The sequence below is a fragment of the Gymnoscopelus microlampas genome (assembly GCF_963454915.1).
Source record: "Gymnoscopelus microlampas genome assembly, chromosome: 6".
Lineage (NCBI taxonomy): Eukaryota > Metazoa > Chordata > Actinopteri > Myctophiformes > Myctophidae > Gymnoscopelus > Gymnoscopelus microlampas.
In genome coordinates, this window is record NC_139943.1 from 57,243,871 (window position 1) to 57,315,959 (window position 72,089).

Consider the following 72,089-nt stretch of genomic DNA (forward strand, 5'->3'; position numbering starts at 1 on the left):
GCAATATATCAGCTATCTACTTTCATAAACACATGAGATACAATAGCCAAATCAAATGAGCACGAGCTAATAGATCCAATACAACAATACAACAATATATATATTCAAAGATTTGCACACGTTTTCACGATTTAAAAAAACATGATTGCAGATATACAAGCTCATAGCGTGCTATGAGCTTGTATATCTGCAATTTTTGATTAGCCAAAGAGGATGTAGTCATCATTTAGTCACAAGCTCTTCTTAGTACTTCAATTTATCCCCTGAGCAAGCAGGCCAGCTCTACTAGCTCGATAGTAAACATTTCAGCACTTCGGAAGGGGGAAGTTACATACTGTAGTGCTTCAACCACTTTCACTTTGTTATGCTTTTTTTTCTTAAATAATTTTTATCCCACGATTTTGTAACCCATATTTTTTCACCCAGTGCCAATTGCCTATGTAATCCTGGGCGCTACTCTCCCTCTGCCAGCCTAGGAAGAGCCCAAGCTGAAGCTCATGCCTCCTTCAATGCATGAGGAGCAAGCAGGCCGCTTCTTATCACCCGACAGGGGGGAGGTTCCCTGGTTAGACGTATGCGCGTGGAAGGAACACGTTATTGCAACCAGTTCCTTTCCCCTCCACCTGTGTGTCATTTTAAGATTTCTTTGGCTATTCCAAAATAGTAGATCTACGAGCTTGTAGATCTGCTATTTTTTGAAAAATCATGAACATTTGTGCAAATCTTTGAATATATATATATTTTTAAAGCGAACATTTGTGACTCAAATCTTTGCTTCTGGGGGATTCTACAAATGTCTTCTAAATCTTAACAGTTTTTTTGGAAAAAAAATGCTATAATATCAGTGATTCTCAAACTTTTTAATGTCAAGGACCCCCAAAATAATATGTATTTAGCCGTGGACCCCCATCTCAAAATATGTTTTTCCAGGGACCCCCAGAAGCAAAGATTTGAGTTAAACATGTATATATATATGTATATATATATATATATATATATATATATATATATATATACGTATATATATATGTATATATATATATATATATATATATATATATATATATATATATATATATATATATATATATATACATATATATATACTAGAGTCTCGGGGGGCTACGCCCCCCGAGACCCCAGCCGCGCACGGGGCTCTAGGGCTGTGAGGGCGCGCTTATTTTGGGGTACCAAAATGGTGGGATAGAACTGTCCAAAAGTAAAAAAAAAACAAATTGTAAAAAAATGTTTATATTTATTTTTTACTTGGTGGTCCGCGGACCCCCTGTGAGTGTTGGGACCCCCGGGGACCCCCCTGGAACATGGCGGACCCCTTCGGCTATTTTTTTTTTTTTTCATGAACGTCCTTGCCTGTTTCTGTCGCTTGTTTTTGAAAACCTGGCATAAACCTGGCATCCCGACTGACATCACTGACGTATCCTTGGTATTTGTACTTCCGGGTTGCATAATGATGACATCACTGTCGAATCCTTTGGTGTGATGAACCTACGCTGGTTTGTTTACCAGATTTAGCAGGAGAACGTGCTGGCCGTCGCCGTTTCTTTGTGTGTTTGGGATGTACATGGCACGTGAAGGACGGACATATTGTGATCAAGACATGAGTGACGTGAAAGTAACGGCCTGGGTGGAACAAAAGAGGTACGTATGAAGGGGGGGTGGTTGAAGCGAAGGAGCTGCTTGTGTGTTGTTGTGGAGCTGCGCAGAGTTCAATGGCGGCCGCTCGTGTTGTTTCGGCTAAAGCCGTCGCCGTTCGGTGTCGGTGGTGCACACGGTAAACGGTACGAAACTGTATCACCTTCCGTTTTGTCCGTAATGTGGTGAGTGGAATAAATTATATTGCGACGTGGAAACTGTGAAGTCAGCAATAGGTGCCCTACGCCACCCGTAAATTCTGCGTGTGCGCCGTGGCTAGTGTGTTGGCGAGATGTGGTGTGTCGGTGTTGTGTTTACTCGATTACAGAGCTGTGGCTATGGCGTCAGCGGCGCGCGGAAGTGACTTGCCGATTATATAATTATATATATATATATATATATATATATATATATATATATATTCAAAGATTTGCACACGTTTTCACGATTTAAAAAAACATGATTGCAGATATACAAGCTCATAGCGTGCTATGAGCTTGTATATTTGCAATTTTTGATTAGCCAAAGAGGATGTAGTCATCATTTAGTCACAAGCTCTTCTTAGTACTTCAATTTATCCCCTGAGCAAGCAGGCCAGCTCTACTAGCTCGATAGTAAACATTTCAGCACTTCGGAAGGGGGAAGTTACATACTGTAGTGCTTCAACCACTTTCACTTTGTTAAGCTTTTTTTTCTTTTTTTTTTTAAATAATTTTTATCCCACGATTTTGTAACCCATATTTTTTCACCCAGTGCCAATTGCCTATGTAATCCTGGGCGCTACTCTCCCTCTGCCAGCCTAGGAAGAGCCCAAGCTGAAGCTCATGCCTCCTTCAATGCATGAGGAGCAAGCAGGCCGCTTCTTATCACCCGACAGGGGGGAGGTTCCCTGGTTAGACGTAGCGCGTGGAAGGAACGCGTTATTGCAACCAGTTCCTTTCCCCTCCATCAGGCGCCCTGGCTGACCAGAGGGAGGCAGTATAGTGACCAGGATTACTGCATGTTTTTGTGAGGGTATTAACTACCCTAGGAGACACGGGGAGAACATGCAAACTCCACACAGAAAGGCCCTTTCACCAACCCCACCTAGGGTATAGGCACTGATGACGCGGAGGAGAGAACACGCCCCCAGCGCCCACAGCGTCCTTGGCGGGAATTGAACCCAGGACCTTCTAGCTGTGAGGCGACAGCGCTACCGACTGCGCCACCGTGCCCCCGTTATGCTTTTTAGTAGCACATTTTTTGCTACCTTTGAGCGTCACTGTTGTGTGACAAAGTAGGACATTAATTCACGGGGGGGGGAAAGCATGGAGATAGGAGGTTTTTCCCTGACAGCAGCAAAGTGTTCCCTGTCTCTGTCTTGGCCTGGCCTGGCCTGAGAGAACATTACGTTTTATATCACCATACAAACGCACGCACGCAGATATTTGTATTACTATACTTCTGAGGACATAAACAGTGTCGGGCAGCACTGAAAAATACATTAAACATTCAAAACAGCAGACTTAAAGACGGGGTGCCATGATTTTCAGTGATCCCCCCCCCCCCCAAAAAAACAACAACATAATCATCAGGTATTATGGTTATAGGAAGATTTTTTTCAAAAAAGTGTACAGAAAGTGTTAAAATTATGTTTTTATGTGGACACGCCTCCAGTTCATTAAGTATACCTGGTTCTCACCTTAGCACCTCCTCCACCACCTTAGAACCACCCACCTGTCCTAGTCCCTCCTCCTCCTCATGCCCACATCTGTTGTGTTATGATAATGAGGGGGAGGGTATGTTTTTACTATGTCACTAAAGCGCTGTTTCTCTATTGGCACGTTTGACCCTCAAGGTTTCAGCCTCCAGGTAGAAACTCAAAACAGTCAAAGAAGACATAAAACACCATAAAAACACCATCAGGGGGCTTAATGAAGTTCTATCAACCTACATATATATATACTAGAGTCTCGGGGGGCTACGCCCCCCGAGACCCCAGCCGCGCACGGGGCTCTAGGGCTGTGAGGGCGCGCTTATTTTGGGGTACCAAAATGGTGGGATAGAACTGTCCAAAAGTTAAAAAAAAACAAATTGTAAAAAAATGTTTATATTTATTTTTTACTTGGTGGTCCGCGGACCCCCTGTGAGTGTTGGGACCCCCGGGGACCCCCCTGGAACATGGCGGACCCCTTCGGCTATTTTTTTTTTTTTTCATGAACGTCCTTGCCTGTTTCTGTCGCTTGTTTTTGAAAACCTGGCATAAACCTGGCATCCCGACTGACATCACTGACGTATCCTTGGTATTTGTACTTCCGGGTTGCATAATGATGACATCACTGTCGAATCCTTTGGTGTGATGAACCTACGCTGGTTTGTTTACCAGATTTAGCAGGAGAACGTGCTGGCCGTCGCCGTTTCTTTGTGTGTTTGGGATGTACATGGCACGTGAAGGACGGACATATTGTGATCAAGACATGAGTGACGTGAAAGTAACGGCCTGGGTGGAACAAAAGAGGTACGTATGAAGGGGGGGTGGTTGAAGCGAAGGAGCTGCTTGTGTGTTGTTGTGGAGCTGCGCAGAGTTCAATGGCGGCCGCTCGTGTTGTTTCGGCTAAAGCCGTCGCCGTTCGGTGTCGGTGGTGCACACGGTAAACGGTACGAAACTGTATCACCTTCCGTTTTGTCCGTAATGTGGTGAGTGGAATAAATTATATTGCGACGTGGAAACTGTGAAGTCAGCAATAGGTGCCCTACGCCACCCGTAAATTCTGCGTGTGCGCCGTGGCTAGTGTGTTGGCAAGATGTGGTGTGTCGGTGTTGTGTTTACTCGATTACAGAGCTGTGGCTATGGCGTCAGCGGCGCGCGGAAGTGACTTGCCGATTATATAATTATATATATATATATATATATATATATATATATTCAAAGATTTGCACACGTTTTCACGATTAAAAAAAACATGATTGCAGATATACAAGCTCATAGCGTGCTATGAGCTTGTATATTTGCAATTTTTGATTAGCCAAAGAGGATGTAGTCATCATTTAGTCACAAGCTCTTCTTAGTACTTCAATTTATCCCCTGAGCAAGCAGGCCAGCTCTACTAGCTCGATAGTAAACATTTCAGCACTTCGGAAGGGGGAAGTTACATACTGTAGTGCTTCAACCACTTTCACTTTGTTAAGCTTTTTTTTCTTTTTTTTTTAAAATAATTTTTATCCCACGATTTTGTAACCCATATTTTTTCACCCAGTGCCAATTGCCTATGTAATCCTGGGCGCTACTCTCCCTCTGCCAGCCTAGGAAGAGCCCAAGCTGAAGCTCATGCCTCCTTCAATGCATGAGGAGCAAGCAGGCCGCTTCTTATCACCCGACAGGGGGGAGGTTCCCTGGTTAGACGTAGCGCGTGGAAGGAACACGTTATTGCAACCAGTTCCTTTCCCCTCCATCAGGCGCCCTGGCTGACCAGAGGGAGGCAGTATAGTGACCAGGATTACTGCATGTTTTTGTGAGGGTATTAACTACCCTAGGAGACACGGGGAGAACATGCAAACTCCACACAGAAAGGCCCTTTCACCAACCCCACCTAGGGTATAGGCACTGATGACGCGGAGGAGAGAACACGCCCCCAGCGCCCACAGCGTCCTTGGCGGGAATTGAACCCAGGACCTTCTAGCTGTGAGGCGACAGCGCTACCGACTGCGCCACCGTGCCCCCGTTATGCTTTTTAGTAGCACATTTTTTGCTACCTTTGAGCGTCACTGTTGTGTGACAAAGTAGGACATTAATTCACGGGGGGGGGAAAGCATGGAGATAGGAGGTTTTTCCCTGACAGCAGCAAAGTGTTCCCTGTCTCTGTCTTGGCCTGGCCTGGCCTGAGAGAACATTACGTTTTATATCACCATACAAACGCACGCACGCAGATATTTGTATTACTATACTTCTGAGGACATAAACAGTGTCGGGCAGCACTGAAAAATACATTAAACATTCAAAACAGCAGACTTAAAGACGGGGTGCCATGATTTTCAGTGATCCCCCCCCCCCCCCAAAAAAACAACAACATAATCATCAGGTATTATGGTTATAGGAAGATTTTTTTCAAAAAAGTGTACAGAAAGTGTTAAAATTATGTTTTTATGTGGACACGCCTCCAGTTCATTAAGTATACCTGGTTCTCACCTTAGCACCTCCTCCACCACCTTAGAACCACCCACCTGTCCTAGTCCCTCCTCCTCCTCATGCCCACATCTGTTGTGTTATGATAATGAGGGGGAGGGTATGTTTTTACTATGTCACTAAAGCGCTGTTTCTCTATTGGCACGTTTGACCCTCAAGGTTTCAGCCTCCAGGTAGAAACTCAAAACAGTCAGAGAAGACATAAAACACCATAAAAACACCATCAGGGGGCTTAATGAAGTTCTATCAACCTCATAGACACATGCAAAACAGAAAAAGTGCAAAACTATGGCACCACCTCTTTAAAAGCTCACAACATCAGAAAAAGAATATATATATATATCCTGTCACACAAAGATTTGGCAGCCCCCCTGTGGTAACTCTGAGGACCCGCCTATAGGGGTCCTGGACCCCCTGTTGAAGACCTGGCATAAACTGTATACGTTTGATTTCTACGTTTGTTTTGGCAAAGACATTGGGTGCTGGGCGTGGTGGTACCCCATAAATACAGGTCAAATAAAGTGAATATCTTCTGTTTTAATTCGAAAGATTGACCCCCAAGAAACACCAAAATGTTACACCCTCCAAAATCTAACACCATTTTACCCATTTCCACCTAGACGGATGAAGTATACTTTTAATAAGATGCAGGAGTTTATTAGGACCAATACAAACAAACTATTAAACATGATTCTCCTGGGTTGGGGCTGTTTCTGTTTATAGATTGACGGACTATAAAAAAGAAATAACGTTATCAAACTGACATCAAAACAAACTAGAAAAAGTGCTCCTCGGAGCACAACTCTCCGCCAGAAGACTTGTGTTGGTTCGAAGGTCGCGAAGGTCGCTATCCCTCTTGTATATGTAAGTGTCCTATCCATCCTGTCTGGGTAAGTGTCCTCTTCCGTTCATTCTGTGTAAGTGTCCTATCCCTCCTGTCCTATCCGTCCTGTCTATGTAAGTGTCATATCCCTTCTGTCTATATAAGTGTCCTATCTGTCCTATCTGTCCAATAAGACAGATAGGAACAATTGGACCGCGACTACTTGACTACTTCCGGTTCGAAGGTCTGGGAGTGAGCTAGTGGCCGGATTTTCGGTATTGGAATCTGGCTTATCACAGTGACACATGTATTTATAGGTCGCTATCCCTCTTGTATATGTAAGTGTCCTATCCAACCTGTCTGGGTAAGTGTCCTCTTCCGTTCTGTCTGTGTGAGTGTCCTATCCCTCCTGTCTGTATAAGTGTCCTATGTCATATCCCTCCTGTCTATATAAATGTCCTATCTGTCCTATCTGCCAATTATGTATCAGCCATGCAGACATTTCATGGTTCCCGTCTTACCTCACTCTGACAGTGGCGGAGACACTGTCAGAGTGATGCCATGTATATATAGGCCCGGTGGCGTCACTAGCCAATCAGATCACAGTATTTCACGTGTCACGTGAGGCTTGACCAATCGGTGTGTCATGTTTAGAAAGTGAAAACGCAGTGATAACAATACTCTCCTGGCGGAGAGTAATTAGGAACACCAATTTGGTCCCCAATTTGACATGATGGCCCCAATCAAATAGCGCTATATATGACCACACACACACACACACACACACACACACACACACACACACACACACACACACACACACACACACACACACACACACACACACACACGCGCGCAGGCAAGCATGCACAGACGGACGCACTCAGTAGTCTGTCTGTCTGTCTGTCTCGCCCTCGTGTCTGTCGGTCTGTGTGTGTGTCTCATTATGTCTGTCTGTCTGTCTGTCTGTCTGTCTGTCTGTCTGTCTGTCTCTCTCTCTCTCTCTCTCTCTCTGTCTGTCTGTCTGTCTGTCTGTCTGTCTGTCTGTCTGTCTCTATCTCTCTATCTCTGTCTGTCTGTCATGTTATTAGGAAACATTAGTGGTGTTGTAGAATCTATACAGCAAACAGGAAATGTCCTCATGGTCATCATGTTCAGTAGACTACTGATCTCAGCCTCTCATCTGACCACAGGCTGTGATTACCAGGAAATCAGTCATTCATAATTACTAGGAAAACATTAATTCATAATTACTAGGAACACATTAATTGAATAATTTATTCTGGGTTCTGGGTTTAGAACTGTGGTTCTCAAACTCTGGGTTGGGCCCCGAATAATTGGCAAAACGCTAAGATTTTGATGATAACATTATAACATTATAATTAATATTAAAAGACTAATGTAAAAAATAAAGACATACATGTCACTGTATTTCTTTTTTCTTTAAAACCTTGAACGTTTTTGAAAAAAGCCCCCCTGTGGTAACTCTGAGGACCCCTATAGGGGTCCTGGACCCCCTGTTGAAGACCTGTCATGAACTGTATACTGTACGTTTGATTTCTACGTTTGTTTTGGCAAAGACATTGGGTGCTGGGCGTGGTGGTACCCCATAAATACAGGTCAAATAAAGTGAATATCTTCTGTTTTTAATTCGAAAGATTGACCTCCAAGAAACACCAAAATGTTACACCCTCCAAAATTGAACACCATTTTACCCATTTCCACCTAGACGGATAAAGTATACTTTTAATAAGATGCAGGAGTTTATTAGGACCAACACAAACAAACTATAAAACATGAATCTACTGGGTTGGGGCTAATCGATAGAAAACATTTCATTTGGGGGGTGAACTATTCCTTTAAGGTTCTAGAGCCCTCCATGGCCAGTCGTCTCCATATTTATGTGACCTGCTCCACCCATTTCAATCAGAAACACTCTCGTCTTAGTAGATAAAGAACCATTTATTGCCACAAATGGAATACAGTTAAGCTTGGCGTTAAAGCTCCACTCTTGGGAGAATATTCACTGAATTTTGTCGAAGCAGCCTGCTAAGCATATATTCAGAGAATGCTTTAGCAAATCCCCCATAGGGATACAATGACAACAATAAGCAATACATTAACATATTAGTTAGAATTAGCAGATATACATGATAAACACAAGTATTTGAGCCTAGCAAGATTTTAAACAGCAGATATACATGATAACCACAAGTATTTGAGCCTAAGCCAGACTCTAAACAAAGCAGATATACATGATAATTGTCACAGTTCGGCCTCCGGCCCCGCCCCCCTCTCTCCTCTAAGCTGACTTTTTCCCCTGTTTGTGAGCCTGTTTGCCGGCGGTTCGCCCGGCTGCGGCCTATTGTGCCTAATGACTGCGTTCCTTTATATTGCACCTCCCAGCCGGAGCTCTTGGTCCAGACATTGCCACTGTTAGCGTTGTGTGCCCGTGTCTTGTCTGTTGTATTTCCCTCTATGCCTGAGGGTTCTGTACCTGTATGATTTTGTGTTTATATTCAGTAAAGCCTTGTTTTTCCCAGTTACCACCTCTTGTGTCCTGCGTTTGGGTTCACCTTTGTCTCTCCGGTCCGCACCGTGACAGAATGTCTGGACCCAACCTGAACCCAGCGGGGCACTCCGTCGGGAGCCAAACCGACGAGTCAGCGCTCGATCCACTCGCCCTGGAGGGCGGATTGGGCATCATCATGGACGCTTTCATTCGCCTCGAGGCGCGTATGTTTAGCCTGGAATCTAGACTGGCGGCGGTGACGGGCGGCCAGCGGTCCCTGCTGGTTCGGACCCAGAATATCTGGGAACGGGTCGTTCAGGGGTCGGGTCCGCCTCAGCGTGCTCTAGCGGCGGATTCGGTCCGCTCGAGTACGTGCGCCTCGAGTGAATGTTCAGCCGGCGAGCCGAGTTCCAGCGAGCGGCCCGAGGCTCCCACTTCCTCGTCCTCGGCGCCACAGCAGTGTTCGCCTTCACGTTCCCGGCCCCGTGTGAGAACCAGTGGTCTACGAGCTCTCTCCTGCGAGCGGGCTGGGCTTCGTCTGCGGAGGTCGTCTTCTTCAGAGAGCTTCCATATTCCCCGTGAGCGGGTGAGAACTCCGCAGCGACGGGTCATCCCGGCGCGTCACCGTTCGTCTCCGCGCCTTGGTTCCGTTGGTTCTCCTCAGCCTGCCGTGTCACCTCTTCCTGCCGTGCCTTGTCGTCCTGCTGCGGGTCGGGCCGTGTCTTCGGTCCCGTCTCCCGAGAGGGAGGTCCCGCCGGAGCCGCTCGCCGCCGGGGCTTCTGGAGAGGAGTTCCCGAGCGAGCTGGAGACTGTGAAGCAACGGCGGCTCCGTTTGGGGCTGTGCTTCTATTGTGGCGAGAATGACCATCAGATCAACAACTGCCCTGTGAGGCCTCCTCGTCCCAAGCAGTGACTCTGACTAAGTTAAGTTCTTGTTTTTGTGTTGTTTTGGTCGCTCGTTTAGAGTAGTTTTGTGTTCTGTTTTGCGTTTTTGGCTCACCTCCGTTTTCCTGTTTTTCCTCCTGTCTCTCTTTCTAACTGTCCTATCTACAGCTCCTGTTTCGCCCCGGGCGGGCGGCGACGAACGACGGGCGCCGCCAGTATTCGGTGCGGCGTCCGGTCCTCCCGATTGGTCCGCGGTCCCGGCAGGGCCGCTCGAGTCTCGTTCACCGGTCGTCGCTGTCCGGGGCCTTTTGTCTTCTGCCTTGGCTTTCGACCCCCCCCCCCCCCCGCCTGTGGCCTCTGCGCTGATGTCCTCCGCGCAGAGCCCTGGCCCCCCCCCCCACCCACCTGGATCGTCGCCTGCCGCCCGGGCCTCCCCAGCCGTGTCCCGGCTGGTTCCCGGCGGCCCATCTGGCCTCGACCCCCCTGTCTCCGCCCCTGGACCTTCGCCCGCCGTCCGGGCCTCCCCAGCTGCGCTCCAGCTAGTGCCCGGCGGTCCCCTGGCCTCGATCCAGTTGTCTCGGCTCTGGTCCTCGCCTGCCTTTCCGGACTCTCCTGCCGCTGTCCGGCCGGACCCGGTTGGCCTTCCCGGCCTCGACCCACGCCTCGCCTTCCTGCCCTGCCTGTGCCCTCTGCACCGAAGCCCTCAGCGCAGAGCCCTGGCAGCGCCTCTCCCCCCCCCCCCCCCCCCCCTGCCTGCGCCCTCTGCACCGAAGCCCTCAGCGCAGAGCCCTGGCAGCGCTCCCCCCCCCCCCCCCCCCCTCCTCCTGTTCCTGTCTCTGCCCCTTCCCCCCCCGGAGGTTCTGGTCCGCTTCGCTGCCCCCCCCCCATTCTGGTTCTGGACGCCTGGAAGTCGTCCGTGGGAGGGAGGTACTGTCACAGTTCGGCCTCCGGCCCCGCCCCCCTCTCTCCTCTAAGCTGACTTTTTCCCCTGTTTGTGAGCCTGTTTGCCGGCGGTTCGCCCGGCTGCGGCCTATTGTGCCTAATGACTGCGTTCCTTTATATTGCACCTCCCAGCCGGAGCTCTTTGTCCAGACATTGCCACTGTTAGCGTTGTGTGCCCGTGTCTTGTCTGTTGTATTTCCCTCTATGCCTGAGGGTTCTGTACCTGTATGATTTTGTGTTTATATTCAGTAAAGCCTTGTTTTTCCCAGTTACCACCTCTTGTGTCCTGCGTTTGGGTTCACCTTTGTCTCTCCGGTCCGCACCGTGACAGATAATCACAAGTATTTGAGCCTATGGCAGACTCTAATCAAAAGGTGGAGGCTGGGGTGGAGGAGGAGCTAGCAAAATGCATTGGTTCAGCAACCAAGAAAGACCTAGAGAATATGAAGCCATATTTATAGGAACCTCTTTGCTCAAGCATGAGCTGTGATTGGATAATGAGTGTGTGATGTAATGACCAGCTGGGCTGTGAATGGGGAATAGAAAGCTGATGTTCACATCAGCTGACTGACTGCTGGTTACAGCTTTGGCGTGCACGACTTCCGTGTCCTGCATGAACTAACGCTATGCTTCATTTCAATCAGAAACACTCTCGTCTTAGTAGATAAAGAACCATTTATTGCCACAAATGGAATACAGTTAAGCTTGGCGTTAAAGCTCCACTCTTGGGAGAATATTCACTGAATTTTGTCGAAGCAGCCTGCTAAGCATATATTCAGAGAATGCTTTAGCAAATCCCCCAAAACCAATAAATGCATACTCTCTGGTTTCAGCCAAGCGGCAGCTAGGCTACTCAGAGAGTGCATAACAGAATTCCCCCCCAACACACGGAAGCCAACGCCAAGCCTAAAAAACGCCTTAATCAGTCATACTATATTATGTGAAGTAGCAAACCTGCTACTGACTTAAAATAGAATGCGCACGCATCCTGAAGTCATTCTACAAATTATGTGATAAGAGACTATGTGTCACAGCAAGCTTGCTGTGGACCTCAGCATTTAATTATTAAGCTATACTAAAAGAATGCAAGCATGCATCTTAAAACGAGGTCATCCTACAATTAATGAGATATATACTGTGTGTGTTCAACAGCCATGTTGATCCTGTACTTCAGGAGTGCTTTAAATGCAAGCATGCATTTGTGTGTTCAACAGCCCTGTTGATTCCTGAGCTTCAGGAGTTCCTCAGCATTTGATTGTTAAGCTAAACTAAACAAATGCAAGCATGCATCTTAAGACTATGTGTTCAACAGGCCTGATGAATGCAGAAACCTGTTGATTCCTGAACTCAGGAGTCCTAGACGGTATCGTAAAGCGATGCCCACTGCTATGTTGCACCGCGAATAGGATTCGAAAAGACATTCTATTTCTTTTTAAAGAAATCTGATATATATAAATATATATATGTATATGAGGTCATCCTATGATGAATGATAACTAATGTTTATCATTCATGATAAATAAAGTGTACTAACTATGTGTAACAGCAGCTTGCTGTGGACCTCAGCATTTGATTGTTAAGCTATACTAAAAGAATGCAAGCATGCATCTTAAAACGAGGTCATCCTACAATTAATGACGTATATATACACTATGTGTGTGTTCAACAGCCATGTTGATCCTGTACTTCAGGAGTGTAGCCTACTTAACCAGAAAGTGTACTATAGGGTTGAGATTCCTTGGTTGCCCCTAGCAACGGAACGCCCCTGTAATCACCACTGATTAATAACATATGTGTGTAACAGCAGCGTGCTGTAACTCCCTATCCGCTCAGATAAGAGGGATGCAAGCATGCATCCGTAAAAGTCAACTATCTTCATCAGAATGAACCCATGCCATTGCCAACCACTTTTGAATGCAGACTCTATTTAACCGTCTCCTCATACAGTACATGCCACTCATTGCTTTTTGAGCAACTTCAAGTTTAAGCCTAGACCAATGTAGCTGCACCAATGCAATGCGGAAATGAGTGAGAGGTATACAGCTGCGCAGCAGTCCACATCTTTTGTAGAGGAGACAGAGCCGGGCCGTGAACCATGACCCTGGCTTTCCCTTGTCGGTCAGGAAGAACATTAGTCTTGCCACGCCAGAGGACGTCTTTGCAGATACTGGATCATGGAGAACAGAGACAAAACATGGTTTTAGTTAGGGTTAGGGTTAGAAATTATGACGTTTGCACCTTCCCCCCCTGTCTGATTTACAGTGTTTAAGAGTTTAAGATGTTAAGTTCATCCTACAAAAGTGTGAAACTATGTGTAGCAGCAGCATGCTGCAGACCTCAGAAATGAATTCATCAAGCTAAACTAAATTAAAAGTGTAAAATGTAATAACTATATGCAGCAGTAAGCATACTGCGGACCTTACCCATCACGCACAGATAAAGAAATGCAATACAAAACAGAATCATACTACCCAAATCAGTGCAGTGGAACCCAGCCAACACTTTCAGCAGCATACTTATGCCTGATGTCAATCTCAGATACGTAGATAGCGATCCACAAAAGCTTCAAGTTCCACAAGCATGCAGAACACCACCTAGATGAACTTTTGGAAAGACACACACAAGAGCAAGCATGCAAGCCTTCTCGTCTGGACGCTGTGGAGATCTGTAAGCAAACAGCTGGATTATCTCATTCACTCATGGTGAACGTAGTAGCGTTCATGGCTGCAGACCGGCAACCTGCTGCTTCATTGTGAATGCTGGAATCAAGCAGCTGAAGAGTACTGTAGCTGTACCGTTTGCAATAAGCAGACCGCAATGCATCTTTAAGACTTTGTTTGCAATAAGCATTTATTTTAAATTGCAATTATCATCATAAGTTTTCTTCTTTCTGCAACCATCCAATGAAACTTAACCCAGCAGCACCTGTATGAGTCAGAGACAAGTAAACCCCCTTTATCCTTGCAATGAATAATGACTATTATATGATTTCCGCCTTTCACCTGCTGTGTTTTTTGTCCAACTCGAGATGTGGCCAGACGGTGCGCACTTCCTTTAGTACTTAAACAGACAAAGTATGCATCTGAAAATATTTTTGTGAGAAATAAGCAATGCACTAGATAACGTGCCTCAGTCAGCAGGACTCCCTCTGTCTGCCCACTGCTGACACTATGTTACTATGTAGCAGTAACCTTTTTCCTGTAGCATGATTAACATTAGTATCCTCATCATAGTAGTAGCAGCTCAACTGCAGTAGAATGAGTAGCACGATAAAATAGTAGCAGCATTTAGCCAAAACATGATTTATAGCTGTAATGTTAGCAGCAAGTATAAGTAGCTTTTTAGTAGTAGAATCAGTATCTCACACTTTTAGAACTAACAGCAACCCAACCTGAACCTTCCCGGCATCCGTGATGGAAAGAAGGTCATGCCATCAAAAGCCTTGGATCACCATAATAGCAGTCGCTCATAAACAAAACAGAAGCAGTGTGAATTCAAGCAATGAATATCCCTTTACAATGACATGGTTAGCTAAAAGTGAAGTAACATGCAATTAATTCAATGCACTATGAATCCGCTCCCTGCATCTAAGTCATAAGCTGATAGAATTGAAGCAGCAGAGAATCAGATTAACCTTTGCTTGCCCTCTAAATGGCACCCCCTGGAGGACAACCCACTACAATTGAAGCAATCGCCCCATTTCACAAGACTTTAAATCCACCATGAAGTAATTATCTATTTAAGCATCTGCAACTAATCCACCCACATAATAGTTACCTGAACTTGAGCGATAAATTAAGTGAATAGAACAGGAATGCAGAAATAACAGCTTCACTGAGTGGATTATATTAACTTGAATATCCCCTGATAGTTGTGTACCTTATTTAACATGACATGATAGTTGTGTACCTTATTTAACATGACATGATAGTTGTGTACCTTATTTAACATGACAGTTACACTGCCATAATGCCTGCACATGACCAGTTAAGAAAGAAAACACCCTTGCCTTCACCTTATTCTCACACGGTAGCATTGAACTGAATTGACCATGATATGACTGTGTCAGTTGCATAGACTACAATACCCAAGATGCATGCTGTATTGTATGAGACTTCCTGATTACTCCCAAGGAGTAGTCACGTGACACCACCACGGCGTGTTGCCAGATTGTAAGAAAAACAAGCGCCAAGTCTATAAAAACAAGTCGCAAAACAAGTGTTTAGAATATTAAACATTTTTTGTACCATGATTACATATGAATATGGGGTTCCTTCACATGAACCCTGTTTAGTAATCATATTTGCTAGTGACTTAACAGAACACAATCCCAAAGTCGCTTATAATAAGCAGACATGGCAACACTGATTTGATACACATGCTGTGATTTCCTTTCCTGGCTTGAATACATGTCTAAATTTTGACTTCTTGTCTTATATTATGCCCCGTTGCACACAGATTGTCTATGACAGCTTTGATAAGTATAAACATATTATAAAAGCATTTGTGCTAGCAGAGCACTACAACTGTTGGAAGCTCTGCTTGAAGCTTCAGCCAACTAGATGGTACTGCACCATGTATTGTGGGTATTCCCAGAGTCAAGAGTGCCTCAGCAGAACAGCATTAGAACTTAGAAGCAGTACTTATTTTGGAAAAATCAAACTTTCGGCCCAAAATGTAGCTCCATATATTCCTATACCTGAAGCCATAAAATGCTAAAATAGCCACGTTTCATTACCTGATGAAAGCTCTTTAAAACCACTGAAATGTCTTCTGCTGGGAATAAAAGGAAGTAGCCTACATGGGGAGCAAGCTGCTGTGTTAACTTTGCAGCGCTGTACAAACAAATCAAAGTTTTTACATGGCAGCAAGCATGCTGTTAGCTTTAAGCTACAAACAATTCGAGCTTTCCACATGCTATGTTACCTTTAAGCTATAAACAATTCAAGCTTTCCACATGTTATGTTAGCTTTAGCTACAAACAATTCAAGCTTCCACATGGGAAGGAAGCATGCCATGTTAACTGTGCAGTTCTGTATAACAACAAAGATTCTACATGCAGCAGCATGCTATGTTAGCTTTTAGCTACAAATAATTGAAGCTTTCCACATGGGAAGCAAGCATGCTATGTTAACTGAGCATTGCTGTATAACAACACAGCTTCTAAACACATGGCAGCACGCATGCTATGTTAGCTTTAAGCTACAAACAATTGAAGCTTTCCACATGGGAAGCAAGCATGCTATGTTAACTGTGCAGTGCTGTATAACAACCAAGCTTCTAAATGCAGCAGCATGCTATGTTAGCTTTAAGCTACAAACAATTGAAGCTTTCCACATGGGAAGCAAGCATGCCATGTTAACTGTGCAGTGCTGTATAACAAACAAACTTCTAAATGCAGCAGCATGCTATGTTAGCTTTAAGCTACAAACAATTCAACTTACCACATGGTGAAGAGAGTAGCCTACAAACAAATCAAGCTTCTACTGTCTGGGCAGCAAGCATGCTGTATTAGCTTTGTGCTACAAACAATTCCTAATTTCTACATGGCAGCAAGCATGCTATTCGCTTAAGCTATGAGCACATTAGTGTTTGGCAGCAATAATAGAAGAAGCATTGCTGCTGTAGCAGTGGTAAAGTCAGCATCATAAGCAGACTCATCTCATATAGCACCAAAATATCATAGAGCAGCGCACAAAGCAGTAGATGAGCAGCAGATGAGCAGCAGATGAAGCTCGCAGCAGCTAGCAAAATGCATTGGTTCAGCAACCAAGAAAGACCTAGAGAATATGAAGCCATATTTATAGGAACCTCTTTGCTCAAGCATGAGCTGTGATTGGATAATGAGTGTGTGATGTAATGACCAGCTGGGCTGTGAATGGGGAATAGAAAGCTGATGTTCACATCAGCTGACTGACTGCTGGTTACAGCTTTGGCGTGCACGACTTCCGTGTCCTGCATGAACTAACGCTATGCTTCATATGTGGCCAGCAGGTCTGAGATCCTCATCCCAGGGTCTGCTGGGTGTGCCTCGCACAAGATTAAAAACTATGGGTGATCAAACCTTTTCTAGTTTCACCACAGGCTAATCTCCCCTTAGACCTAAGATCTGTCTCCTTTGTGGACATTTTTAAAAGGATGTTAAAGACTTTTAACAGGCGTTTGCATACAGTAGCTCTTTGTGTTGAGAAATGTCCTGTATTGTGATGTCCAATTTCCGTCTCTCAATGGATGATTGTTCATTTGTCGATTGTTCTATTCTGTCTTTTGATTCGATTATTGACATGCTCTTCTGCTTTTAAATGTGTGAAGCACTTTGTGACTTTGCGTCTGTGAACTCTGCTCTACAAATACAATTTACTTACTTTACTTTACTCCATGAAATTCCTGCCCTAGCTGCTCATGAAGCTCTACTTTATGGAAGATTGTGGAACAGTTGTCTGGCTGAACATTGTGTGACTTGTGAAGAACGGTTCCAATATTGACTTCAGTGACAAAAGTCTAATCTGTGTTCATGTTCAATTTTCCATTGGAATTGACACTCTCACAAGGTCTCCCTAAACCAGTAGCCTGGGTGCCAGCCTGCTTCGCTACGTTCGGCGGATTTTTTTTTCTCTCTGCGCTTATCAGTCTGGAATGCCCCCGATTGACTCGTCTTGTAGAACTACACTGGAACTACATATGTTACGTTAGGCAACGTCGTTGCTGATTGGATGTTGTTCAAACGAATGACGAATCAAAACGATCACACCGTTTTTTTTGTCCCGCCCCGCACCACAGACCAATCAGAAGCCACGGTAGGTTTCGAACCTTGGCTGCTGTGTCCCGCCTCCTGGAGATAGGAGGCATTCCAGACTGAGAAGCGCAGAGAGAAAAAAAATCCGCCGAACGTAGCGAAGCAGGCTGGCACCCAGGCTACTAAACCAGTGGTTCTCAACCAGTCCCAGGGGGTCCCCACATGAAAGGTAAACTCTACTATAAAAAATGGTCAAACCTTGGCTAAATTGTCAAATAATAGAAGAGGAAAGTTTGTGGAAAAGTGCGAGGCGTTGTGAGCTTGTAGATCGGCTATTTTCACAATATTCATCTGTGGAACTGAGTCAATCAAAAGGTAATTCCTCAACTCCTCTCCCTCAAGTGCTTATCAGAGGGGGTCCACAGTTTGAAAATGATTATTTTTGGGGGTCACAGCCTGAAAAAGTTGAGAACCACCAATTGTCCTAAACTTTATAGTAGGGGCTGCTAAGTGAAAAATCGTTACGCGGCGGATAAAAGCATGAAATTTGATACAGATGTCCCTTGGGTCATCCTAAAACATCCTAGAAGGGGTGCCCAAAAAAATCTTAAACAGGAAGTGAGTTATGGACAAAATCCAAAATGGCCACCTAAACTGTTGACCGTTGACTCAAAAGACACCAAAAGAATCTCCAAAAAGCATACAATTTGGCACACATGTCCCTTAGGTCATCCTAAGACATCCTAGAAGGGGTGCCCAAAAAAATCTGAAACAGGAAGTGAGTTATTGACCAAATTGAAAATGGCCGCCTAGTGTTGTCGATTGACTCAAAAGACAACTAAAGAATCTCCAAAAAGCATAACATTTGGCACACATGTCCCTTGGGTCATCCTAAGACATCCTAGAAGGGGTGCCCAAAAAAGTCTTCAACAGGAAGTGAGTTATTGACAAAATTGAAAATGGCCGCCTACATTGTTGGCGATTGGCTCAAAAAGCCTATAGAATCTCCAAAAAGCATACAATTTGGCATATATGTCCCTTGGGTCATCCTAACACATCCTAGAAGGGGTGCTCAAAATAATCTGAAACAGGAAGTGAGTTATTGACTAAATTGAAAATGGCCGCCTACAGTGTGAAAGATGATGCAAGATACTTAAAGAATCTCATAAAAGCATGAAATGTGGTACAAATGTCCCTTGGGTGATCTGAACGCATTCTACAAGGGGTGCCCAAAGAGGTTTTAAACAGGAAGTGACCGCCTAAAGCAATTGACACAAAAGAAAACATAAAGGGACGTCATAAAAGTGTACCATTTGGTACGTACATTGAGTGCTTCTTAATATATCCTAGAAGGGGTTATTTATTTGTTTGTTTGCTTGTTTATTAAACTTTTTAGGAAGGGACCATGTTGAAGAAATTCTGGCTGTTTAAACAGTTGACCACGGCAGTCTGCATATTATGCAGACTCTACCTTCTGTTTTCATTTCTACATCAACCTTCTGTTTTCATTTCTATATCATCTTATCTATTTTACTTTCTGCATAATTTTTTTTATTTTACTCTTTGAATCTTCTTTATTTATCTAACTCTCTGCATATTCGTATTTATTTTACTCTGCATCTTATCTTACTCTGCATATTCTTATTTTACTCTCTGCATCTTATTTATTTTGCACTCTACATCTTCTTGCTGGTTTTACACTCTATCTTCTCATGTATTTTCTTCTTGATCATTACTGTTTTTTGTGATTAGTGTTTAGTAACTACATGTATTCATGTGTGCCATTTCGCAATTACCAGCACATTGGCATAATGCTCTGCAAGGTAACCCAGCATCCCGGCATCTACACTTTCTCGAACAGAAGGGCTCAGCTTTGCAGCCACACTTGAGTTCTCTACAAACTTTGGCAGCCTCTGGCAAGAGTGTCCATAAAGGTGTCCACGAATCAGCGACTTTAATCCATCCATATTTGTCAGGAGATGGTAGAGATTGCATAGCTTTCAGGCTTCTGGACCAAATGCCAGATTGGCAAACTGCTCGATTTGAATGTTGTAGCAGTGCAGCCCGTGGGGGAGGAGTGTTTTCCATTGAGAGACTATTAAAACCTTTTTTGGGCACCCCTTAAGATGCATTCAGATCACCCAAGGGACATTTGTACCAAATGTCATGCATGCTTTTATGAGATTATTTTTTATGAGTGTCTTTTGCATCATCTGTCAACACTGTACATGGCCATTTTCAATTTAGTCAATAACTCACTTCCTGTTTCAGATCATTTCAGGCACCCCTTCTAGGATGTCTTAGGATGACCCAAGAGACATGTATGCCAAATTGTATGCTTTTATGAGATTCTTTAGTTGTCTGTTGAGTCAATCGACAACACTGTAGGCGGTCATTTTCAATTTTGTCAATAACTCACTTCCTGTTTAAGATTTTTTTGGGCACCCCTTCTGGGATGTCTTGGGATGACCCAAGGGACATGTATGCCAAATTGTATGCTTTTATGAGATTCTTTAGTTGTCTTTTAAGTCAATCGATAACACTGTAGGCGGTCATTTTAAAATGTGTCAATAACTCACTTCCTGTTTAAGATTTTTTTGGGCACCCCTTCTAGGATGTCTTAGCATGACCAAAGGGACATGTGTGCCAAATTGTATGCTTTTATGAGATTCTTTAGTTGTTTTTTGAGTCAATCGACAACACTAGGCGGCCATTTTCAATTTCGTCAATAACTCACTTCCTGTTTCAGATTCCTTTGGGCACCCCTTCTAGGATGTCTTAGGATGACCTAAGGGACATATGTGCCAAATTTTATGCTTTTTGGAGATTCTTTTGGTGTCTTTTGAGTCAACGGTCAACAGTTTAGGTGGCCATTTTGAATTTTGTCCATAACTCACTTCCTGTTTAAGATTTTTTTGGGCACCCCTTCTAGGATGTTTTAGGATGACCCAAGGGACATCTGTATCAAATTTGGTGCTTTTATCCGCCGCGTAACGATTTGGCCATTTTTTGTGGTTAGCAGCCCCTACTATTAGGAGACCTTTAGGGCCTAAGTGGCACAGATACAGGACATCGGTGGAAGTTTATGGGTTTCATCTGGCAACATGGAGTCTTGTACTTGCTGTACTTTTAGGCTTAGACACTTTGGACAGCAGTTGATGTAAGGCCTTTTTCAATTCCCAGGTTTCATCTCCTTGGTGAGATGGAGATAAAAGTGGGAACACGGTTCAAACTGAACCGCACCAAGAGAGTGTGTGTGTGTGTGTGTGTGTGTGTGTGTGTGTGTGTGTGTGTGTGTGTGTGTGTGTGTGTGTTGTGGTCCAGCCAGTGATGGAAGAAGTGCTCACAAGATTTACTTCAGCAAAAGTATCAATACTGTAATGTAGAAATACTCTGCTGCGTAAAAGTCTGGTATTCAACATTTCTTGAGCAAAAGTATATAAATATTAGTATCAAACTATACTTCAGTACCAAGAGTACCAAAAGTAAAAGCAGGCCTATTCATTACCCACACATTTTCAAATGTATAAAATTGACTTTCCAGGACTGACTGTCCACACTGTTATTAAATCTGATCTTTAGGACCTACTGCCCATACTGTTATCAAATCTGATCTTTAGGACTGATTGTACATACTGTTGTCAAATCTGATCTTTAGGACTGATTGTCCACACTGTTATTAAATCTGATCTTTAGGACCTACTGTTCACACTGTTATTAAATCTGATCTTTAAGACCTACTGTCCACACTGTTATACAATCTGATCTTTAAGACCTACTGTCCACACTGTTATAAAATCTGATCTTTAAGACCTACTGTCCATACTGTTATTAAATCTGATCTTTAGGACCGACTGTCCATGTTATTACATCTGATCTTTAGGACCTTCTGTCCACACTGTTATTAAATCTGATCTTTAGGACCTACTGTCCATGTTATTACATCTGATCTTTAGGACCTACTGTCCACACTGTTATTAAATCTGATCTTTAGGACCGACTGTCCATGTTATTACATCTGATCTTTAGGACCTACTGTCCATACTGTTATTAAATCTGATCTTTAGGACCTACTGTCCATACTGTTATTAAATCTGATCTTTAGGACCGACTGTCCATGTTATTACATCTGATCTTTAGGACCTTCTGTCCACACTGTTATTAAATCCGATCTTTAGGACCTACTGTCCATGTTATTACATCTGATCTTTAGGACCTACTGTCCACACTGTTATTAAATCTGATCTTTAGGACCTACTGTCCATGTTATTACATCTGATCTGTAGGACCTACTGTCCACACTGTTATTAAATCTGATCTTTAGGACCTACTGTCCATGTTATTACATCTGATCTTTAGGACCTACTGTCCACACTGTTATTAAATCTGATCTATAGGACCTACTGTCCATACTGTTATTAAATCTGATCTTTAGGACCGACTGTCCATGTTATTACATCTGATCTGTAGGACCTACTGTCCACACTGTTATTAAATCTGATCTTTAGGACCTACTGTCCATGTTATTACATCTGATCTTTAGGACCTTCTGTCCACACTGTTATTAAATCTGATCTTTAGGACCTACTGTGCACTGTTATTAAATCTGATCTTTAGGACCTACTGTCCATCTTTAGGAAAGACTGTACTAAGGGTCTCAGTCGGTAGCACTTCAAAGTCTCTTAACCCTTTACGACTGGGAAAGCATCATTTGTGTAATTTTAAGATTTCTTTGGGCTATTAAAACATAGCAGATATACAAGCTCATAGCGCCACACCGAGTGCATGCGCTATGAGCTTGTACATCTGCTATTTTTTTGTAATCATAATCTGTGCAAATCTTGGGAGTATTTATTTTATTTTAAAGCGAACATTTGTACAATATTTAGTTGCAGGGACCCCCCACCCCCCAGAAGCAAAGATTTGAGTTGCAAATGTAAAAAAAAAACTTAAAAAAAAAAACTATATTTGAAAAAAAATAATATGATTTTTCAAAAATAGCAGATCTACAAGCTCTATGAGCTTGTAGATCTGTTATTTTTTGAAGGGTTAACCCCTTCAGGGTTTGAAGTTTTTTTTTTAAGGGTTAAATGCATGTCTTCCAACACTGTACAATCTGAATGTTGAGCAAAGTCAGTTTTCAGTTCAGGAAAACAAAAACATCAGACAAATAACATAAAATGTACTATCAACTTTAATATAATACAAAGATGTTGGCATGACGCTGATGTGAACCTGTACATTATGAACAAAAGCACGACATTATGATGTCATAATATCATACACATGGCTGAATTAGATAAGATTACATATTTATATAAAGTGCAATAAAAGAAATGCAACACCGTGAAAAACCCTGGCCCTGAACACTTATTAGACATTGAAGACCCCTGCGATATATCACTCATTATTTGACCTTTTTGACGATACAATCTGCAATAGGCTCGATTCACAGCAGCCATATTATGAATACATTCACAGGTGTTACCAATGATACTAATGAAGGCTCTGTTTCATTTAATCTAGCACAGTGGTTTCCACAACCCCCATAACTCTGAGAGTGTACAAATGTAAACATTTGTACACTCTCAGAGTTACACACCCACCATAAGGGGGCATTTGGGAAACAAAATGGAGTGTTTCTAGTGAGCCAACATGCACGATATCAGCACCCTGACCAGAATGCAACAGAGCCTTCATTAGTATCATCGGTAACACCTGTGAATGTCTTCATAATATGGCTGCTGTTAATAGAGCCTATTATGTAGCCGATGTGTTCCGGATTTTCGAACCACTTTTAACCTGCCGTTCCATATTTTGGCCGTGTCATTATAGGTGTAGCGGTATTGGCTCAAGAGCCTATGACTGAAGACCAAAAGCCTAATATCTCCGCCGTCCAAGGGGGAATTCCCCTTTAGGCTATAGTGGATAAGATGTTGGCTTTACACATGGGAGACCCGGGTGTTGCATAGACGAAAAAAAGAAGAAAGAAAATAAAGTCCAAGAATTTAACAACTGCCTGATCGACAAGCTCAGAAGCTCGGCTTTTCTGGAACATTTTTTAATAGGCCTTAACCACTTAAGTCCCAGCATCCGTTATTGAGGGGAAATTTAGCTTTCGCAGTAAATATTTAAATAGCGAAAATATCAGATCTACAAGCTCTGATCTGATATTCTTACTTTTTGGTGAACATTTATGTTTTCATGTTTTAATGTCGAAAATGATTTTTAAAAGTTGTAAAGGTTGTTATAAACGTATAATTGTTATAAATTAATATTTATTACAGTTATCGTGTTTGGTGTGGTACGACCACGTAACTTATATGAACCCAAGTGTCCCTGTTCTGTCATAATAAGCGAACATTCTCTGAAAATTGTAAAGTAGAACATTTCGGTTAAAATAGCCAATCTACAAAGCTTGTAGCTCTGCCTTTTTCGCCAGAGAGGTTTGGTGTAGAGGGGGAAAATGGAGGGGATCTACTATAGACCCCTGGGGAACCCTAGTCAGCTAGGTATATAGGGTTTAAGTGGTTAGAAGAGTACAAATGGAACCAAATGGACAAAGTTTCCATACAGTGTGACCAAATGGTTCTATTCGATTCCATTCGTACTCTTTTCGGAGTTAAACTATTTTTGTTACGATTATATTTCTTTGTATACTGTGTGCAGCAGAGTAGATTCCATATTACAAAAAAAAAATACAAATACAAAAGAGTTGTGAATCTGTGCAAATTTGTTGTACAAATCCAATCCCTATGAACAGCTGATTAATCCTCTTTTAAACATGTCTAGACGTTTTTTTTTATATTTGAACTGCTCTTTTTTAGCACCACAAGGCGTCCATGTTTCCTGAGACAACCTCAAAACAAAAGAGCAGCTTCTTATTTCAGAGGAATATAATGCCTGGAACCCACAGCACACAGCACTTTGTTTTGCGCTCCGCAAGGTTTGTTTGCGCAACTGTTCTCACCAAAAAAAACACCTGGGCCACGGCAGGTCTGGTCAATGCAACTCAATGAGAATGCACGCGGACAAACTTGATTTTATTTGTTTTCCGCCTAGAGCAAAAAATATATATCTACGTGCACGAGTGGAGCGTCCGTGCGCAGCCAAATGAGAAGGGCTGCATTCATTAAAGGAATACTTCACTCAAACAATGACTATCATTTTTTCCTATCAATTACACACCCAATGAAGCCTTGAATTCATGGACGCCGCTGTGGAAGAAGACCAATGCAAAACCATATAAAATAATAATATAAACTCACAGTGTAATCACTGATGAGCCTCTACTGATGATGCAGGTTCAAAGAAAATGTTTTAAATATGGTTTTTGCTCTACATAGATTGGTCTCCTATTTACTTCAAATAGTCAAATATTGGATTATTGGCTCAGGAATGCAACACAAATTAAAATTCAAGAATTCAATTGAATTCAAGGCCTCAAGGTAAGTAATTGCTAGGATTATTTTTAGTTTTTTTGGGTGAAGTATTCCTGTAACGTGGAGCGGAAGAAAAAAAACGCTTTATATGCTTTGCGTGCCTGGTGGGTTTCAAGCGCCAGGGGCTACGGTCACACGTGTGGGTCAGAAGCCAAACACATGCTGAGGCGGAGGACGCTTCAATGAACTCTATGTGCGGCAGCCATTTTGGACAGGCATTGGGCCTTTCGCTTACTTCCTTCACAGGTGTTACCAATGATACTAATTAAGGCTCTGTTCCATTCTGGTCGAACCGAGTGAGGGTGTGACTCACTGCAAACACTCTGCTACACCAGTGGGTCGCAAAGTGTGGTCCAGAGACCCTCATGGTTCCTTGAGGGGGTTCCAAATGGCCCCTTAAAGGTGTGTAATTATGAATTTCGAGGACCCCCCATAACTCTCAAACGTTTGAGAACCACTGTGCTACACTAAATGGAACAGAGCCTTCATTAGTATCGGTAAGACCTTTGAAGGAAGTGAGGCCCTATTTCTTTCCAATACGGCTGCTGTGCATAGAGCCTTTTTTCCCTTGTTGTTGCAGGTTGTTGGTTTCTTCTAAACGGGAACAAACTTAGCAGCATCACATCATACAGTAACTGCCTCCAAAACCATTGGACTTACCCACAACTCAACTCTCTGACATGGACAGAGCCATGTATACATAGCACTCGATAGTACGTATACCGTTTGGCGCGACGCGATCCTAGCTTCTTGGGGTACTACGCAGTTGTCTCTGCATTCTATGTATGTGATTATTTGCCTCACTTATAGGCTCTATTCACAGCAGACATATTATGAAGACATTCACAGGTGTTACCAATGATACTAATGAAGGCTCTGTTCCATTCTGGTCAAACAGAGTCAGGGTGCTGGTATTGTGCATGTTGGCTCACTGGAGACACTCTGTAACACCAGTGGGTCTTAAGTTGGGGTCCAGGGACCTTCATGGGCTTCCAAATGGCCCCTTACAGGTGTGTAACCCTTACGGGTCCATTTGGTTCCATTTGTACACTCTCAGAGTTATGGGGCTCGTGGAAACCACTGTGCTACACTAAATGGAACAGAGCCTTCATTAGTATCATTGGTAACACCTGTGAAAGAAGTGATAATATGGCTGCTGTGCATAGAGCCTATTGTAAGTCGCTCCGGATAAGAATGTCTGCTAAATGCCTTCATTGTAAATTCAGTAGCACTCACTCTCTCTCTCTCTCTTTAAGTAGTCAAGGACCCTTCCCCCTGGGTCACTTTGAGAATAGCCTCGATCGCCAGGCTTTTATTTTACTTCGTGTTTTGCTCAAAAAAGAAAGCCTGGACTAAGCTGTTGACATTCCTGGCGTAGGAAGTGGGGAGTCAACCTTTCATTTCCCCAACCAACCGGAGTGCAGTAGGCGTCGCCTCAAATGTTGTGACGTCAGGGCTCTCAATGCTGCACATTGGGGAAGAGGAGGAGGGGCGCGGAGCGGGGGCGGGCGCACAGATCGGTGAACCAATGGGAGCCCACGGATGTTTCCGCCGGAGATTTTGAATCCGCCCCTCTATGCCAGATATCAGACGGGCTAGGGCAGGCTACTTTGAGAACCACTGGTGTACGAGACGCTGATGCTTCTGACGAGTATGTGCGACCACGCCCCCTAAAGCATCATTTATACTTCGCAGTATGCCGGTGCCGCTAGTCGACAAGGGGTCAGTGACACGGGGTTCTTGTCGGCGACCGACCACCGGACGATGACCGAAGCTCAAGGCATCTCTGACATCAAAGTTATAAGAAAATATATATAAGCAAAGTTAGTTTACTAGATTACAGGTTTCATATAAAACTCATAATTGTTTTTTTCCCCTCCATAATAATTTGTCTGCATAATGTTTGACGGTTATAAAAGGTGGATTAAAAAAGTTGTCGTCACAGTTGGAGAGATGACATCATCGCGTCCTGCTTCTCCGTCCATCCCCCCCAGAGAGGATTCTGGGAAAGATCTAAGTCTGCTGTGAACCCTGGTGGATGAATTGAATAAAAAAAAAACAAGTCAAGCTTTGAATACATAATAAAGACACTGAATTATTGAGTGTTTGAACCCCACCCATAGCAGATCTACAAGCTCACAACACGTCGCAACTCGATGCGTTGAGAGCTTGTATATGAGCTATTTTCAGTTACACGGAAAGCGTTGTCAAATAATAGTAATATGAATAGCCAAACAATATGTTGGCTATTGTGGACTATACGCCAGTGTAACCAAAGACAGCTTTTAACTATCAAACTAACTAGACCACTGCATTTTAATTTTTTTAATGGTTGTTTTGCTTTCCCCCTTCCCCATCTTTCAACCTGTGGAATATTGACACCCACTGTGGTTCCCAGTTCAGGTCAAGAAAAAAACAAGTATTTCTTTGGTTCCGGTTCCGAACCAACTTTTAGGGCTATTTGGGTTAACCTCACTGAATCCTAACTAACAATAACGCAAGAGAACCGCTCTTGCATTATTGTCTCCGCCAGGCGGTTCCGAACCAACTTTTAGGGCTATTTGGGTTAACCTCACTGAATCCTAACTAACAATAACGCAAGAGAACCGCTCTTGCGTTATTGTTAGTTAGGATTCAATGAGGTTTTTGCAGTGAGGTTTTTGCAAATCTTTGAATATATATATATATATATATATATGTTTTTTTAAGCGAACATTTTAACTAAACGCGAGAAAAAAGGACGCTCTGCTTCTAAATTCCGCCGATTTTCGCCGTTTTTTTTCTCACGCTGTTAGGTAAAGCCCCCAAGGTTGGTGCCCTGTGCTGCGCTGCTTTTATCCGCCAGATAAGGACGTTCACGGCATATTTTGCACCATTGCGTTCATCATCGGTGACGAGTGCCTCTAACAACCGCTGCTGGCTGTGTGCACGCAGCGAGGCGATGCGAGGCGATGCAACAATCACACGATCACACGATCACGTGCAGCATGCGTCCCCTCCCCCTGCGCCTGATGGCTGTACATGGGGCCGACGCAAGCTTTAGCGTGATTGTGTGAGTGTGGCTTCAGGAAGTAAATCTCCAGGCTTTTATTTTTTAGTTTTGCTAAAAAATAAAAGCTTGGAAATTCCTGTCCCAGCTGTTGGTACGCAAAATCGCCTTGCGTCGTCTGATGTGCCACGCATTATTTATTTTGGGTGCGCATGCGCACCTGCGCACCAGTTATGTGCACCCCTGGATATATAGCAAAATACATTTTTTCAGATTTACAAGACATTTATAGAATCCCCAGAAGCAAATATTTGAGTTACAAATGTTCGCTTTAAAAAAGTGAGCTTGTAGATCTGCTATTTTTTAATAGCCAAATAAATCTAAAATGACACAGATGCGTTCCCGAATTGAATGGGATAACTTGTTCAGAAGGTTCCGTCCTTACCGAGTTGGTTCTCTTGCGTTTCCAGCAGTCAGGGTTGAGTCTCTTCTGCTGGTCGGCCAGGGCTTTGGCCTCCAGGGTGTACATCCGCCTCTCCTCGCTCTTCATCTTCTTCCACCGGTCGCCCAGGATCACACTGATGGCTCTGGCGTGGGCAGGGTCAAAGGTTAAGGTCACATCATCGGTCAATGGGGACAGTGGCGTGCACAGACATTTTGAGGGGCAGGTGCTCAAGTAAATTATCCTTTTTTTTTGTTGACTTGGTCTGCTCTTTTTTCCCTCTACACCTATACCTCTTTGCCAAAAATAGCCGATCTACAAGCCCACATTGTAGATCTGCTATTTTTGGCTAAAGTTCTCCTCAGAAAAGGGATGAAAAATCATACCACATAAAGAATTGGCGGACCCCCTGGACAAACTAGCAATTGACGCGTTATCGAGTCAACGGCATTCAAAGAGTTAATGTTAATGTTGTTGACTAAGACTAAAAGACTAAGATTTTGATATTTAGTCGACTAAGACTAGACTAAGACTAAACCATTACAGATGACTAAAATAGGACTAAAACTAAATGGTGTGTTATTCAAAAGACTAAGACTAAATCAGAATTTGCTGGCAAAATGAACACTGGCATACATGTTATGTATGTTTCATATTATGTGACATAATAACCCATTTAGACCTGGAAAGCCTTCTTATACCCTATACAAAGCATCTGTGTCATTTTAGATGGTGCTATAGCAACATCTATATTTTTAAATACATATCGTTGCTGTCTGGCAGAAACCAGCTAAGTCCATTTTGACGCTTTTCCATTTTTCCCCCCATAAATCAGTGCTATTGAACACCCTTTACGTCTGTGTGTTGATAACAAAAATATTGAACCAATCAAAAGTATTAAAAAGCACTTCTGACAAAACCGGCTAACTCCATTGGATCCTCAAACGTTCTGCTAAACCAGCTGCAAGTCTGTTTCTTTCTGCTAAACCAGTTTCTGCAAGTCCACAAAAGGGGGGTGGAGTTAGCTGGCTTTGCTGACTCCAGGCCCCACCCCCTTTTCACCTCCAACCTCATTGTGAGCTTGGAGGTCCATTCAGCTGTTCTTATCAATGACGAACAAAACCTCCTAACTCCACTTTTTGTTTGTTTTTGTCATTTCCTGAAGAATAAACATTTTGGAGTTAGTCGGTTCCTGCCGTACAGCAGAGATATATACATATACCGGCTAACTCCATTGGATCCTCAAACTTTCTGCTAAAGCACTCCGGTGGAGTTAGCTGCTTTTGCTGACTCCACCCTCCACCCTTTTCACCTCCAACCTCATTGTGAGCTTGGAGGTCCATTCAGCTGTTCTTATCAATGATGAACAAAACTCCTAACTAACTTTTTTCATTTCCTGAAAAATGAACATTTTGGAGTTAGCTGGTTTCTGCCGGACAGCAGAGATGTATATATATATAAAATTCAAGTAAAATCAGCCTCAGGTCTAAATGGGATAATGAGAGCACACAGAATGTTAGGACAGTGCCCCATCTTGTGACAAGGCAGAGGTACTACACATATATGTTCCTGTTTCATCAAATGGTAAATGGTGCATTTATATAGCGCTGTTATCCAAAGCGCTTTACATAGATTGTGCATTACATTCACCCATTCACACACACACAGTCATACACCGATGGCAGAGGAAACCATGCAAGGCACCAACCTGCTCATCGGGAGCAATAGGGTCTATGCACAGCAGCCATATTGGAAAGAAATTGGGCCTCTTCTTACTTCCTTCACAGGTGTTACCAATGATACTAACGAAGGCTCTGTTCCATTCTGTCAGGGTGCTGATCTGCATGTTGGCTCACTAGAAACACTCCATTTTGGTTCCCAAATGGCCCCTTATGGTGGGTGTCCAATTCATTCCCAATATGGCTGCTGAGCATAGAGCCTATTAGGGGTTCAGTGTCTTGCTCAAGGACACCTCGATACTAACTCTAACTCTGGGGGAGCCCGGGATCGAACTGGGAACCTTGCGGTTGCCATCAAGCCGCTCTACCTGCCACCCTACCCCTGAGTCACTGCCGCCCATCACTATGTATATCAGTTAAACCTTTTTTGGACGGTTTCAACAAAAAAAACTACATTCTACTTGTGTTTAATAAAAGTATAATGGTCGTTACAACAGATGTTTGGTCCCTGTCCGCCATGTACATTCTGGTATGTTGTTGTTGTCATCACTACCGCAATATGTTGTGGGACATCCATTATCGCATACTGTAATATCTCCAGAATGTTGTATGAATGTAATGTACTACTTAGTAGCTACTATGCTTTGGACATACTAAAAACTCTCACATACTCATTTGGCATACTAAATTAAACTGATAGTTTTAGTTTTTAGTTAAAAAGTTAAAGGTCTATGATAGTAATCATTGCTATAGTGTTTGTTCAGTAACCATGTTAAATAGCTCTATATTGTGATAGTAATCATTGCTATAGAGTGTTTGTTCAGTAACAGTGTTAAATAGCTCTATATAGTGATAGTAATCATTACTATAGAGTGTTTGTTCAGTAAAAGTGTTAAATAGCTCTATATTGTGATAGTTATCAATGCGTTAGTATAGTGTTCATTAGCAGGGGTCTCTCAATGTGTATGTTCTTTTTAGTAAAGACCTGGAGAGACAGAGCGACCCCTGTCACTGAACAAACACTCTATACAAGCAATGATTACTATCACAATATAGAGCTATTTAACACTGTTACTGAACAAACACTCTATAGCAATGATTACTATCACACTATAGAGTCGCATTAAGTGAAGGTGGGGGCTGCATGTGGCCCCCGGGCCGGCAGTTGCTTATGTATGCTCTATAGCAATTATTACACTCACAACATAGAGCTATTTAACACTTATTTTAAAGGTAGGGTAAGTGATTTGCGTTGTTTAAAGTAATTGTTAAATAGCTCTATATTCTGATAGTACTCATTGCTATAGAGTGTTTGTTCAGTAACAGGAGTCTCCTTGTCTCTCCACCTCTTTATTAAACAGAAAATGCATTTTCGTTTCATTTCCAATTTGATCCAAACAGGACAGAGGACTCAATCAGGATATAGATTAAACAAGTGAAATTGGAAGTGATGACACTAAGAAATGAGCAGGCAAAATTGGAATTGGAACACTATACAAATGAAGCTTAAAAATGGGTACTTTCTCCTGATTGGCTGAGATTTTGACATCTACCGGAAAATGTATTTTCTGTTTATTAAAGAGCTGGAGCGACAGGGAGACATCTGTTACTGAAAAAACACTATATAGCAATGATTACTATCAGAATATAGTATTCTAACCTGTTTTAACGAAAACATATCACTTACCCTACCTTTAAGTAGCACTAAATAGCCATTTATTGTGTCGTACCTGTTGTCTTTCCCAGGGTACTGCTGCGTGTACTCCACGCGGTACTTCTTGGCAAAGAGCATGAAGGCATTCATTGGCCGCTTGCATTTAGTGGGCGTGGCCACGGCCGTCGTCACTGAGGAGGCGTGGCCTCTGTTGGATCTGCTGCTTCCTGAGGCGTGCGGGGGGGAGGAGCCGTCACAGTCCGGGCTCGCGGCGCCCCCGCTGGACTGGGAGGTGCGTCGCTGGCGCGCCATGCTGCTCAGCAGATACACAGCCGACGAGTCCAGCGGCGTGAAGTCGTAACTGTTAAATAACATGACAGTAGTTATTGACACGCATACTCACTGTACACACGGTAAACCAGTGGGGTCCGGGGACCACAGGGTCCTTGGGCGGGGGGGTTCCAGGGGGTCCCCAGCGAAATTAGGTAATATAGCATCACAATAATTGTAAACTCTTTATCCATATTTTATACTGTAGCTATTTTTTGAAAAATGTGTTAAAACAGTTTTAACACATATCTTGTCTTATGGGGGTCCCTGGCACAAACATTTTTAAGATGGGGGTCTGCGGACGAATATGCATCAATCAGTGTGGACGCTCAAATCATTGTTATAATAGGCTCTATGCACAGCAGCCATATTGTCACTTCCTTCACAGGTGTTACCAATGATACTAATTAAGGCTCTGTTCCATTTAGTGTAGCACAGTGGTTCTCAGATTTTTCAATTTCCACGACCCCCATAACTCTGAGAGTGTACAAATGGAACCAAACGGACCCGTTACACACCTGTAAGAGGCCATTTGGAAACCCCTTGAGGAACCATGAGGGTCCCTGGACCCACATTTTAGACCCACTGGTGTAACAGAGTGTTTCCAGTGAGCCAACATGCACAATATCAGCACCCTGACTCCGTCTGACCAGAATGGAACAGAGCCTTCATTAGTATCATTGGTAACACCTGTGAATGTCTTCCCAATATGGCTGCTGTGCATAGAGCCTATTGACGTGAACAGGCCCTTTAGCCCAGTGGTTCTCAAAGTGGAGTCCCGAGCAAAAGTAGTTAATGCAGAATCACAATCATTTTAACCACTTTATCCATTTATAGGTTGGCCATTCAATCATCCAACGTACATTTCTGTTTTTGAAAATCTTTGAAAAATATCAAACAATTTTGGAACATTTTGAAAAATGTTAACATAAATCTTCTCTTCTGGGGCTCCCTGGCACCATTTTTTTCAGATGGGGGTACATTGATATGCACTTGGGGTACCTGGTTCATCACAGGTTGGATAACGTTAGCCTGGCATGACCAGACTAATATCACTGCGTAGATATCAGTCTGGAATCTCTGTGTGGAACCTGCATTTCAAAGGGGGCGAAATAAATAAATGCCTCTGGTGTTAAACCCTCCCCATAATTGCATGCTGGGCCCTGATTGGTGCCCCACAACTTCGGGGGGCAGGGAAATCCAATCACAACCAAGCGGGGCCAGACCAAATCTGCAGAGGGCTTTTTTTTGTTTTGCACTAGAACAGGGGTCTTCAACAGGGGGTCCTCAGAGTTACAACAGGGGGTCCGCCAAATCTTTGTGTGATAGGATTATTAGCGGCGCTAGCCGCTCTATACCTGACTTTGTCCGTGTTCACCGTCAACGCTCTGATTGGTCAGACCCGTCAACGCTCTGATTGGTCAGACCCGTCAACGCTCTGATTGGTCAGACCCGTCAACACTCTGATTGGTCAGACCCGTCAACGCTCTGATTGGTCAGACCCGTCAACGTTCTGATTGGTCAGACCCGTCAACGCTCTGATTTGTCAGACCCGTCAACGCTCTGATTGGTCAGACCCGTCAACGCTCTGATTGGTCAGGTGCGTCAACAAAGTGATTGGTCAAGCTTCACGTGACACATGGCTATAAACACATTATAAACACATATCGATGACAAAATGTATCAAAGGCGCCGCTACCTTCACACAGGGTGTGATTTTTTTTTTACATTAACCACTTGACCCCTAGCATCCCTTTTCTGAGGTGAACTTTAGCCAAAAATAGCAGATCTACAAGCTCACAACGCCTCGCGCTGTGAGGCGTTGTGAGCTTGTAGATCTGCTATTTTTGGCTAAGAGTTATAGGCGTAGAGGGGAAAAAGAGCTGCAAAAATGTATCTGAAACACACTTTTATACAATATAGAGGGGGTCCCTGCTTCATCTCTCTCTCAGCTAGGGGGTCCTTGGCCTGAAAACGTTGAAGACCCCTGCACTAGAAGATTTGTCTGGTTTCCAGGCTAGGATAACGTAGCTCTTGAACAGTTGCTGTGATGATAATGTTGATGTGAGAATAGCGTACCTCCTGAACGTGTCGAACACCACAGAGTCGTCACAGTTGATGGCGTCGGGGTGGTTCGGGGGCAGACAGACTTCGCCCACCTGCATCTCATAACAAGGTATCCCATGATGCACCACTGTAAGGCTCGGATAAAAGGAAGACCACCCTGAAAGACAAGAAACCCATTCTGATGACTTGATGTGCCGCTGGGTAGATTCTAACAAGTGATCGTGTCCAGAGAAAGCCTTTTTTAACTCTCGTCAAATTCGTCGAGAAAGACGAGAAAGACAAGATTTGTGTTTTCAGTGGTTTCCCACCAGATGGCGCTGTTATCTACCCTATGAATGATGCTTTCACTGCCTGATGACGACAGACCCGGAATTGACGTCATTTAAAAAAGCCTCATTCAAATGGCCACAGCTGTGCAATGGATTACCGTGAGTGGACATTTGTTTTCCTATACTACGAGAACCCTGTGCGTGTAATGAGGCGATCTCCGTGAGGACGGGGGTCACGGAGAATATTCTATGATTTTTCAAAGGTACAGTAAAATCGCTCGTTTTCGCTGGCGGTAGTGTCACACTATTCAAATAGTGGAAAATGTATTAATTCAAATTAATTAACACTCAGATGCGACACATTTTGACCTTGACGATCAGCTATTTCCACTATTAATGTTAGTATTATCATTTTTTAAGTACAAAGTTATTAAATATACGTTATTTGTTATCTGCCCTGTGCAACTTTAGTTTACAAAGCTTAAAGGCCAAACAGAAATGTAATTTATATTCATAATATTCCACAACATCATTTTTTTTAAATCATTTGAGCGACAATAAAATAATAGTCAAGTAAAATGTCATAATCGTGACAGCCCTATCATCAATGTGACGTATGATTCTCCTGGCTATGTCTGACAACCTGGTAATGTATGACCTGATTTTGAATAGTTACCACGACCATGAGAAGTCCATGTTTACTTTTATTTCAGCTAGGCTATTTGTGCTAATAACTAATAATAACTAAAAATAGTTAAAATAGATGACACAATGTTTAAGCACAGTTTAAACAGTTGATGGGTTTGAACATTGTGGGCGTCAATAAACACTGTGTTTAGTAAGAAGGACACTGTCTGAACACCATATCCGAAGCGCTCCAAAATATACTTTTGCGGACATGGCCCCTAATGATACATCATCATCTATCAATTAATGAGTATGAATTATCTAAATATGCAAAGTAACTACTAATTACTGCCAAGTAATTGTAGTGGAGTAAAAAAGCACAATAAAATACATTTGTTTTAGTGAATTTACTTATTTACTTTCCTCCACTGGTGTGAATTGAGCACCTGTTGTATGTACATGCAGCAGAGTGTAAGACAATAAACCATAAATAAAAATAAAATAAATCATACATTCCTAGTACAACAAGCGTCTCTCCAGTAAACAGAAAATAAATGTTCAAGTCGGGATACCAATTTGATCCAATCCGGAGGGAGAACTCCAGAGCGTTAGCGAGTTCTCTCCAACGCTCTGTTAGGAGCCGTGCTATTCCCATGTACAGACACTTCGACTACCATGCGAGGTCTCCAACTGTAGTAAAAATAAAGAAAACTAGAAAAAGTGCTCCTCGGAGCACAGGTCTCCGCCAGGTCAGCTAGGTTATTGTGGGCCAGCAATGTTCGGAATTCGCCAATCAGGATGGAATATGACAAATCGGACAGATCTGCCTTGATCACATGACTATAGAAATGATGTGTACCGATTTGCGTGATGTTTGGACAAAATCTGAAGTAGTAATATAAAAAAAATGTTTTACGTAAGTCGGCCTCCTGGTGGCGCTATAAAAGGCAGATCTGAAAAATGCAGGGCAAAGGTTTTTCTTTGGTCACTAGGAAGTGCGCATACAAAGTTTTACACAGATCGGTGCAGTTATAGGTAAAAACACAAATTGGCCTGTTATAGCGCCACCATTAAACTTATTTGAGCATTTTCAAGTGGCATTTCTTCCTCGGCCTACTGGAAAAGTGCGTGCTACATTTCACGGAAATTGCACGCAGTGTTTATGATTTGAGGCATTTTGTTCAAAACGGAGCATTCCTGCAAACTTTGGAAGCCAATCTTAGCCAATCAGGATGGAATATGAAAAATATGAAAGACCCGTTTCGTCTAATAACTATAGAGATACTTTGTACCGATTTGCGTCACGTTTGGAAAAAATCTGTAGGAGTACTGTCCAAAAATATGTTTTGCAAAACTCGGCCTCCTGGTGGCGCTATAACAGGCCCATGTGAAGAATGTGGGGCCGAGGTTCTTCTCTGGCATTCAGGGAGTGTTGTGTGTGTGCACAGTTTCCCTGCCATCAAGCCAACGTGCCAGAGATTAGCTGCTCACAGACAGAAGAACGGACGGGCGGACGGGCGGACGGACGGACGGACGGACTGACAGGGTGCAAAACAACTATTTCGCTACTCACGGAAACAAAGGCTGTGTAGGACCTCACCTTCTCTGTATAATACACTTTTGGGCAGAAAATAAAATAAGTCCTCCAGACAGAAATTATTTTATCTACTCAACTGCGCCCTTTACAGATCTGGCAAAATCGTTTTCTTTATTTTACTACAGTTGGAGACCTCGCACGGTAGTGGAGGTTTCAGTCCATGAGAATAGCATCGCTCCTAACAGAGCGTTGGAGAGAACTGGACAACTGGACCAACTGGACCAGAGCTAGGAGAACTCAGGAATACAGGATACAAATGTCCTTCGAGAATAAATAAAAGTTTGAAAAGAAAAAAGTGATGACACAAAGAAATGAGCTGACATAATTGGAACGGGAGCACTATAAAAGTGAAGCTGATAATTAGGTACTCTCTCCCGATTGGATGAAACTTGTGTCTCATCTGAACATGTGATTTCTGTTTATTAAAGATCTGTAGAGATGGGGAGACCCATGTTACTGAACAAACACTCTATAACCAAAAGATATCACTTACACTGCCTTTAATTTTCAGATCATGTTTGTAATACCTTTATTTTTGACGAAGAAGGGATGGTCCAGTCGACATTCTGCAGTTAGAAGGCCGTGATCAGGTGAGCCGGGGTCAAAGGTCAACTTGAGGACGGCCTGGCTGAACGACAGCGTCTCCTCGCGGTTCACCAACCGCAAACCCTCCGAACCGTAGCGCTGAAAACACCACACCACAGCCACATCAAATCACACCGCAAGTCAACACACACCCAATCAAATCACACCGCAAATCAACCCACACAGCCAATCACATCACACCTGGTAGAAACCGCCACCAAACTGCTACACACAAATAGAAGATCTACAAGCTCACAACGTGTCACGTTGTGAGCTTGTATTTAGTCTCCAGTGTGTAAAGACCTTTAGTTGTCATTTCTTGTACATGACACCAGTGATGTGTAGCAGCTTTCAGTTGCTCATAACCAGAAACAGCAGTGAGATGTAGGTGGGAATTAAGGAATGTTAGACATGATTTGATGAATGTTTAACTTCATCACAGTGCTTTGCATTTTATTACTGGCGATCTCACCCATCACTGTATTTTATATGCTAAAGTTGGTTGGCCATCTCTCGCAGTTCGTAGAGAGCAACATTGTATTTTATTTATTCATAAGGCCTTGTGTGGTAAACTTCCTTTATACCTATCCTCGCTTTTGCAACCAAAGGTTACCGAACATTCAACACGTTCACAAACCCCACATTAGATATACCAGTCCACGTAAGAGCAGTGAACAAGGAAAGACTGCTTTCATGTATTATGCTCCACACAAATGGAACAAACATCAGGACTCTCTGAAACTGGTGCGATTGGTCTCAATAGAGACATTCAGGGTGCTTCTTGAGGAAACACTACATAGTGTTACATGAAACAGGTGCAGTCACTATGTTTATTTGCATCCGTGACATTGTAATGGGATTCAAATGTTTGTTATTGTTATCTCATTATGTATGTATTTTATGTTGTTATCAGGGTGTCCTTGAAAAAGAGAGCTTGCTCTCAATGGGCTTCCCTGAATATTTTTTTTTATGCATGTTTTCAATGGTTTACGCTAGAGGGCGCTCCAACCTATGAGTGATCCTACGACTTCTGGAGAACAGTAGACCCGGAAATAATGTGATCACAACAAACCCAGCCCCGTCCGATCTAATGTTAAAGGATTTATCAAAGTAACATTTTTTTTGCTACCTGTATTTGGCGAAAACAACGCACATTCAACTGCCAACAACTGTGGAATGGACCATCGCGGCGGCACAAATGTTTTTCTCAGATTCTACAAAACTCGGCTACGTCTTTTAAAGCGATCGGCGGGTGGATCTGTGTGAAGACAAATATTCTATGATTTTTCAAAGGTTAGTAAAAAAAATCACACCCAGTGTGAAGTGGGCGGTGTGGTCATCACAGTGGTCATCACAGTGATGGAAGCTCACTTAAAAAAAAAGTTGTTTTTTTTACATGCATAGTCCTATTTATAGATTATTAATTTCATCATGTGTCTCGCTAGCCAATCACAGTACTGAATAAAGTCAGCCAATAGAGTCAGCCAATCACAGTACAGCTAGGGGTGTACTAATGTAGAGGGGTGTGCTATTATGAGCCAATCACAGTACAGCGAAGGGTGTACTAATGAGGTGTCCCAACCCCACTTATAGGGGCGGCTACACCACCCAAAAACGCTCTGAATCGCTGGCAAGGAGAAGCTATAGATGACGTTTTACTCTGGCGATGAGTTAATGATTTTAAGAACCTTGATAGTGGAGAACGACGTCACGCTTTCATCGTCCGAATCGTCGTCAGAGTCTCTGAGGTCATCGGCGTCCTGCCACTCCACGTTCGGACCCCGATGGAAGCGCAGGCGTGTGCCTGAACAAAAGCAACAAAAAAACATGTAGTATTACTGTAGGACCCTGACGACAGCCTGAACAGAAACATGTATTATTAGGACCCCAATGGAAGCCCAAGGCTATGATAGAAGAAGGTAGGGTCAGTTCACAGGCCAATCAGGCACCAATCAGTCAATGAGAGCCGCCTTGACCAGCTTGTGATTTATTTATTTTTCTGGTGTCTTGGTGTTGTTTTCTTCCTGACTGGAAAGCACTTTTAAAAACAACTCCTGTTGTTTTTAAGCGTGCTACAGTATACAAATAAAGGTGACTTGACTTGGCTAAATGTTAAGTTGCCGGGGAGCCCTGTAAGCCAGTGGTTCTCAAACTTTTTCATGTCAAGGACCCCCAAATTGACACTTATTAGCCCGCGGACCTCCATAAGAGAAGAATGTGTACGTCTCTCTAGCAGTGATTCTCAACCATTTTAATTTCAAGGACCCCCAGTTTAACATGCATTAGGCTACGGACCCTCATTTAATGGCATTTCTATCCATGGGACCCCAATTCACATTGTAAAATCAATGTTAATTTAACTCTGAGAGTGTACAAATGGAACCAAATGGACCCGTTAAGGTCCATTTGGTTCCATTTGTACACTCTCAGAGTTACAGACCCATAGGGGTCCATTTGATTCCTATCCATCATTTAGCTTGGGACCCCCTGGAACCCCCTCAAGTACCCCTGGGGGTCCCCGGACCCCACTTTGAGAACTGATGCTGTAAGCCACAGTCTGCAGACTTGTCTTTTTGATTTGCCTGTAACTTCTGTTGGTCCTGCACCAACCCTCCAGCGGATGTGCCCGGTTCGGCTGCTTTCTTTTATAATGGAATAGTACGCAAAAAAAAAAAACAATCGCATAAATTCAAGGGTTTTGGAGCGCTCCGGGTTCTGTAAAGGTTCTGGATTCATCCTTTGGTTTGGGTGGCATGTGCCATTGGTTCTCAAAGTGGGGTGCGGGGACCCCCAGGGGTCCTTTTGAGGGGGTTCCAGGGGGTCCCCAGCAAAATGTGTTAATATCGCATCACAATGATTTTCATCTTTTATACTTTGGCTATTCAAAAATAGCAGATCTACAAGATCATAGCGCGGCACCGAGTGTCGCGCTATGAGCTTGTAGATCTGCTATTTTTGAAAAATCTTGAAAATGTGTGCAAATCTTTGAATACATATATTTTTAAAGCGAACATTTGTAACTCAAATCTTTGCTTCTGGGGGGGTCCCTGGAACAACATATTTGAGATGGGGGTCCGTGGCCAAATACATATCATTTTTGGGGGGTCCTTGAGATGAAAAAGTTTGAGAACCCCTGGGTTTGTGCAGTTACGGTCACGGTGTACACAGTGGCTGTGCATGTTGTGCGTGTGCACGTGTGCATATACCTTTGAGGAAGCAGTGCCAGGCCGTGTCAGGCCAGGAATGGGACCAGACCATGTCCTCATCATCTGAGAAGGACGACGACATGGAGAACACACCCGACTCTGACTCACTGCTGGCCTGGTGGAAGAAGAACCGTCATAATTGATGAATGAACCCTTCAGGGTGACCTCTACCTCTGCTTCACGTCTAAATCACCTTGTCGGGGTTTATTTCTTAACAATGACCTGCTCACCATTCATTATCCCTTGCTTATGTAAGTGAAATCTTTGGAAAAAAACAAAAGCTTTTGTTTTTGTTAAAACGTTAAAGCTCTATATAATAATCATTGCTATAGAGTGTTTGTTCAGTAACGTGTTAAATAGCTCTATATTGTGATAGTAATCATTGCTATAGAGTGTTTGTTCAGTAACAGTGTTAACACATTGAGTGTCAGATGTTTAAAAAAAAAAAATGTAATATCATTTTCTGTTTTTAACCATTTTTGGTTTTAAAAACATTCGGTAAATCCGTTCCATAGTTGCAGCCAGTTGAAAATAGTCAAAAATACATAGTAAAAAAAAAAGTACACAGGAGCCGAGATACAGGTTTTTGAAGTCATAAGTTAACCAGGAAGTGGATAGGCGTCTAAATCTTCGAAAAATTCTCCTGGTGCTGTGAAGGAAAAAAAAACAAAAACTCCTCGTTTGGATTATGAAAAACGGCTTTAACCGTTTTTGGCACTCAATGTGTTAAATAGCTCTATATTGTGATAGTTATCATTACTATAGAGTGTTTGTTCAGTAACCGTGTTAAATTTCTCTATATTGTGATAGTAATCATTGCTATAGAGTGTGTGTTCAGTAACAGTGTTAAATAGCTCTATATTGTGATAGTAATCATTACTATAGAGTGTTTGTTCAGCAACAGTGTTAAATAGCTCTATATTGTGATAGTAATCATTCTTATAGAGTGTTTGTTCAGTAACAGTGTTAAATAGCTCTATATTGTGATAGTAATCATTACTATAGAGTGTTTGTTCAGTAACAGTGTTAAATAGCTCTATATTGTGATAGTAATCATTGCTATAGAGTGTTTGTTCAGTAACAGTGTTAAATAGCTCTATATTGTGATAGTAATCATTGCTATAGAGTGTTTGTTCAGTAACAGTGTTAAATAGCTCTATATTGTGATAGTAATCATTGCTATAGAGTGTTTGTTCAGTAACATTGTTAAATAGCTCTATATTGTGATAGTAATCATTGTTATAGAGTGTTTGTTCAGTAACAGGGTGTCTCCCTGTCTCTCCAGCTCTTTAACTCTTTCACTACCAGATATAAAAAAAAGAAAGAAAAACGTCTTTGCCAGTTTGGGCCTTTGGAAAAGAAAGTCGTAAAAATCGTCCGTGGCAGTGAATGAGTTCATAAACAGAAAATACATTTTCGATACATTGGTTTGCCAAAGTCCATTGCTACTGAATAAACACTCTATAGCTATGATTACTGCCACAATGTAGAGATATTGAACACTTTATTTTAAATATCACGTACACTACCTTTGATCTACTGAATACACATCATCTATGTGCATTATTGTACAGGAATGGAAGGTGAAGACGTACCCTGACACGCCTGCGCTCCCTCAGGTGTCCTCTAGAGGGCGTGGGGGCGCTGCTGGCCAGCGGGGGCCGGGCGTAGGAATGCAAACTGTTACTGTGGCCAAAGATGTGGACGGGAGACGATCTGGAAACACACACACACACACACACACACACACACACAATTGTATGTCTGTTGTCACTCTCTCTCGGAAAGGACAGGTAATTGCAACAATGTCGGATTGTAAACATTTGTGAACTTTGTGATTAAAAAAAATATAAAGTGTTATAAATCAAATGTATTATTATTATTATTATTATTATTATTATTATTATTATTATTATTATTATTATTATTGTAATAAATATTATTATAACATGGCGACATATCTATTGTCCAACCTGTTGCGCTGTATTGCTCTCCCCAGGATGTTTGGGGAAGAGAAGCGCTTGTTTGTGTTACTTCAACAAGGCAGGCACACCAACAGCTGCCTTAAAGGGTAAAACCACTTTGGTAGAGGTTTGGGTTGTGTAGTTACCTTGCCATGATGTAACCCCAAAGGTGGGCAAGAAATCAAAAATAATTGCTCCATTGATTAGAAATTGATAATTCAAAATATGCTCCTCATTGACTTGCATTGTACGGTAAAACAGCTCTCAAAGTCACTCTTTTAGCACATAAATGAACCCAAACATAGCTGATTCAGACAATATAGAGCACCACCAAACCCAGTACTGTTTGTTTTTTTAATAAAAATGTCAACTTCCTGTTGATTTTACTATTTGAAGATCTGGATCCGGATCCGCGGACCTAGTCCAGTTTTTCTACTTATTAAAAATGGCAAAAACAACAGGAAGTTGACATTTTTATTTAAAAAAAAAAACAGTACTGGGTTTGGTGATGTTCTATATTGTCTGAATCAACTTTGTTTGCGTTCGTTTATGTGGTAAAAGAGTGACTTTGAGAGCTGTTTTACCGTACAATGTAAGTCAATGAGGAGCATATTATGAGTTATCAATTTCTAATCAATAGAGTAATTATTTTTGTATTTCTTGCCCACCTTTGGAGTTACATCATGGCAAGGTAACTACACAACCCAAACCTCTACAAAAGTGGTCTTGCCCTTTAAGGCTTGCAGGCCGCCTCTCCCCCCGAGCGAGCCGCTAGGCAAGCTAACGCCGCCGGCCACGCACATCAACGAGCGATCTGAGGTGACAAGCCGCGGGGGACGGAACTGTTCATCCCGTGAAGCAAAACGAGAGATTTGACGATTTATTAATTATTACAAGAAGTCCTGGATTGTAGCTTTAACCTTCTTCCACGGGTCACACACAAGGTCAGCGAGAGAAGGTTGAGGATGGCTGGGCACTGCGTCAGTGTCAGTTTGCTTGCTACCAGTTCCGTGTGCCTGTGAGAGCCAACCTAGGCCAAAGCCAGGAAAGGAAAGAGGAGTACCAACTTCTAAGGTTGTGCCAAAATATTCCTATCGACCATCGTCAGCCAAACAATCGCTGATTGCCTAAATATTCACGCTTGAAAAGCAAATTAATGGGAGAACAGTTACCCCAGTCCTTAGCTCGAGTTATACAGCGGGCCGCAACCGGTCGAAAATAGCAGATCTACAAGCTCACAAAGCATCGCGTACGCGACACGTTGTGAGCTTGGTCTGCTACATTCGACTGCACACCCTCAATGAACATGAGATGAGACGACAAGACTTGTCTTTCTGCTGCCATGCACTTCTCTCACTGACCAAAGCTTGTTCAGAGAACAAAGAATCGTAAAACATATCACTTCCATACGCTATTCTTTTCAGGACTAAGCTAAGCTCACAGGCTATGAGATGGAGGGAAGTTGAAGCAGAGTAGCCCAGTGGCGTACCCACTGTAGAGGCAGGGCAGGCGGTCGCCTGCCCAACTAAGATCTCGCCTCCCCTAAAAATAAAAACAAATAACCCGAAAAGGTCATTGCGTGCTTAATGTCCTCAAAGTCACGTACCCAACAAGCTTTGAACTGAGCAGATTGGACCTTACGTTCCAGAGATAATGGTCACAACATCTAGAAAACGGCCATTTTTGCCGGTTTTCGATCACCGATTTTTGATTGAGTTGAAATTTCTTTTTGGGGGGTAATAGAGGGGGGGCGAAAAATCTCACCTGCCCTAAATGTAAATCCTGGGGACGCCACTGGAGTAGCCTACCGCAGGCAACGATGTGGCAAAACAAACCTTCCTTGTGTTTGGTCTGTGTCTGTCCGGCCTGGTCGTGTGCATGCTGACTAGTTTTGTTTACGCCCTGCTTGTGCATGCTTTAAAGCCCGCTTGGACATGGCAGCATCACATAAGATGGGATGATTTTATCAAGATTGACAATTAAACAGTGCAATGGAAATAGTGCAGCTCTATGCAAATAGTGCAGTACAAAGTATGCGTATCACTCGTCGTCAACATCAGTGATGTCAAATCACATACAAGCGAGACACCCGGTTGATTCTGGTGTTGTTTACAGGTGTAGAGAAATGATTTTACTATTATTATACTATTATTGACCATTAACCCATTCAATCCGGGAAAGCATCTGTGTAATCTTCTTAGCACAATCATTTTAACCCATTGAGACCTGAAGCTGATTCTACATGTCTCCTAAATCTCAACAGTATTCTGAAAAACGTATGTTTCTATATCAGTGGTGCTCAATCTTTTTCATGTCAAGGACCCCCAAAATGATATGTATTTGGCCACGGACCCCCATCAAAATATTTTGTTCCAGGGACCCCCAGAAGCAAAGATTTGAGTAAAAAATGTTAGCTTTAAAAATATATATATTCAAAGATTTGCACACATTTTCACGATTTTTCAAAAATAGCAGATCTACAAGCTCATAGTGCGGCACTCGGTGCCGCGCTATGAGCTTGTATATCTGCTATTTTTGAATAGCCCAAAGTGTAAAATAATGCTTTTTAGCTCAAATCTAAAAATTAGGAAAAAAAACGTGGAAATTTGTGACACATCTTTGAAAATATATATTTTAACTCAAATCTTTGCTTCTGGAAGTCCTGGCCTGGAACAAAATATTTTGAGATGCGGGTCCGCAGCCAGATATATATAATTCTGGGGGTCCTTGACATGACAAAGTTTGAGAACCACTGATATAGCAAACATACGTTTTTTTTTTTCTTCAGAAAACGGTTAGGATTTAGAAGAGATTTTGTACTGTAGAATCGGCCTCAGATTTTAATGGGTTAAATATTGTAAAATAATGTGTGTTGCAGAGAGACTGATGTCATGTGGTCTAACCCATTGGTTCTCAAAGTGGGGTCCGGGGACCCCCAGGGGCCCTTGGGGAGGTTCCAGGGGGTCCCCAGCACAATGTGTTAATATAGCATCACAATCACTTTAACCTTTTATACTTTGGCTATTCAAAAATAGCAGATCTACAAGCTCATGGCGCGGCACCAAGTGCCGCGCCATGAGCTTGTAGATCTGTATTTTTTTTTAATAAGTGACATTTTTTTTAACACATTGAGTGCCGTAGGATCTACGGTTTTGCAAATACACCCGTCGAGTGCCATAACCGCAGATCTTCGTGTTTTCAAATTATTGTCTCCGCCAGGCCGAAGGCGAACATTTTTAACTCAAAAAATAATTAAAGCGAACATTTTTAACTCAAATCTTTGCTTCTGGGGGTCCCTGGAACAACATATTTTGATGGGGGTCCGCGGCCAAATGCATATAATTTTGGGGGTCCTTGAAATGAAAAAGTTTGAGCACCACTGATATAGAAACATACGTTTTTCAGAAAACTGTTGAGATTTAGGAGACATGTAGAATCGACTTCAGGTCTCAATGGGTTAATATAATTTTATTTTAAAGCAAACACAAATCTTTGCTTCTGGGGGTCCCTGGCACAACATATTTTCAGATGGGGGTCCGTGGCCAAAATGTATATCAATTTGGGGGGTCCCTGGCTGGTCTAACCTCTTGTGGGGGGCGCTGTCCTTCATCAGGGGGCTCTGGGGTCCCGTGGCGATGTTAGCCAGCTCCGTGAGCCAGCCGCTGTCGCGTGGAGAGCTGCCGCTGAGCGCCTCCTGGTGGTGGGACACCTCGGACCCCACCTGGTACACGTCTGAGCGCCGGTCCAGATCCACCTCCTGGAGCTCCGGCATGTCATCTGGAGACACACACACACACACACACACACACGCACGCGCACGCACACACACACACAGTGTCAATCAGTCAGTGCTTCTCAACCCATTAAGACCGGGAATGCATCTGCGTCACTTTAGATTTCTTTGGCTATTCAAAGATAGCAGATATACAAGCTCTTAGATCTGCTATTTTTTGAAAAATCGTCAAATATTTTGCAAATATTTGTATATATATATATATATATATATATATATATATATATATATATATATATATATATATATATATATATATATACATGTTTTACTCAAATCTTTGCTTCTAAGGGTCCCTGGAACAAAATATTTCGAGATGGGGACGGACAAATACATAACATTTTGGGTGGTCCTGAAAAAAGTTTGAGAACCACTGATATTATAGCAACATACGTATTTTTTTAACTGTTAGGATTTAGCAGACATTTTGTAGAATCCCTAGAAGCAAAGATTTGATTTAAGAAATGTAGACATTTTCACGATTTAAAAAAAAATAAACAAATAGCGGATCTACAAGCTCATTAAAGTGGTTAAAATCGAAAATGACAGATGTTTTACCGGTCTTCATGGGTTAAGACCTGAGGCCGATTCTACAACTGACAAGCTTTTTCGTGCCAAGGACCCCTCAAAATGAGCCATGAAAGTCCTTGCGGTCTTGTTTCCAATGAGAACCTGCAAGCAATTAGGGGTTAAGAGTCTTGCTCAGGGACAAATTTAATTTAATTTCATCGACACATATGCTGGCCTGGCCTGGAATCGAACCTGGGGCAACCAGGGCCTCTGGCTCCCTAGGCGGGCTCACTAACCACTCAGCTATGGACACACACACACACACACACACACACACACACACACACACACACACACACACACACACACACACACACACACACACACACACACACACACACACACACACACACACACACACACACACACACACACACACACACACACACACACACACACACACACACACACACTAGGGCTGTTCCCTAAACCTATGAACAATGATGTTTTAGCAATATTGTTCCTGCTGTCCTACATACTGCCAACCGGGTGAAGAAGAAATCACAGATTGAGGCTTTAACCTTTGCTTTTCTATGAAATATCCAGACTGTTAAGATTTTATAGAAGATGCTTCTGAACGTATTGCTAGTTTGTCCACTTCAAAAGCTCTGATCTTAAAATAATAACAGAAAATAGCCGATCTGCAAGCTCTCAATGCGTCGCAGACACATTGAGAGGCTTGTACAGTAGATCGTCTATTTTCGCTGCACTGGATCCAACATTGAGGAAACCGGAATCGGTTCCATCACATTTGTGGAACCGTTTTGGAGCCCATAAGGGTCCATTCGGTTCCATGTGTACACCCTCAGAGTTACAGACCAGTAAGGGTCCATTTGGAACCCCCTTCAAGTACCCCAGAGGAGCCCTGGACCTCACTTTGAGAACCACTACAAAAATACGTATGCAATACTGTATGCATGATTGAATTTGTGTTTATCAAACATCATAATGAAGCCCAAAATTATTTAGATTTCTTAAAAAAATATATATATATGTTTACACTTGGTGCCACGCTATGAGCTTATATATATCTGCTATTTTTGAATAGCCAAAGTGTGAAATAATGCTTTTTAGCTCAAATCAAAAAAATGACACAGATGCGTTCCCGGTCTTAACAGGTTAAGTTGTCATGTCTGTTTACAAGGCCCCAAAAGCCACACAATTAAATCACAATTATGTCAATTCATCGTCAAGTAAACTGTCATAACAGGCTCTATTCACAGCAGCCATATTATGAAGACATTCACATGTGTTCCCAATGATACTAATGAAGGCTCTGTTCCATTCTGGTCAAACAGAGTCAGGGTGCTGATATTGTGCATGTTGGCTCACTGGAAACACTCTCGTTACACCAGTGGGTCTACAGTTGGGGTCCAGGGACCCTCATGGGCTTCCAAATGGCCCCTTACAGGTGTGTAACTCTGAGAGTGTACAAATGGAACCAAATGGACCCGTAAGGGTCCATTTGGTTCCATTTGTACACTCCCAGAGTGGGGGTCGTGGAAACAACTGTGCTACACTAAATGGAACAGAGCCTTCATTAGTATCATTGGTAACACCTGGGAAGGAAGTGATAATATGGCTGCTGTGCATAGAGCCTATTATGACAATTCATCGTCAAGTAAACTGTCAAGTAAACTGTCATAATCGTGACAGCCTTAAGTTACCATAGTCCATGTGGCAGCCGGGTGAGGCGGGCAGGTCCTCGGTGCATTTGAGAGGATCAAAGGATTCATCCATTCTGACAGAACGACGATTTCACATCATATCTGTTGAAACAATGAAGACAAAATGAACACATCACATTCTATTTGTTGAATCGGTGATCAAAGCATTCAGCCATTCTAACACATGGGTCTTCAAAGGGGGCGTCCGAGACCCCGAGGGCAGGGGTTCTCAAACTTTTTTTTACAAGCCTGCGGACCCCCATTTGAAAAGATAAGCCAAGGACCCCCATAATAGAAGATCTTTACGGCTCTCTAGCAGTGATTTGCAACCATTTTAATTTCAAGGACCCCCAGTTTAACATGCATTAGGCTACGGACCCCCATTTAATGGCATCTATGTCTCTGGGACCCCAATTCACATTGTAATCAATGTTAATTTAACTCTGAGAGTGTACAAATGGAACCAAATGGACCCGTTAGGGTCCATTTGGTTCCATTTGTACACTCTCAGAGTTACAGACCCATAAGGGTCCATTTGGTTCCTGTCCATCATTTAGCTGGGGACCCCCTGGAACCCCCTCAAGTACCCCTGGGGGTCCCCAGACCCCACTTTGAGAACCAACGCCCTAGGGGGTCCTCAGAGTTACTAAAGGGGGGGCCGCCAAATCTTTGTGTGATCTACAAGCTTGTGAGCTTGTAGATCAGCTATCTTTTAGGAAAGAGGTTTGGTGTAGAGTAGCCTCGGTCCCAGCCTCACTTATCTGCGAAAAGAAGAGCCTGGTCACGACCTAAAGCAGCGAGTGTCTAGGAAGTGCTGAGTGGGTAGGATTTCCGTCGTACGCGTTTCCCCCGGAAACAATATTTTTTTGACCAATCACAACACTCGTTTCATTCACGGAGAATGTTAACAGATTTGTAAAGCATCAACGTCATTTCCTTGGGCGGTACTTCCGTCAAATTCAACCGTTTCCGGTTCTTCACTTCCTAGACAACCAACATCCCAGGTCTTGCCCAGCGTGGGTGTAGAGGGGGAAAAGAGCAGACTAAGTACAGAGCCAACAGTTTAGTTTACTGAGTATTGAGGGTTTAAGTGGATAAATATCTGAAAATACACATTAGCATGAATCAAACTCCAACATATTAACCCTTTAAGGCCGGGAAGGGAACGCATCTGTGTCATTTTAAGATTTCTTTGGCCATTCAAAAATAGCAGACATACAAGCTCATAGTGCGGCACCGAGTGCCGCGCTATGAGCTTGTAGATCTGCTATTTTTTTGGGTTTTTTTTTTCAAAAAACTGTTAGGATTTAGAAAACATTTTTAAGAATCGTCTCAGGTCTTAATGGGTTAATAGAAAAGATAATGTGTAAACACACCAACACAAATATGAATTTACACAACTGATGATAGTGCTACTATCAAACAGGTCTAAGAAGCTATCTATGAAATCTATGAAAACGTTTAATCTGTAAAACAATTTCATACGATATGTAGTGGGAGTCCCTGCTTCATCTCTCTCTCTCACAGCTAAGGGGTCCTTGTTCTGAAAAAAAAAGACCCCTGCTCTCTGTGGTGTAAAGTAACTAAGTACATTTACTTAGTTAAGTACTGTAAGAACAATTTTGAGGTACTTTGACTTTACTGGAGTATTTCCAATTGTCTATACTTTTACTTCTACTCCACTACATCTCAGAGGCAAATATTGTACTTTTATTCCACTGCAATTATTTGAAAACTTTAGTTACTTTGCAGATATAAAATTACAACATTATAACACATACATGAACCCCTTTAGCCCTATTTTATACCTAGGCTATTTGAAAATAGCCGATCTACAAGCTCACACCGCGTTGCATCGCGACGCCTTGTGAACTTGTAGATCTGCTATTTTCAAACATTTTAGTACTTTTACCTTTGGTACTTTAAGTACATTTTGAGACCAATACTTGTATACTTTTACTCAAGTAAATGTTGAATTCCGGACTTTTACTTGTAACAGAAAACGTCTACATTGCAGTATTTATACTTTTACTTAAGTAAAACATTTGATTACTTTTCCCACCACCATTAATGAAGACAAGACGAATCATCACATTCTATCTGTTCAACCAAAGATCAAAAGATTGGTCTGTTCGAATAGAATGATTTCACACGAACATCTCATAAACAACAAGATTACCGAGAAATCATTTGTCTACAATGATTTTAACCAATTAAGACCGGGAACACTTCTGTGTGTCATTTTTAGATTTATTTAGCTATTAAAAAATAGCAGATCTACAAGCTCATAGCGCGGCACCGACTGCCGCGCTATGAGCTTGTAGATCTGCTATTTTTCTTTTTTTTAAACAATCATGAAAATGTGTGCATATATATATATACATTTTTATTTTGTAACTCAAATATTTGCTTCTGGGGGGCCCTGGAATAACATATTTTGAGATGCGGGGGTCCATGGACAAATACATGTCATTTTGGGGGTCCTTGACATGAAAAAAGGTTTTGAGACCCCCTGATATTATAGCAACATACGTTTAAAAAAGAAACTGTTAGGATTTAGAAGACATTTGTAGAATGCCCCAGAAGCAATGATTTGAGTTACAGATAGAAATAGATAGAAATATATATATATATATATATATATATATATATATATATATATATATATATATATATATATATATATATATATATATATATATTCAAAGATTTGCACAAATGTTTGTGATTGATTTCACAGACAGGCACTTTCACAGACACAGTCAAATGAATGAATAATAACACTTCAAGATGTCAATTGTAGATCTTTATCTTGACTAGACGGAACATGAATCCAAAATTTATATCTTGATATTCTAATCTAAAACATCCACCCTCAAACATGCCAAAATCCTGACAATGACATTTTAGACCATGCAGCCACATGTATCACTTATAAACGTGTGTGTGTGTGTGTGTGTGTGTGTGTGTGTGTGTGTGTGTGTGTGTGTGTGTGTGTGTGTGTGTGTGTGTGTGTGTGTGTGTGTGTGTGTGTGTGTGGGGTGTTGGGGAAGGAGTTCCTTTGTCTGATCATGTGATCAAAATGTGTCCAGGCATGTTTACAAACTTGGATCACTACACTCACACACGTGCATACACATATTCATTCATATTTCTGTCCATCTGCTCTGTATTACTTATTTATTTTTACATGTAATTTTCTTCTATTTCCCTTTATTTATGTCTTCCTGCTTGTGTCTATTTCACGTGAATGAATGAACATTTCACATCAAGCATAATTTAAAGCGTAAATATTTCCATTTAGGGAATTTTCTAAATGGGAAAAATGTATTTGTGAAAGAAATAAAAGTAAACAATACATTTTTAAAAAATGCATACATTCCAGTGGGTTTATAGTTATAAAATAACACACACACAAGACAAAGGAAATCAGACTGAATGATTCAACAAATAATTAACATCAGTCTGCAATTGATTGAATGTATCCTCCATCACGCAACGTTGTCAATTATTATCAATAAGAGCTGATCTACAAGCTATCAACGACGCGACGCGTTGATAGCTTGTAGATCAGCTCTTTAACGCAACGTCTTGGAAAGCCTGGTTTCCCATTCACCGCTCACATCCGGTCTGGGAGCCCGCCTACCGTTTCCGGCAAAATTTAACGCACACACTTAACAGGCACACAGTGTTTCCGTATCCGCTCCGGACCGGATGTGCAACTCGCAAAACGTGAATCGACACCCCATCTGTAAAAAAAAAAAAAAGCGAGTCTCTCATTGTAAACAAAAGAATGTCAACAAGTTGAGGCACGATGACGCAACCCCGTCCGTGCACAAATGAATGGAGAACCAAAGACATCCATAAACATTTCAATAAAGACACACTACACTTTGTTTTACCTTTAAACTTTTTGTTGTTTTTTGTATGCAGGGCCCTGACCATTCAAAATGCATATTTTATTGTCAGGGGCAAAAATCTGATCTATAGTAATAACGATATAATAAACTAACACTGTAGACGATCATACGACAGCGACAAAAAAACACACTATTAAAGACAACAAAGTCACCATTGACGACCGTGTTTGTTTATTTGTTTACGTTGCGCGTTTAGTTTATCGCGAGACGGGTAAACAAACAAACAGACAAAGTGTTGCCAGACCTTGCCAGCTGCTGCTTCTTTTACAAACCAAAACAACAACACGTCACAATGAGGAGAAAAAAGAAAGAGAGAGCCCCCGATCCGTCACATAATAAATCAAATAAAAAGCGAAACATATAGACGAAAAGCGACGTGACAGCTTACGATCGGTGTCGTTTCGGAACGGCGTCATATTAGACTGCATGCTTGTTGCATAAAATACGAGTTTGAGCCGTTTGTTTCGTTGTAAAATAATACATTCGAGTGTTAAAAAGACAGAACAACTCTTCCACTCACCGAGGGCTGTCGTCGCCATCGAAATATAATGCCCCTCTTTCGGTGTTGCCAGATTGTGTGAGAGGAATAAGCAACCAAGGAAGGAAAAACCAAGGGTCAAGGAAAACAAGCCCAAAATAAGCAACTATAACATATAGTTGCTATAGTATTAGGCCACTTGAGCACTTTAAAGCTAATATGAGCTTACCTTTAAGATAATATTTGGAAGATTTTTCAAAAATTCTAATATAAAAATATATTTAAAAAAATAATAATAATACAAGTAAAAGTCCGGAATTCAAGATGTTACTTAGGTAAAAGTACAACAGCATTGGCATCATTCAAAATATGCTTAAAAATTACTACTACCTATACAATAGGGCTAAAGTGGTGTTCTAGAATGTAATATATTTACATCTGCAAAGTAACTAACTAAAGTTTTCAAATAGTAGTGGAGTAAAAGTACAATATTTTCCTCTAAGATGAAGTGGAGTAAAAGAAAAAGTATAGACGATTGGGAGGACTCCAGTAAAGTAAAAGTACCTCAACATTCTACTTAAGTAAATGTACTTAGTACTTTACACCACTGGGGTGTATATTAATTTTGGGATCCATGACATGAAAATATTTGAGAACCACTTGTTAAAATAATAGTTTATTTGAAAGCCCAAACCACAACCTGCAACTACCAAATATTCAACTAGCAACTTTATAGAAAAATAAGCCCAACGTCGCTTATAATGAGCGGACATGGCAACACTGCCCTCGTTGTGTCGCGTCGTACGGTGGTGCTGCGAGCAACAACAAAAAAAGAACACAGATCTACAAGGTCACAACGCGTCGAATCCCAGACGCGTTGTGAGCTTGTAGATCTGCGGGCTTCTTCCACTCTCTGGGGGAGGGGAGGGAAGGGGGCGGGGTGGTGACACAACGGAGCCCTCGCATTGGCGCGTCGGAACGTCAGTCTCGTCGACGCGTTGTTCTCATTGGCTCGTTGCTCGTTTGGTGCTCTGAGTTTGGTTGAAGCCGTGGAGGAGGGGGTGCGGCCTTGGGTTTGTTGATGTGGTTCTTATTGGCTGGAAGCGCATGCCTGTTATCACCGTGGAACAGCTGATTGGTAGCAACGATAACAATGCAATTATTTTGTGTCTTTTATGATATGATATGATATGATATATGATATGACGTTATATTATAGTATAGCCTTTTATTTTATTTTATTTTATTTTATTTTATTTTATTTTATTTTATTTTATTTTATTTTATTTTATTTTATTCAGTGGTTGAAAAAGTACTCAAATACTTTAGTAAAAGTACTAATACTGCAATATAGAAATGCTCTGTTACAAGTAAAAAAAAATGACTTGAGTAAAAGTATTGGCATCAAAATTAAAGTAACAAAAGTAAAAGTGCTAAGATGTTTGAAAATAGCAGATCTACAAGCTCACAACGCGTCGCATCGCGACGCGTTGTGAGCTTGTAGATTGGCTATTTTCAAAAAGCCTAAGTATAAAATAGGGCTTAAGTGGTTAACGTATGTCTCATAATTTCTGAAAAGTAACTAGTAACTAAAGTTTTCAAATAATTGTAGTGGAGTAAAAGCACAATATTTGCCTCCGAGATGTAGTGGAGTAGAAGTAAAAGTACAGAACATGGGAAATACCCCAGTAAAGTAAAAAAAATACCTCCATTGTACTTAAGTACAGTACTATAGTAAATGTACTTGTTACTTTACACCACTGATTATATTAGCCACTGATTATATCATATGATATTATATTATATTAGGTTGTAAATGTGTTCATTTTGAATAGCTGAAGTATAAAATATAGGGCTTAACCACTTAAACCCCATATGGGTAACCGGAGTCCCTCAGGGCTCAATACTAGTCTAATACTAGCTTTAGCTGAAAACAGAAGATCGACAAGCTCACAATGCAACACGTTGCGTTGCATTGTGAGCTTGTCGGTCTGCTGTTTTCAGCGAAAGCTTTAATTTATGTTTTGAAATAAGCCTAATCTAAATCTACAAAGTAACTTGCAATTTAAAGTTTTCAAATAATTGCAGCGCAGTAACAAAAAAAAAAGTGTTGGCCGAGCAGAAGAATTAAGGGACACACTCAAGTCAAGTAAAAATAACCCCAAACTGTACTTAAGTACAGTACTTGAGTAAATGTATTTGGTTACTTTGCACCACTGCTAGTGATCACAAGTAAGACGCGCAAACGCTGGAAGCGAACGCAGCTCGAAAATATTGTGTATTTACGGACTTTGTGTGTGTGTGTGTGTGTGTGTGTGTGTGTGCGTGCGTGCGTGCGTGCGTGTGTGTTTGTTTTGACTGTAGCTGCACTCTGGCGCACTCTGTTGGCCGCACCCAGGCAGTACACTGCACACAGACAGACAGACAGACAGACAGACAGACACACAATTTCAATTCAATTCAATTCAAAGGGCTTTATTGGCATGAGAAAACATACGTTTACATTGCCAAAGCACAATACAACAATACAGCGATACAATCAAAACAAAAAAATGTACATTTGAATGTCAGATTCTTCAATAGATCAATTTCTATGTACCAAGATCACTGGGTGCAGGTATAGTGCAGGAATATACACAATGATTAGTCTTTAGGGTGGTTGTGTTCCGTTCGATATCCTTCTCCTATCACAGCAACTCACGAATCTTGCTGCTGTGTTTGCACATTCCGAGCAGACTTTCATAGTAAGCTCCACTTGGGCGGAGGCGCGCCTCCTTCCGCGTTCGCAATAATACACAGTGTGCATGTTGTGTCTGGGTTTCACAGCCCTGCCTCAATCATTATGCTACACTGACCCCTTGTGGATGGAACATATAAATGCAGGACAGAGTCAGCTATGAGGATATTTCAGCTACAACAGAATGTGAAAAGCAGTGGTGTAAAGTAACTAAGTACATTGACTCAATTACTGTAATTAAGTACAATGTTAAGGTACTTTTTCTTTACTGGAGTATTTCCAATTACAATTTTGAGGTACTTTTACTTTACTGGAGTATTTCCAATTGTCTCTACTTTTACTTCTACTCCACTACATCTCAGAGGCAAATATTGTACTTTTACTCCAATACAATGATTTGAAAACTTTAGTTACTTAGTTACTTTGCATATATAAATGATTACATTATAAAACATAAGTTTTTTTTTTCTTCATAACTTTAGCCATATTTTACACCTAGGCTATTTGAAAATAGCCGATCTACAAGCTCACAACGCGTGGCATCGCGACGCGTTGTGAGCTTGTAGATTGTCCATTTTCAAACATTTTAGTACTTTTACTTTTGGTACTTTAAGTACATTTTGCTACCAATACTTTTGTACTTTTACTCAAGTAAATTTTAAATTCCGGATTTTTACTTGTAACAGAGTACTTCTACATTGCAGTATTGATACTTTAACTTAAGTAAAACATTTGAGTGTCAGGCGCACATGGAAGGACTCAGAATGCAGAGGCAGAAGGCACTGAAAACAGGCTTCATTCACAAAAAACGTCAAAGGCAGGCAAGGGGCAGGCAGAGAATAAACAGTGGGAAGCGGGGGTCGATATCCAGGGGGGCAGTCAACGAGGGCGGAGGTACAGGCAGGGACTGGGCAAAAACCGAGGTCTAGGGGACAAAGCAGAGATCAGTACACGGCAAAAACTTGAATCGAAACTAGGCTTCAGTAATGCTTGACAGCAAGACAAACAAGACAATCTGGCAATGGCCAGCAGAGAGGCTGGGCCTTAAATAGTGTGGGCCTGATTGGAGGTGAATGAAAGCAGGTGGTCACACTGATCCAGACACACCCACTCCTAGGTCAGACTGTGACATTGAGTACTTGTTCCACCACTGGTAAAGGGTCAACAGAGCTACAACAGAGGAGGAGTATTAGTGGGGTGCCAGGACACTCAGTCATTTCAAATTCATGTAAAAGTTAATTTTTCACTTCTAATTTGTAGATAATGGTCTATAGAACAATTTGGCTCGAAGATATATAAACCAGATTGAAAAAAAAATATTGTTTTTGCCCAATTTCCAAAATGGCCAAAATCGGAATTATGATGTTTTGATAAATGTCTTAATTGCTGTGTAATATATATTTTTATTGCTATATCAAGTCAATACTGTGTGAGCATCAACTGGAGTTAAAATATTGATGTTTTGAATTTTCTGGTATGGAAAAAAATAAAGATGGCTGCCATTTACATCGAATTACTTCAAATTATACCTAACTTCTATTAGGCCTGGACAGTCAGTCATTTCAAGTTGTTGTGAAAGTTTACTTTTCACTTCTAATTTGAAGATAAGGGTCTATAGAACAATTTTAGTTAGAGTGTCAAGAAACCAGATTGAAATGTTTTTTTTTTTTTTTACCCATTTTCCAAAATGGCAACAATCGAAATTAGTCTATGTAGGTCAGATTTCCAAAAAATCTTAACCTTGAAGGCAAATTGTGTTTTATGGCATACATGGTTTTAGGGGCAATAAGGGGTGCTGGATCCAAATCTGATGTATGCCCAGCTCAGAAATGGCTCAGAAATGTCTGATAATGGCTCAAAATGGACAATTTAAAGGTGGCGGCCACCACTATGCTGAAATATATTTAAAACAACATATACTTTTGACTAAACCAGGTATAAACTGGATTTCATTTTGCTTTATTGGGTTTTCATATGGGGAAACAATACATGGATTTGAAAAGCTCCCGACCTGGGGATTGAGCTGGGCCATCAGGTGTATAGGGAAGATGGGCTACTCAGTGGGGATACAGTGAAGGGACATGGCCTATTATGGGCCAGGGTGTGAAGGTTTGTGCAAAGCTATCAGAACCCATTGTCTGGATGAGTGTAACAGGGCTATGGAGCCCCTCAGGTGGGTAGAGGGGGGTATGGAGGTAATAGGGGGTCTGGTTTATAAGTTTAGTGAGCCTAGGATGCCCCTCAGGTGGGTAAAGGGGAGTATGGGGTCACTGGATAGATCCCTGGGCACTTGGAGCATGGAAGATCAAAGTTATGGGGACCAAGAAAGCACTCTAGCGTAGGAGAGCTCATAGCCGGTTAGAGAGAGTGTTGATATGTGAGTCGGTTGCTGGTGATGGTGGTTCCAAGAACTCCATGTGGTGCATGGCTATGCCTACGGCCGAAAGGGGTGTCCCTATGTCTGTCTGGATCACTGGAAACGTTCATCCCAAGTGGACCTCCATGCGGATCTGCTGGCTCTTCCTATGCCAAAGATAGGTGCTCGTGGGCAGACATAGGTAGCGATGCAGGTCAGTCCACAGTGTCAGGCAGACAAGGATATCCCTATGTCAGACTGGCTCACAGGAAAGTCTGGTTGTTTCTAAGTAATATTACCAGTGGTCATCAGTGACTTATCATTATGGCATGGGCTGTAACAGGTGAATACAGAAAGCAATGCTTGTCTGTCCGATAGCAGCAGAGACATGGCTCCTTGTGGGCCTGGAGGTTGGTTACACTAGGATCATATGGAGGAGAATGGAGCACAGGGCATCATGGACTGTTCACCTTTCCCCTTTAGCTGTTAAAAAACTCCAGATAAAAAGCAACAAGCAAAGCTAAACCCTATCCCTGCTACACTCCGCCTCTACCCGTTCCCAGACACCCAGTAGACACTGTATGTTCTGACAGTTCTGCACTGATCTCCACACCCTCTCCAGGCCCATAAGGGGCCATGCCTCTTCACTGTATCCCCACTGATGAGCCCATCTAACTTATACCCTTAATGGCCCTGCTCAGCCCTCGAATCTGGAGCTTATCAAAACTGTACAGGGGAGAAAGGGGACAACCCATGACTCCCTGGACTTCCAGCTGTCACAGGTTCCCTTAGGCCTAATTTGTTCCAAATTAATTGTAATATCCCCTATAAATGACAATTTCCCCAATATACGTTTTAAACACATTCCTCACATTTGATCTCAAATCAGAATATGGGATTGGATTCTCCATATATGAAAACCTAAACAGCTAAATTCAATCAAGTTTCTGCCTTGTGTAGTCAAAAATATGTTTTACGTAATATATTTCAGCATAGTGGTGGCCGCCATCTTTAAATGGTAAATTTTGAGCTGGGCATACAGCAGATTTGGATTCAGCACCACTTAATACCCCAAAAAACATGTATGCCATAAATTAATAGAAATCCTGCCTACATATTGAAAGACATGCTGTTCTGGAATGATTTATCTTAAAATGGAAAGTACTGGTAATACTACTAATAATAATAATGATAATAATGTACGTAGCAAGACACTGTAATGTTAAGCAAACCAATTGTGCGTTTTATGATAGAAGCATGAAACTTTCAGGATATCATCTACATACCCCAAGGTTTGATTTCAGACGTGGAAGCACTTTCAGATTGACCTCTGGTGACCTTGAGTGGTCATTGACCTCAGAATTGCATTTTTGCCACTTTTTGCCCCATTATTCTCCATTATAATAATATATGCTTGTTAAAATGACGTTTTTGTTCTAATAAATGAAAAATTAAACCTAATAGTCACTCTACAGAAATGGTCGTTACTACTATTATGATAGTTCTGTTATGACATTGTTATGACATTAAAAACATCTAGGAGAGAGAGATCAGCAGTAAAATAAAGAAAAACAACATTGGTAAGAAAGTGCTAATGCATTCAAAGTGCAATATAGGTACAATGCTATTCAAAGGTGCTATTCATCTCATTTTGGTTTTGGTTTTGGGGGCAGTATATGGTGAGCGTTCAGGGTTCTGATGGTTTGGGGGAAGAAACTGTTGGACTGCGTGCTGGTGCTTGTCCCGATGCTCTTAAACCTCCTACCAGATGGCAGGAGTTCAAGGATATGGTGGGAGATAATATGGTACTATTTCTGTCAGAAACCTGTCTACCAGTGACATCGATGGGGAATCCAAGCTAATATAAACGGCAGGATTTATATTCCTAGAAAGTTTGCATGCTATAATAGAAGCCATTGTTCTCGCATTAATAAAAAAATCACACCTGTGTGAAGGTAGCGGCGCCTTTGATACATTTTGTCATCAATAAGTGTTTATAATGTGTTTATAGCCACGTGTCACGTGAAGCTTGACCAATCACTTTGTTGACGTGTCTGACCAATCAGAACGTTGACGCAAAAGCCAGGTATAGAGGGCTAATATCCGCTCTATACCTAAAGGTATAGAGCGGCTAGCGCCGCTAAAAATAAAATGAAAGAATTGAAATATTGTTTGAAATGGCCAAACCTGCCTACTGATGATGTCACTGGTAGGCAACAAAAATGGTACCATAATGAGCATGAGTGAGTACACTTAGAATCATAATCTCACACTCAATGGTCTTTTTCACTCTCTTCATCATCTCTCTCCTTATTCCCTCCAGTCTCCTCATCTTTGTTGTCTTCATCTTAGACCATGGCAAAATTCAGACTTCTGCTTCAGTAATGCTGCTCAAGTGGTCAGACATGAGGTCGGGGGGTACTTAGGGATTAAGGGTCTTGCTTATATACACCCGACACATTGTCAGGGCTGGGAATCGAACTTGGGACCATCTGTTTCCCAGGTGGCCTCTTTACCCATTCAGCTATGGCCCTCCTTCTTGTGAATGGGCTGTAGTGGACCTCACCTCCTTCACAATTACATACATAGTCAGTCTTACAGAATGGTATCTGCAGTTTATTTCGCTGCGTGCCTTCAATGCTCTGTAGCTGCAGCTGGAGCCATTGCCCGGGAGTAAACAGCGGGCATGACAGCCCCTCCTTTAGCAACCTCCCACCCGAATGTAGTGATGTCTCTTTCTTCTGCAAGTGGCTCGCTCTGATCTGCAGCCTCCCACAACATGACCTGCAGATGAACATGCAGTATACTGTGTGCAGAATCATATTCGTATGTCAATATAATGCGAAGAAGAACTCTGCACCGGTATCTTTATGGTCACTGTGCGTGGCATCAAGTTCCCCAAGCACTGTATTGAGACTAGTCATGGTACTTTCTACAAGTACTTTAAGCATATACCTGGCCCTTCTCACAGGATAGGAGACAGTATCACATCCTAACAGGTTCTTGGAGGAGGACAACCACAAGCATCCGATAAGCACAGTGTATTTTGTCCAGGATTTACCATTGAGAATGAAGCCACCGCAAGCAATGCTTTTATCCCAGAAATGTTCATCAATGTTCCACTGCAACCAAGGAATGACATCAGAGTGCCAGTGGGCATCATGCCGGGATGGATGATGGTAAATGGACTGCATTTAAATAGCGCCTATAGTCTTCCTGACTCTTCAAAGAACTTTACAATGTACTTCATATTCACCCATACATTCACACACCGATGGTAGAGGAAACATACAATACCCTTACCTGCTCATTGGGATCAGTGTCTTGCTCAAAGACAGGAGGAGCCAGGGATGGAACCTGGAACCTTCGGATTCCAAGAGGCTGCTCTACCTTATGAGCCACTGCCACCCCGCATGATGGCAGACTTATATCGCACTTCCAGTCACTCAAATGGGTTATACATGTCATGACATAGAGCTCGAGGTCCAGTGTGGGGTTCATACTTAATGGCAAAGCTCTTCAGTGATTTCTCAAGGTGTACAAGGGTTGTGAGCACAGGATCCGGGTGAGAAGGTGGAGAATCGATACATGGACATGCATCCAGATAAATTGCTTATTTTTTTGGCAAGAGATTAATTTCTGGTCTTTCAAAAATAGACTTAGTCTCTTACCTTTCTAAATTGGCTACAAGCTAAAACATGACTATTTCCTGGTTTGGGGCCTAATTATTACATACTTTATGCAAATTGTGCAAATGAGGGAGGAAAGGTTGCATGACTTCACCATGATAATAGATGAATTTCTGGCCATCACAAACATGGACTTTGACTCTTAAGTCACCTTTCTAAGTTAACTGGATGCAAAATGTTAGCGATTTCCAGGTAATTAGCTCATTAAGCGATTCATTTGCTGAGTATGCCTTATTACTCAAATTGCCCAATATGCAACTTTTAGGAATCAAGCTTAAACTCATCTGCTAAGCCTTTAGATGACATTTTAATCATAAAGGTTTACAGAAAACAGAATTTCTGGGTTTAACATGGGGGTTTCCAACATGGTTTGACAGCCCAAAATGTGTACAGCCTCTGACAAGTTTCCGAGGTCAATTCAGAAATGCTTCCACGTCTGAAAACAAACTTCATGATATATAGAAACACTGTAGGAAGTGTCATGCTTCTTTCATAAAATGCACAATACCTTCCATATGAGATCTGCCCCACTAGAACCCTGAACGCTCACCATACTGCCCCCAAAACCAAAGCCAACATGAGATGAATAGCACCTTTGAATAGCATTGTACCTATATTGCACTTTGAATGCATTAGTACGTTCTTACCAATGTTGTTTTTCTTTATTTTGCTGCTGCTCTCTCACTAATAGATGTTTTTAATGTCATAACAATGTCATAACAGAACTATCATAATAGTAATAATCACCATTTCTGTAGAGTGACTATTAGGTTTCATTTTTCATTTATTAGAACAAAAAAGTCATTTTAATAAGCATATAATGGAGAATAATGGGGCAAAAAGTGGCAAAAATGCAATTCTGAGGTCAATGACTGCTCAAGGTCACCAGAGGTCAATCTGAAAGTGCTTCCACGTCTGAAATCAAACCTTGGGGTATGTAGATGATATCCTGAAAGTTTCATGCTTCTATCATAAAATGCACAATACCTTCCATATAATGAGCTTAACAGCTGTACTATCAGGCTATATACTCTAAAGCACAAGAAATCCGTTGGATGAACACTACTTTCATGGAAAGACTCGTTCTGAAAATGGGGGGGTTTCATACAGTAATGGCATATCTGTCCTGTATTGGGAAGCGCTTTAGGGATGCAGGATTTCAAGATGTCATCATTTAAGCTGAAGTTGTGGCTGCAGGGTCTCTAGAAGGAGTCATAACTGGACATCATTATAACAGAAGCATGCGTACCCACAAGTTAATGTGTGAGGCACTTCAAAGACTACGATGGCAGGCTTACCTTGACATCCTTTCAGCAGAGGACCGTGAAGCTGCTATGGAGATTGCCGCTGACTTGCAGACAGCCTTCCCTGGTGAAGACTTTGACAATCTCGTACTGTCTGAGAAATTCCTGAAGGTGAAGAGAGGGTATGACAATTTCATCAAAAACAACACAAACAAAACATTTCACTTTTGGAGCACATACATCAGTATGGTAGAGGACCTTCTCCTCTTCATCAGAGGGACACGAGAGGCAAATTGGAGTCTCCATCTCTCAATTGTCCGTTCCATTTTGCCATGGTTCTTTGCCTATGATGGGATCAACTATGCCCGATACCTTTCAACATACTGGATGGAGATGAGCTGTTTGGAAGACACTCATCCAAACATAAACCAGCAGCTGCAATCAGGTGATTTTGTTGCTCAGAGACAACATGGTAATATGGAAATATGCTTTTAGTAACACTGCATGTGATCAAGTGATTGAGCAGACAGTCCACCTTTTGTTTTTGAGTCACGGTTTGCTAACAGGGTTTTCACTTAACAAAGGAGCAGTTCATAGATGGACTCTCACACAACATGAGCGAGCGAGCAGCCATCACTATGGAATGCAGAGACATGGCTGGACGCAACACCACAACACGGCAACGAGCTGAACTGGATGACACACGAACAGGACGTGATGAGATGGATATAAAGAACATCATGTCCATTATTCAAAACATGATGAACCCATTTGATCCTTCCATTGACAGAGAAGTGCTTTTTCATATCACATCAGGTCAGGTAGCATCAGATGCAATTTCTGCAGATCTGCTTGAGGCAAAAGAGAGAGGTGAGAAAGACAAGTTTATAAAATGTATCTTTAATGTATCGAGGGTGGCAGAGATAATATACTGAATTAATAATAATATTTTACAATGATATTAATAATACATTCTATATAGTATATTGCATTGTAAATCTTCCAACACCAAAAATAGTCTCTATTGGCAAGTCCTACCTCATTGTTATAACTGTTGTATTGTTTTAATGTTAGACACCAAGGCTCCACAGCTACACAAAGAAGAAGGCGAGAGAGTGGTTTAGTGCTTAATCTCAATTACTCTCACACTTACTCAATCAGACTTCTGTTGTACACACGTCAATCCTTTAGTCAGACATAGTTTACCTGTGGTACTTGTATAATTATTTTTTTTATGTTCCCCAAAAGGCACCAGACACACCAAATATTTAAGTAAAGCGCAAGAATTAAAAGAACAAATGATGATTTAAAATTGATGGTGATCAACATGTAGTTGATTTTTTTTTTTTGCCTTTTAGCTTCCACCGGAGGTCCTGGAGGACGTCCTTCTTGAGGTAGTGCTTTTTGAAGGCGACCCAGCGTACCAACGTCTCGCACTCACCTGCAGGGCCTTTCGGGACATCACAATGAGTCCTTCATTTAGGAAGAGGGCCCATTTTGCTTGGCTTGATGGTAAATGGCATTATTGGACTAAATCACCTTTTATACAATGTATATTTTCTTTCATACAGCACACTGTTTTTCTTTTGTTTTTGGAAAAGGAGAGCTTAACTGGAATAATATTGCACCATCAAGGAAGGAGGAGTCCAGGGTGCCTTTTGCCATCATCAGATGTCAAGACTGTGGAGAGGAGTTCAAGGACTGTGTTGGCTTCACTGGGAGTGGGAAGTGTGGAGAGTACCCACGTTACTATACCGACTGCATTCCTCGTCTTTTTGTGAAAAGAGGCTACAGCTCAAGACCTTCAAAGACACGGCAAAGTCATCTGTGACCAAAACAAAAGGCAGAGAGGTCACCCTAAGAGCAGATTGTGATTTATTTGCCAGATTAATTGTAGTTGGAACTGTAAGAAAGATTGACCTACGTGAGATGCTTGTACACAGTTTGGGGCCCTTACCTGCATCACTGGCTCATTTTGATGGCTCCCTCATGAAAACGGTTAAAGCAAAGCTGATGCACTGTCTGGAAGCAGCAGTCAACCCACCAGCGACAGTGTAGAAAATTCCTGAGGGCTCAACATGGGTATGGGATGCAATGGCACTTGTGCAAGTCCTGAAACCTCAACCTACATTTGGAATGTTTGCAGACAGTGCTTTAAGGTCAATTGTTAGTACAGCTAAAACAAGCAAGTCAAAGGTAATCCATTTTGTACCAGACACATACCAAAATATGAGCATCAAGAATGCAGAACGAGCTAGACGTGCTGTGAAAGGCGCTCTCGTAACCAAAATCTACTCCGATGACCAGAGGACTCCAAAACAATGGGCAAAGTTCTTGGCATGTGGTGTAAATAAAGAAAATCTCCTGCAATTATTTTTTGAGAGATGGTGCAAGTCTGGCAGGGATCTGATACAGGACATGACTTTGATTGTTGGACATGGAGGAGAGTGCCATGCTCTGCGAAAAGATCAAACTACAGGTGATCTGGAGGTATTACCAATGCCGGCACTGTTCACAATACAGGAAGAGGCAGACACTAGACTTATGCTACACTGTGCGCATGCTGCCAGTTACAGTCAACATATCGTCATCAGAAGTCCTGACACTGACGTGTTTGTGTTGGCCCTTGCATTTGCCAAAGAGGTTGGGACCCACCTGTACTTTCACACCGGGAGAGGAGTCAACACTCGTACAGTGGATGTCCAACAGGTCCACAACCACCTGGGTGAAGACGACTGTGATGCCTTGTTTGATCTCCACTGCTTCTCTGGCTGTGACACAGTGAGTTTATGGAATAGGAAAAGTAAAGGCTGTCAAGACACTTCTGTCTAATCGTGAACACTGCACTACATTCAAACAGTTGGGCACAACTTTCACCATCACAAAAGAGCTGTATGAGGCAGTTGAAGCGTTTACCTGTGAGCTGTATGATCGCAAGGGTCTTAAAGATGTCAACACAGCAAGGTGGCAAATGTTCAAAACAGGAAAATGTTTGGAGAGAAGACTTCCACCAAATCAAGACTCCCTGTATCTGCACATTCAGCGAGCAAACTACCAGGCTGCTGTATACTGTACAAGAGAAGCTTACAAACCCAGCCAGACATCCCTCCACCAATGCAGCATGGATGGAGCATTGAGGGAGAATCCTTTGCCATCAAATGGATGACACTTCCACCAGCACCAAAAAGTGTGTTGGAGCTAGTGCACTGCCAGTGCAAAGCAACACATTGTGTACAAGGTAGATGCACATGTAGACAGAACCAGCTTCCATGCACAGACATGTGTCGATGTGTAGAATGCTCTAATTGTGCAGAGACGGACATGAAACAGTTCATTTGATTAATTCTGCATAAATGTAACTTTAACATTTATAAAGTTAATCTGGTTCAATGTCATTTTGTCTGGTGGTGTTAATTCACTAAATAGTTAGCGTCTGCTAACCTGCTGTAGCTTTTCCTCCTTACCTATCTTAATGATACACACTTTTTGTCTGCCGTTTTGAAGACCACTGTATGAAAAGGTAGCCCACATAGTCAGGATGCACAGCAACTGGAGCTCTGAACAGAAATGAAAGATACAGATGGCAATCGATAAAACAATGTGTATTAGAGCCAATCATAGCAAGCCATCTATAAAGGGGTGTATATTTATTGGGAGGCATGCGTTAATCCGACAGACCTTTTCTCCGACTATGTGGCATCCGCGTGCGGTTAGGGTGCAGGTTTGGTTCGGGTTTAGTATTGGAAACGTCGGAGCGCTGCGCTGTCGGAGGAATGCGCTGTCGGACTAACGTACTGCACCCATATTTATTGGTCACTGCTTATAAAATCTTAAGCATTCGCAGCCATTTTTAATTAACTACAATATTTGCATCTGGTGTGGTGTAGATTCAGTTTGTGTAGTTTTTGTATGATGTTTAGAAGCTCTTAGTATGAAAAGCAAAAGGTAGCCAACAATACAATATACAGTAAGGTCATAGCCATCATGACATGGAAGCAGCAGTAACAGCCTTTTCATATTAACTAAATGCACAAGCAAATTAACTTAGGGCATGGTGAATGCGCAGTTGTGCACAAACAGAAAACGTTGTGATTACACCATTTAAACCATATAGGAACACGCTAACATCCACACAATAAGGAATGCAGCCTAACGCAGACAGAAAAACAACCGAAGACCGAACCAACCTAACTTTGCAAACCCAACTGTCCCAACTTACTACTTTAACTCGTAACTTAAGCATCAAACATTTAAGAGAGAATTACAAAAAATAACCAACTGTAACCCAACCCAAAACACCAAATTAAACTTACGGTACTTGAGGTAACGGCACAGCGACTAGAATGAATATACAGAATGGCACGAGCCAAAGTAGCCGTGACCGTTTGGGATCAATAAACAAATTAAACAATATCTAGCAGAGCCAATCATAGCAACCCAGCTCCCTAAAGGGGTGCATACTGATTGGGCACTGTTTAATGGTATTTTAAGAATTTGCAGCTGTTCATAATTCGCTAAATTAGCAAATGGTAAACGTTTCAGCTGGTGTCTGTCTGCATCTCTGCACGTCAACCGTTCTAACATTTCACTAACGTTATAGTGATAAACTATGAATGCTTAGTATTATAATGGTCTATCATCGACATGTCCACAAATATGAGTATTGTGCACATACGCACGTATAAACAGTTAAACAAGAAATAAACAGGAACATGCTAACATCCACACAATAAGGAATGCAGCCTAACGCAGACAGAAAAACAACCGAAGACCGAACCAACCTAACTTTGCAAACCCAACTGTCCCAACTTAAGCATCACACATTTAAGAGAGAATTACAACAAATGACCAACTGTAACCCAACCCAAAACACCAAATTAAACTTACGGTACTTGAGGTAACGCACAGCGACTGGAATGAATATGGCACGAGCCAAAGCAGCCGTGACCATTTGGGATCAATAAACGAATCAAACAATATCTAGCAGAGCCAATCATAGCAACCCAGCTCTATAAAGGGGTGCATACCTTGGTCACTGATTAATGGTATTTTAAGAATTTGCAGCTGTTGATAATTCGCAAAATTAATAGCTAATGGTAAACCTTTCAGCTGGTGTCTGCATGTCGACCGTTCTAACATTTCACTAACGTTATAATGATAAACTATGAATGCTTAGTATTATAATGGGCTATCATCGACACGGCTCATTCTATAGTCTGCATCCATTGTATACATTTTCATAAGAATATGTCCAACAGTCATCACAAAACAAATATTACCTCTGTTATTTTCTTGTTGACACTCTGAGCTGTAGTTTTGGAAGTCGTAGGAAGAACGTGATTGGCCAACTGAATTGCACGATACAGTAGGCGAGCTTTGATTACTTATCTCACTTCCCCGGGTGGAGTCAGGAGATGGGACATAGTGGTTTCCCTCTTTTGGTTACGTATTCAATTATCACGGATCGGAACGCATTGCCATGTGTGAGCTGAGCTAGGTGACGTTTCTTCTGAGACTACACTCTTCACTCACAGTTGGCATGCAAATGAGCTTCCAGTTTGCTCCAATCAGAAACAGTGCAAAGTTGACATACAGAAATGTCAACTTTGCTAATTGAAACCCTGCTAATTGAAAGATTGACTAGCCATTAGTTGAATTGGCAACCGTTGAGCCACCTGCCAGTCTCAGGATAGACCAGGTGAACCAAATTTTGAAATTATGCATCACCAGCTTGACCAGAGGACACCAAGGTAAGAGACTCTTATTGTATTTATTGTATTGTTATTACTGCATTGTTATGTTGTGCTATGCCATGCCATGTTATCTGACATTTTCCTTTGTTTTGCCATCTTTTCCAGAAAATAGTAGCAGACCCAGTTCGATTGCTCTATATACTGGTAAGATTACTCTTTTTTTATTCATTGTCTCACTCTGCTGTTGAGCGGTATATGGAACGCAGATGAGACGTATTGATAATGATATAGTTAATCATTTAAGAATAATATTTTTTTATTATTTTGGAATGATTAACTATTCTGTTATCATTGTCATTTCGATGGCGTTGGAAGTTATTGTCCAAAGTCGATCAGATGAGATGTACAATTGCGATAATGATGCTATGGTTAGTGATCAAAAGTATCTTTTTTATTACGTTGCTATGACTATTGCATTGGCAATTATCATTGCCGTGTTATGCTGTGGCTGGTAATGTTATACCATGTTATCTGACATTGTCCTTTGTTTGTGATTCTTTTCCAGACACAAATAATACACACAACTTAGCATTACAGAGTGTATAGCAGAATCATCTTCCTCAGCGAAGTGTCCAGCGACCATGAAGATCCAGACACCATAAACCTGGGTCCGCTTTTCAGGCTCTCTGCCCACAGTACCCCCATTCGGCCAGGCCATAACCCTGTAATCCCACAGGTGAGAATGATATCAGACTATAAAATACTTAAAAAGTATGTCAATGAATACATATGGTCCTTTGTCGGACCCGTTCATGTCTGGTTATGTCCATCTGTGTTTGTTGGGTTTACTGTTTGACTTTAGATTGCTCATTTATGGGATGTCGGACTCGGACACCGCCTTACCCCCTTAAATGCGGGTCCCATAAGAAGCCCATACATGGGTCCTTACAGACTGACCCCCATAAGACGAGCACCAACCCACGCAATCCCACAAGTGAGAATGCTCTCAGACTATATAATACTTAAAAAGTATTTCCCGCGATGCATATGGTCCTTTGTCGGACCAGTTCATGTCTGATTATGTCAATCTGTGTTTGTTGGGTTTACTGTTTGTCTTTAGATTGTTAATTTATTTGCTATACAGTGCTACTGTAATGCCACACTTTTCTTTTGGGGATTAATAAAGTATATCTCATCTGATCTCAGGTGCAGGAGGCGGACGACCAACCAAAGGCGGACAACCAACCAGATCTGGCTATGCCAAAGGAGGTGGTGCTTCCAGCAGACAAAAAGTTGGATACACCAAAGTCTGTTGAATACCGCCTTAACCCCAAAGCATAGCAGCAATGTATGTATACTGTGCATGATATACTTATAGACGCTAAGGTGCTTAGAGAGAAAAAGAGCGCAATAATAAAAAATCAAAAAAAGTTTGTGCGTTATACATGGGGATTAAGGTGCAGAGGGTCAGTGCGTGTTCACCTAAGGGTGGACTGACCCTGGTATAATCCGCAAGTAGCTCCATGAAGGAGAGCAACAAAAAGTAATCTTTAGCATTTTTGACTAAAGCTTTTGCCACAAAGATCCCTCTCATACTATGTGTGTGTGTGTGTGTGTGTGTGTGTGTGTGTGTGTGTGTGTGTGTGTGTGTGTGTGTGTGTGTGTGTGTGTGTGTGTGTGTGTGTGTGTGTGTGTGTGTGTGTTCCCAAATAAGCAACTACACTTTAGAAACAGGCCCAAATAAGCAACTACACTTCAGTGTAGCACAATGTGTAGAACCCTGCAGCGCAGTGTAGACGTGGAACCCGTCTCTGGCTGGTCCACGCCTTCGTGACACTCTCGGTGAACTGCATGCTTGTTTTACAGCTGCCCTGTGGATTTTTTGTTTTTACAAAACAAAGGTATTGGCCATACATATTTCAAACAAATAAATGATGAACTTGTTGGTCCACTTGGTGGACTTCCTGGTGAAAGGATAATATGAGAGGGACTGGTCCAGCTTGTCCACTCCATTCATGTTGTTGTTGTAGTCGATGATACAGGCAGTCTTGGCTGCCTGTACTTGGCTCTGGTCACACGGGTACTATGCCCTCTCCGCCACACCTGAACTTCTCCGGGTGGAACGTGGAGACCATTCTCACCACGTTGTTGTCCCGAAAGGGCATCACCATCACCTTGTCTGTGTGACGTACCAGTCTTTCCCCCACACCTAGGTTGGAAGTGGAAGCATCCTGGATGTCTTGTGGTGCGCCCCTGTTCTTGCACTAAATGCATGCACGTACACACATAGATATGGACAAGTGAATTAACAACAAAGCTCTTGCTTTATTTGGAAATGATATAAAAAAGTTACTTAAACAAATAACAATTGAAGTATTGTATTCAAACAGATAAATACTCAACATATTTAAAGATAGGGTAAAAGATATTTTTTGGTTAAAACAAAAAGTATTTTGTTAAAAGGTTAAAATACTATATTATGATAGTAATAATTGCTATAGAGTTTTTTCAGTAACAGATGTCTCCCTGTCTCTCCAGCTCTTTAATAAACAGAAAATACATTTGTCGGTAGGTGTCAAAATATCAGCCAATCAGGAGAAAGTACCCATTTTTAAGCTTAATTTGTATAGTGTTCCAGTTCCAATTTTGTCTGCTCATTTCTTAGTGTCATCACTTCCAATTTCACTTGTTTAATCTGTATCCTGATTGAGTTCTCTGTCCTGGTTGGATAAAATTGGACAACTGAAACTGAAACGAAAATGCATTTTCTGTTTAATAAGGAGAGACAAGGAGACTCCTAATACTGAACAAACACTCTATACTATCAGAATATAGAGCTATTTAACACTTATTTTAACCAAAGCAAATCACTTACCCTACCTTTAAATCAAAATAAAGTATAATCTTTCAAAATAAAGTAAAAGTATTGCACAAAACAAGCTAGCTATAGACTTCTTTAAAAAATAAAGAACATCACTTGACTACCATGCTGCAAAAAGAAAGTCCTCAAAATCTTTGCCTCCTTGTCAAAATAAAAGTGCAAATCTTTCAAAATAAAGTGAACACTAGAAAATATTGCACAAAACAAGCTAGCTATAGGCTTCTGTAAAAAATAAAGGTCATCACCTGACCACCATTCTGCAAAAAGAAAGTCCTCAAAATCTTTGCCTTCTTGTCAAAATAAAAGTGCAAATCTTTGAAAATAAAGTGAACACTAGAAAATATTGCACAAAACAAGCTAGCTATAGGCTTCTGTAAAACAATAAAGAAATAAAATCACTTGACCACCATCCTTCAAAAATAAAATCCTCAAAATCTTTGCCTCCTTGATTTCCTTGACGCAAAATCGTCAATGACATCATCATAAGAGACCTCCCT

At 41.9% G+C, this 72,089-nt stretch overlaps 1 protein-coding gene across 2 annotated transcripts; it reads right to left on the reverse strand.

The window, feature by feature from the left end:
• Nucleotides 1-22,889: 22,889 nt before the first annotated feature.
• Nucleotides 22,890-53,049, reverse strand: LOC311046560 (HMG box-containing protein 1-like). 2 transcript variants are annotated; one of them, XM_084058947.1, is made up of 11 exons: nucleotides 53,035-53,049; nucleotides 48,595-48,696; nucleotides 46,149-46,341; nucleotides 42,196-42,316; nucleotides 40,601-40,715; nucleotides 39,083-39,198; nucleotides 37,337-37,493; nucleotides 34,329-34,473; nucleotides 31,996-32,280; nucleotides 28,590-28,731; nucleotides 22,890-27,186 (listed from the first exon to the last, which is right to left on the reverse strand). In XM_084058947.1, exons 2-11 carry the CDS (start codon nucleotides 48,665-48,667, stop codon nucleotides 27,169-27,171), a joined length of 1,365 nt encoding a protein of 454 aa, XP_083915073.1. In that variant the 5' UTR covers nucleotides 48,668-48,696; nucleotides 53,035-53,049; the 3' UTR covers nucleotides 22,890-27,168. The 2 variants fall into 2 exon arrangements, with proteins under 2 accessions (XP_083915073.1, XP_083915074.1); XM_084058948.1 differs by lacking the exon at nucleotides 53,035-53,049 and adding an exon at nucleotides 52,903-53,019.
• Nucleotides 53,050-72,089: the final 19,040 nt, after the last annotated feature.

What these genes read in the sequence shown, in the direction of transcription:
- LOC311046560 (XM_084058947.1), bottom strand. Translation starts at nt 48,667, where the DNA reads ATGGATGAATCCTTTGATCCTCTCAAATGCACCGAGGACCTGCCCGCC. An exon ending in CGTCGTTCTCCACTATCAAG is followed by an intron (nt 37,494 to 39,082) that starts GTTCTTAAAATC and finishes TGGTGTTTTCAG; the next exon opens with CGCTACGGTTCGGAGGGTTT. An exon ending in TACCCTGGGAAAGACAACAG is followed by an intron (nt 28,732 to 31,995) that starts GTACGACACAAT and finishes TGCCCACGCCAG; the next exon opens with AGCCATCAGTGTGATCCTGG.